Below are 60,061 nucleotides of genomic sequence, written 5' to 3'. Positions count from 1 at the left end.
TAAAACCGAAATATAGCAGAGCAGTACATCGTTTCATTTTTTTTTTTTTTTTGATAAGGATCGTTTCAAATTTTTAGAAGATCAATACGTCAAAGAAGAATTATTGACATACCTTTTGCAACCTGAGTGCCAAAAAAAATACAGTATAACAAAGCCCCAAGGGCAAGGTCTAAGGTTCCTACTTTCAGAAGGCAATAAAAAAATAAAATACAGGTATGATAGGTCATTTCTACCAGTCCAGAAATAGTTTGTTGCTTGCCAACATGCACAAGATATGTCCTACTCTCTAAGACAGGCCAAAGGGAAGTGTCTCCTTTTCTCACTCCTCTTTCCATTTCTTCTTATCATCATCATATTTCAGATAACAGTTTTCTTTATATCAACCAAAAATATTCTCCCTTGTACTGATGTACAATCAACCAAAAATATTCTCCCTTGTAGTGATGTACAGCTCAACTATGACTTACAATTCACAAGCAACAACAGCAAGTGTTAAAATAATTTGAAACAACATAATAACAGCAATACAAATACACCATCAACAATACATGCTCATTTCCAACCCCTAGCATGAGAAAATAATCAGTAGACAGTCCTGGGGGCAAAGACAAGCAAATGATATAACAAGCAGCAATTCATTTATAGTAGAATGTTTCTGGAGTACACATGAGACAAACATTGTCTCATCAATGTATACACAGATCATCACACATGAATACTTAGGTTATTTGTCTTCCGCCTGACACAACTAGGCGGTAAAAGAGAGAAAAAAAAGGGAGGACTCCTAATGGAATCCGCCATTGCCGTATTGTGACTTGCCGGTTTGTGCGTACCTCAGCTGACCACCAGGGAGGTCAGGAAAGGCACCATGAAGCTGAATGCTTCTTGAGGAGCTCAGTTTCCACTATCCATCCTCATGCAGCTTTAACTCTCAAGAACCATGTAGATGCTCAAGCCATGCATCTTCCATGGTCTATGGGGGTTGTGAACAAGGGGTGGGGAGAGGGGCTAGTTTGTACCCGGGTGAGAATGATGATGTCTGCAGGTGATACTTGTCGAGCTATATATATTGCAAGAACTGGGAATCTGCATGGTGGCATTTTATATTGGCCAGCGCAGCATATTTTAGTGAAGAAAGGACAATAAAAGTTGGACCAAAGTTTACTGTTTTAAGTGCTCATTTGCTGGAACTCACACCAGTGCTGTTATTGCCTCCTCAGATGTCAATTCGAACTATATTCCTTCCCCATATAAATTCCCAGTCCACTTCCCGACCTAATGTTATCCGAAAGTATTTTACTCAAGAGAACATTGCATAACCTAATGCACGATCTGCTGGACGCCTGCAAACACTACTAAGGAGCTGCTATCCCGTTCCAATTCTGATGGCATATATACTATTAAAACTATTGACTACCTCTTTTACAGCATAGAAAATGTACATTATTATCTCTGCCATTTGATTTTTATTCATTGGTTTTTGCACTTTCAGTTTCTCCAATATATTAACAAATTTTCAGTTATTATGTAGATATACAAGTTCCTTATCAACCTGGGGCTTAAGCCTCATTAAGTGTTGTTTATCAATAAATGATATTCAATAAGTGATATGGAACTAAATCAAAATCAACTGACAAGCAATAAGGGAAAAAAGTTGCCTTTACATAAAGCTAAATGAACACTTTCCACCTTTAGAGCTATTCCTTTTAACAATGTGGAACTAGAGCAATGTGGCCTTCCTGTTCAACCACTAACTCATGCTTATCCAAAGCATTGCACTTCCTAATTTTGAAGTGTAATAAAGAAGGATGGCCGTCAATCTACTTAAATCAGCTCCTGATACAATGCTATTAAAGTTGACAAGATCTTAGTTTCATGTAAGATAATACTCTCTAGTCTCAACTAAACTATCCTTAAGTATTCAGAGATAAATTCAAAAGATCACCTGCATGTAGTTAGTGGATGTCTGTTTCCACTAGGACAGGGAGGAAATCACTACCACCAATTGTGGAGCGCCACCAAAGTGGAATTTAGTTGCTGGGCACAAGTGGACCACCAACAGGATTTCTGAACTATGACTCCTTTTAATACATGGCTGAGGTGTGAAGATAGTAACCTCTCAGAGATGCACTCAACAAATGACAAGAACCAATGTTCCAGGTCCCTGCCAGTGGCGACTGGTTATCACTAGTAACTTTTTTTTTGCGAGGAGATTACCATTAGTAATTGAATATGGAACATTGTTGATTTTATCAAAAACCATCCAATTTAGTTACTAGATACGAAATTTTGTAGAGAGGCTAAATCTTTGTAGCATCAGTCATTATTGCTCACACTTAATGTTTGACATCCAGAAAACAAGTTGTGGATGATAATATCTTTTGTGAATAAATTTTGGTAACAACATTCATGGCTAAATTACCAAGCCCAGTGGTTGTTCCCTATGAAGGCTTCAATGTGGCTCTGGGAAAAGTAGAAAAACACATGTAAAAGTGCACCTGTTTTAGAGAACTACAGATGCAAACCAGTGCTCCAGAGTTCTCTCATAATCTATAACAGTAAAAACCTGATACAAATTTTGTATGAAATTGTAATTTGATCAAAAAACAATCTGTAAATAAAAAAAAATAGAAAACTTATTATAGAATCGTGATGAATAAACTAAAGTGGGTTTTAGTTCTTCAAGCATATGGTCAGGAATTTTTTCCCCTTCTTCTGGACAGATTTTGGACAAATGCCAGCTTGGTGATATAGTTAGGCAAAGCCCGATGAAATTGGACTCCACAGGTAATGCATTCTTTTGAGCACAGGCAAATGTAAAAATTTAGGATGCAGGAATAAGAAATTTCATTTGGTTGATCCTATAGCCCTTCCATAACGATATTGACATTGAGATTATGAGATATTTCCTGCAGTTCTCGAGAATGGGGAAAATTGGAGTGTCAGGAAGAGGCAACTATTTTGCCTCGGAAGGTTCGTAACACCCCTGGTGTTATGAGCTTGCTTAGCATCGAGATTTAGGTCCGAGAGGGATTAGCGTAACAAGTTTTCGGGTTTTAAAAATTTATACCGCACGTGAAATGATAAGTGAATCCTATGTGACTCACTTTTGTGGACTCAAATAAATATCCAAGTTAACTCACTTGGTGCGTAAAAGTACTAATGAAAATCCTAACGAGAAACATGGGATAAGTCGTTTTAATTGTTTGACACGAAAAACAATTTCTATGAACAAAAATAAAACATAACTTGTATTTAGCACCTAAATAAAAATTGAAGTAAAAGTTTAGTAGATGGAAATACAACTTTAACTTTTGAAAAATAAATATTGTTAACTAGTGTTTTGGGAGCTCAAAAATTGAATCCGAAATTTAAATAGAACTTTTCGTTTAATCAGCAAGAAGTCGAAATTGTAGTTAAAGTGTCATTTTTGGCGAATTAGGTTGAGCGAAATAATTAAAGAGTGCTTAAATGTTTTGCTCCTATGGGTTAGTATAAGGTATGGATTATTGTGTGAAATAATTATTGGTTGAAGTTAACAAGGTTTAGACTTATTAAAAATTGCGACAAAAGAGTTAATGGTTACTTAGCGCCAACTGAAATCCTTAACTTTTCTAAGTATGGAAAAGTAGTAAGACAATGCTATTTTGAAATTTAATTTCTAACAAAAATATTTAAACACTAGCTGTATGTTTTGGTATTGTTGATTGCATCAAATTAAGTGCTTGAGCATGGCATAGGTCGAAGGTGTGTTGGATGTCACGTTGCACTCGTAAAAATTGCCCAAACTTCGTTGGAATGCGCTGTAAACCATGTTGTTGGCGTTCTGTTCGTGAATCGGCACTCCAGCGATGAACCCAAGTTGGCATCCTTTTATCTCCCTCTCTGGTTGCTCTCGGGTCATAACGATTGCTCCGCTAGCTAGTTGGTAGTGTTGACTTTAGGTTAGTAGGATTGGTTGAACTTTGGTTGAGATGATCGGCATCCTTTGCTTCGGTTTAAAATTCGTGCACGTCATATACCTGGCTTGTGCGCACGGTCACCTCGCGAGGCCGCTCGGCGTCGCGTGGCTGGCCGCGTTTCGCGCGCTGCGGTGCCGATGCCTGGTCGGCCTGTATGGCCGTGGGTTGGCCGTGGCCGGCCCAGCGGGGCGCTGTTGTCGTGCGTGCAGCTGCTGGCCGTCGCGCTGCTGCCCCACGTCGCTGCTGCTCGCATAGATACGCCATGCCGGAGGGCTGCCACTGCGCTACGCCGGTCAAGCCGTTGTGCGGTCGCGGACCAGCTTGTGTGCATGGATGGTGTCATGCAACGCCTCGGCCTGGTGTTGTCTGGCCCCGGCTGGCCGTGGTCTGGCTCCCTTTGTGCCGTGCGCTAGGCCGAGTCGAGGCTGCGGCTAACGTCGCTCGGTCAACGTGGCGTCTGCCTCACCCCTTGTTTCACCTACCGCATCGACGCTCTAGGCAAGTGTCAATGCCGCCGCGTCTGGGCCAATGACCTCGGTCGCAGGGGCGATGCTGTCGCGCTTGTTCCCGCTAGCCGACGTCGGTGCGGCCTGCTCGGGTTCGGCCGCTCCAATTCAAGCGCTTCACGCCAAGCTTCTAGGTCTCGTCGTCTGTGCGCACGTGCTCGTACTGCTGCCAACGATCGGGGTCACCTCGTATTAATCCGCTCAGGCTCACTCGTGTGACTTCCCCATAGCCGCACCATGTGCAGAGCCACCGTTCCTTCCTCTTCCTAATCACCAGCTCGGGCTTCGTAGCGCAATTCCCCGCATCAGTGGGTGGCATAGGTAGTCAGCTACGTGCCCTGTTCTTCTCAAGCCCGGCCGATCACTACCAACTGACAATTTGGCGTTTTGCTCGCCGCCGGCCGTGGGCGCTGTCGAATCGGTAGGTTGGGAGGTAAGGTATGTAGGAGTGGTAGAAGTTTGAGTGCTCGTAACCCTGAATTCGTCTTGACTCCCTCTATCTGGTCCTCGCACTGTTTGGCCAGGGAACTCATCGGCGACGTGGTGACATATTGGTGTTCGGCTTGGGGCATCGTCGCCGTGCCCGGGCGCACGTGGCTAGACCACCTTAGCTTTTTTCTTGCCTCAACCGTCACCGCAACATGAATTTCGATGAGCTACTAATGCTTCTCCGCCATCTCTACCTTTCCGTGAGGGCATAGGCTCGCCGGAACAGTCGCGCCGCTCACCGCTGCAGCCCGCGACAGTGCGCCTCTGAGTCCCTAACCGTCACCCATCTTAACGCATTTAACCGTAGATGGCGACCGACCCGCTAAATGGATCCGCGCAGGCCCCTGATGGCCGGCGTGGACGCCCAGTGCCGCCGCTCGCCGCACCGTCGTGCACAGGGTGGCCGGTGGTGCGCGTGGGGAAATTTGAAAAAATCCAGAGGGTTAAGTGAATTCGCCAGAGAAAGGAAGAAATAGTATTAGGACCTAGTTGTGGTTCGGAAAAAGTCCGAGGGCTCAGTTGCTAAAGTGCCAGCACGGGCTCCCCGTCGTGGGTCGTCTCGCGTGTGGGCCGCGCTCCGCGCTGGGCCGCCGGGCTACTGGGCCGAATGGTGGCCACCGGCCCTTTTCCTTTTCCAAGCATTTTCTAATTTAGTTTCTAAGGTAAACTTGTAAATTCAATATAAAATTATGTATTTAACCGAAAATTGTGAAACCAATTTTGTTAGGTTCCTAAAATCATGATCTATCTGCTAGTATATTTTGTTCACATAGTTTTATAATATTTTTAGGAGTTATATAAATAATTTAAGATGCTTAATATTATAAGATATAAACTTGTAGGAATTGTTGTGATAAATTGGTGATAGTGTTGGCTCTGAAACTTTCATAGTAAATTTCTCATATTATTAGATGCTCACTGTAATTTTGTAGCTTCATAATAATTAGTTTGCTAAGGTAGCTAAATGAGCCCTAGTTCAAAAATATATGTTTAATCAATAAAATACCGAAACATCTTGGGATTTTAGAACTAAAACATTTTTCTGGAGACAAAGCCTTACTTGATGATGTGTATACGTAGACCAGTACGTTAGTCATTAAATCTAGCTCGTTAGCTTGCGGAGCATAATCGTATATTTAAGAGTTGCGGTTACCGTTGATTAATGCGTCTCTGCATTGCATCCACGTATATCATTATAGAAACAACGATGGATCATGGAGTCGACTAAAGTAGCAGAAAATATGGTGCCTTGATGATCGTGTCATTATGATGGAATGCTAACTTTTGGTTATATCTTACCCAAGCAAGCCCCGCTGCATAACCCCTATTATTCTGCACTTTATTTTATGCGTGTGCATTAAGTTTTAAGGAGTTGAATGAAACCACTTACATATATATATATACACTTATCCTATGAGTCCTACTAGCATGTCAGGATCATGTAGATTGCTATGCTATAGGATACGGCAGAAGTCGAGTGATTTCCTGTCACTCGCGAGAGATAGGAAAGATATTATTGTTGTTATTATATTACTATCACATGGAATATATATGGAGGATAATTGGAGACCAGGCAGGACTACGCTTTGGATTTGGACTTGGTTAGACAACCGAGCGAGGCTCGGATTGCATTGATTCCGCCTATGTCGATTGAGGACCGTCCGTTGCTATGGATGGTAGTTAGGTCATAGACTTATTATCTGGAGCACATACTTGCTTATGAGAGCGGGAAGGCTCGTTACACTCTTGTTGTGGGTTCCGGCTCTTTCCGGACCGACTGATTGGAGACGGGAAAAGGTGGAGGTCTAAGCACCATATTGAGCCCGGGTCTCAAGTGTGGAGGCTTGGTGTCGGGTTCATAAACCCGGGGTCCCTCATGGACCGGCTTTCCAGCAAAGGTTCGACCTAGTAGACAACATTGCAAACAGCGCGCAACTCTTGGGCCAGCCCAAACACCTAAGCGATAGGCCAGAAGGACAATCCGCTCTCCGATCGAAAGGCCTAGCTGAAGAAGAACGACGCCCACTTGAGACTCTGGCCCGCCTCTCCGATCGGAAGGCCTGGCTTCCAACTCTAGCCCACCTCCAGATGGCCTCTCCGACCAGAAGGCCTGGCCAAACACCACTTCCGACTCCGACCCACGTCTCCGACTAGGGATGCATCAAACCCCTGCTCACTGCTCTTCTTCAACTGGCGCATTCAGAGCCGAATGGGACTAACCGACCGGGGACGCCCGCTCGGTAAGGACCAAGAAACGGACGGAGAGAGCAAGGCAACAAACTCAAGTCAACCGTAATACCAAGGACCGTACCCTGTACACCTGTAGGATAGTACCCTATGACCTCCCTGGCATGACAGAACGCAAGCAGTGTTCTAGGCGCTGATATTTTTCCCTATAGTGTTGTGGGCGCCATCAACTTCCATACCAGACAAAAACGGTAAGGCTCCCCCCACGTGCCTCTGAGGCATCAATAGTGTTGTGGGCGCCGGCATTTACCGTACTAGGCGAACATGGTAAAACCCCTTGCATACCTCTAGGTATCAATAGTGTGGCAGGCACCAACATCTGTCATACCTGAAGAAGACAACGCAACCTCCCACGCGCATCTGACATTAAATAGTATTGTGGGCGCCTACCATCATCTTGTACTTGCCAACGTGGGCAGCAAGACTTAGCAACATACGTACTCTTTTCTCTCTCACTTGTAAGGCCATCCCCTTCATCTATAAAAGGGGATGAGTTCTCTTCCAACAGATAGATCGATCATTTCACCTACATTGATTCACCCTCTGTAACTTTGGACACTCTAAAGTTATACCGAGCACACGCTCAAACACTTAGCACATAGCGGGGCTCCCGTCGCTCTCGGCCCTTCAGACCAGAGTCCGACCGGACCTCTTGTACCCCCATCTTTTTCCTTCTCATTTGTAACCCCACTGCAAACTTCAAGCACCTAGGCTCAGGAATAAAGTCACTGACCGACTCAAACTAGACGTAGGGCATGATGCCTAAACTAGTATAAACCATGTGCCATTGAGTGCTAGGCCACTTCCGATCAAAACGTACAGCAAAACTACAAATATTTACGTGTTGGTCACTTTCTGCACCGATAGTTGGCGCCGTCTGTGGGGAAGACGTTGTATGTTCAACACTTTTTGGTCATCGGATGGCCCACCTTTCCGCCACCTTCGCCATGGCGGGCTTAAGCGATACGACTCGCTTTGGCTCACTAGAGTTTCCTGTGCTCCCACCTGTTGGGATGTGGATTACACCTGTCTTTGAGCCATCCTAGACCTTCCTCTTCGAAAGCCTAGACTTCGTCGCCAATCGGCTCGGCGTACTACACACCTCCATGAGGAGGCAACCATCCCGGTGCTCGTTGGAGGGGCGCCCTCCATTGGCTCTAGGACACCCAACGACTTCAACAACGAGACACTTGCGCTTCATTCCAAGCAAACGCTCTGCTCAAATCCCGCTATGAGTAATGTACATACTGTTATTTACTCACTATTTGCTATCTTCCACCGATTATCCGGAGGAACCCCGTTGTCCCTGCCGCGACCGCCATGTGACCGGTTCCCCTATGGCCTCATGTCCCCTATGGATGCGTACGCCCGGGGGCTCCGAAGGATGCCGCCGCCGCCCCTCTCACGTCTGAATTCTTGGGGATGGCGAGCCATGCTCCCACCTATTTCCTTAACCTCGTGGATGAAGATGTTGAGAGTGACGGCTCCAGCATCGGCGACGTGGCACCTAGCCATCGTTCGTCCTAGGAGTGCGCTATGGAGGACGCTCCGAGACAGCCACCGGTGGTAGCGGAATCCTTGCAGACTCACACCCCTTCGAACCCTTGTGTGGGGACCCTCGTTCTCACACGAGAGCATGGCGAGGAGCTACGACAACGGCGGTAGAACCAGCCGCCACTTGCGCCGACGCGCTCGGCGGACCACACTATGCCCCGTGCGCATAAACCAGCGAGCGGCATCCAGGGTCGCGCCCACTAGGTCCAGTGCAACATCATGGACGGGGGGAACAATCCCCCACAGTTCGCTCGGGCTGACTAGAACATCACCGCTACGGTAATGCTTCTGCGTGGTATTCCCGAGCCAAATGACCCCTAGGAATAGGTGATCCATCGGAACCTCCGGGCACTGGTGGAAACCAGCACCGTTCAACAGGCGGAGAGCTCTGCATCACGACACCAACTCGTGGCCTCTCTCCCCACCAGGGGAGTGGGGACACACTAGATGAATTGCTCCACCCGCTCACCACTACAGCCACTGAGCGTGGCACAGGAGGATACATCTACGCCTTGGTCTGACCTGGCGCCTGCTCTAGACCGACCGCCTGTACGCGAGCGGCTCGGGCCAAACCAAGACGCCCATAGCGTCATTAGCAACCGGCGTCGGTCCCGGCATGATGAGGACGTCCATCGAGCGACAGTGATGGCAGGTGACATAGACCCTAGCCGAACCATCGCAAGGAGTAGTGAAACACACCCAAGGCATGGTGGATGACCGGACGACCGGAGTCCTAGCCCAGATGTCCTAGGACCACGGGCCTTTGGCCGACGCATCCCGAGAGCGCCATTCCTACAACGCTTCAACGAAGGCATTGGCAAAGGCAAGGCCAAGCGTGAGGATCAGAACGAGGGCCCCTTCATGCAGAGGGGCAAAAAGAACAAAAAAGATTGTCGCCGATTGGCCAACTCCACGTTGGTCGCCACGGCTGATCACACAGATAAGCAGCCCCAGCAGGGCCTTCCAGACCACTTCAACTAGCTCATGGAGAGCCTGTGCACCAACCATGCCTACCCCATCAAACACCTCTACAAGGACTTCGAGCTCCTCAAGCGTGTTCTATGATAGGCCGGTGGGCCGAATGAAGGAAAAGGCAAAAAAGCAGTGGCCAAGAAAGGGGGCGTAGCGGACAAGGATCTAGACGACTAAAGGTCCCTATACGGCGACCGAGGTGATCCAACCGGACGCCTACCGACTAAAGGATGACAATGACAACGTTCTCACCAACACTTGGAACAGCGAACAACTACGTCGTTTCTTCCCCTTAAAAATTCAGTCTTACCATTGTTTACTTAACGTTTGCTCCTATAAAAGCGCCCCGACCCGAACACTTTCTACCTGGGTCACTCGGGGGCTCCATGGGGGTGCACTACAACCTCTCTATTCGTTTACTATCATATGGTAAAACTCCTTCCTACCCAAACAAAAGGGTAGTTCGTTCCTTTAAATTACCTTACGTAGCTTTGCTTTAAATATTCCTGAAAGGATCAAGATGCCCAAGAGAGGGGGATGAATTGGGCTAATTCTAAATTTCTTTGCAATAATTAAGTCATACGGTTAGCCCAATTAACCCCTTATGCCTAGAAAGTGTTTCTATTGATATACCGCATAAAAGTTTAGCAACCTATGTTCCAATCCTACTCTAGCATGGCAATTCTTTGAATGTAAATGAAGAATTGAATTGCTCAAAGTAAATGCATAAAGTAAAGAGAGAAGGAGGAATGCGGCGATATTTTGCTGAGGTATCGGAGAGTCGCCACTCCCCACTAGTCCTTGTTAGAGCACCCACGCAAGGGTGTAGCTCCCCCTTGATCCGTGCAAGGATCAAGTGCTCTCTACGGGTTGATTCTTTGACACTCCGTCATGGTGAATCACCCATAACCACTCATAACTTGAGTTGGATCATCCACAAGCTTCGCCAGATGATCACCAAACTCCCAATCACCACCAAACCGTCTAGGTGATGGTGATCACCAAGAGTAACAAGCACGAACTCTCACTTGACCATGACAAGCCTAATGAGAAGGGTGGATGCACACTTTGCTACTCTTGCTTTTACTAATGAGGGCTCTCTTTTGGATTCTCAAATCTCAATCACCTCACTAGGACCTTGCTCTTCTTGGCACTCTCAAAGGTGTTTCTCAGCTATTGGAATGAGCAAAAGTATCCCCTCACACGAATGGAGGAAGTATTTATAACCTTGGTTGAAAAATGAACTATTATGTGCCTCTGCGGGGTGGCCGGATGCTCCGGTCATGTTGACCGAACGCTCTGGTCAGTTCTCCCCGAACTCCAGTGTTTAAGTTGTGACCGGACACGTCACAATGTCCGGTCAACACTGACTGGACGCGTCCGGTCATGATTTTCCCTCTATGGAACCTTACTGGAATCGACCGGACGCTGGCACCCAGCGTCCGATCACTCACCTCTCAGCGTCCGATCGCGTCCAGACAATTTCACCTTGATCAAATGAACTGACCGAACTCTGCGCAAGCATCCGATCACTTCAGAACCAGCGTCCAGTCAGCATTTGACCCTCCATTCACTTCCAACTCTCGATCATATGTGAATGAAGTTTGCTCCAATGGATCTAAGGTCTTTTTAGGAGCTACCTAGTGCTAGATTTAGTAAGTGTGCACTACACCTAACCCACTAGACTCACCTAGGTCAAGCTACCCATCCATACCCCCTTAATAGTATGGCCAAAGAAAAAACAAAGTTCTAAACTACTCTAAGTGTCTCCTCAACACCAAACAACACTTAGAACTAGTCCATCCTTAACCTTGTCGTCCATTATTTGAAAACCGAAACGATTTCCATCATAGGGACATGACCACCATGATAGCCAATCGATCTCCATTACCGTGACCTAACTTAATTGCCTCTGCAAAACACACATTAGTCACAGTATTCACGTATTGTCATTAATCACTGAAACCCAACTAGGGACCTAAATGCTTTCAATCTCCCCTTTTTTGGTGATTGATGACAATACCACCTCGAGTATGTGAAAGAGATGAAGTTTTTTAACATGCTTAGATCATATAAGCTTTTGTCAATAAGAATAAAAGAGTTAGGCAAGCTTATATGAGCCAAGCCAACATAATGTACTCCAAAGGTATGAAATAAGCATGAGTACAAGTAATAAAGCTCATTTACATCGGAGTTAACCGCGGAAGCAAAGCAAATGAGCATAACACAAGTGATATGACATATAAATAATTCAAAGTAGAGAGCACACATGTCATATATCACATAAATATCATGATAACATTAATATCATGATTACGATCACACTTAAGTAGTTCAATGCATAATAGTAAACATGAATGCATAATGTATCACACATAAAACTCCAAATGTAATAGATAAGCTATAAGCTAATAGATAGACTCCCCCCTAAATGTATCGCTCCCCGTAAGACTAACATACTCGATCCCTCTCCCCCTTTGGCGTAAAACACCAAAACCTAAGGGTCGGTCGGTGGGGCTGCAGCGGACGAGTCAGGCGCTGAGGTGTGAGGAGCGAGCTGGAACTATGTGCCATCATCATCTGATCCTGAGCTCTGAGCAGTCTGACCCTCTGTAGCTGGAAGCAATGCTGAAGCAGTCTGGGTCAGATCTAAACTGGCACTGCCTGCTCTGATGATGCAACTGACGAAGGGAGTGTCTCTGTAGTCCCGGTAATAGGTGCAACCGTGGAAGGACCTAGGACATGTAGCTCTGGCAGAGTAGGCTGCCCTATCAACTCACTGAATGAAGCACCAAGGCTCCTAGAAACTGGGGTGAGCACTGATGAACTCTAAGGTAGAGTAAAGCCCATATGAAGAGGAGTGAACTGTGGGGCTAGCACTAGCGAAGCAAACCACTGGGACACCTGCTCTGTAGGTGAAGGAAACTATGGAGCTGACTGTTCCTAACTCTGAAGCCCATTGGGCTGTATAACTAGAGTCATAGAAGTGGTGGCAGACTGACCAAGCTAGGGTGAAGGCTGTGGCGGTGGAGCCCCAATAGCTGTCACTACATGCTGCATAAACCAAAGTAGCTGCTGCTGCTGATGCATGGCCTGCTGATGCTGTTGTATAGCCTGATGCTGTCGCTGGAACTCATCCCGACGAGTCTAAAACTATGCAAATGTAGCAGCGGTCTCCTGAGCCTGGCGAGATTGATCCTGCCTTATCTGCTTAAGTATGGCAAGTAGAGTGGGGTCTATCTGCGGTGCAGGTGGAGCTGAACTGGAGCTACCGACCTCATGGTCATGTCATCGTGGAGGCATCTGAGGAATATTGAGGTAGTCATCATCTGAGCTATCATGGGGTCGCTCTCGACCATCCCCTCCTGCTGAGCATCTATCTACTCCTCCTCTGTAGCTGCTATGCCCCTGATGGTCTCATCCTACTAGGCTATAGTCTCTGGCACCTCTAGACAATGGTGCGGCTGGCTGAGTGTCCTCACTGTACTATGGCGGATCATCTGAGTCATGTTGTATGCAGGGAACTCTATAGTAGCACCACTATACTCTTCTAGCATCTTAGGTGGCCTCACAGTAACTGTCTTGTGGATCAAGAATGTAATCCAGTGAGCATATGACAGCTGCTTGTGACCCCCTAAATCCCTCTACAATAGTATTCTCCATCTCTGATAAAAGGAGATCCCAAATGTTAAACACAATCTGCTCCATCAGAGAGTTCAGTAGCCATAGCTGTGTGCGTGTCAAGCCCTCATGATACCCCATCCTCGGAAGAAGGGTCCTCCTCATAATAGCATCAAGCACTCTAGCAGTAGGAGTGAGATCACTGGGTGTCCTGCTCGACCCCTCACCAAAAGGCTCTGTGAAGCAATGGCAGACTAGATCTGTAGAGGGCACCATACCACCATAAAGGGCGTCTAGGAGGCGCTGTCTGTCCATAGCAAACCTCATGAAGCCAGACTGGCTGCTCCTAAAGCCTAAGAATCTCTCTGACCATAGATCTCATCAGCCTATAATCTCTGCCTCTGAAAGCAAAGTGAATGAATCTGTGCTACAGGTCAATCTAGAGTGTAGCATAGAACTGACGGACCCAAGATGGAACATATAAGCCTGTCTATCCAAGTAAATCTGTCAGCCGTGGTAGGTAAGCTAGGTAAGGGCGAATATGCTCTTCAGCTGCTGCTACAATGGACTCAATGTTGCACACCCTCTGAGATCTAAATACTGCCCCACTGTTAAGATATGCATTATAAAAATCTTCCTGCAGTGGTGTGTAGAAGCCCTCTGAAGCTTGGTCATCCCTCCTCGGTGGGAACCACTGCTCAAAGTCCACAAATTTGAGCTGCTGCACCTGCTTGGCCGTGGCGGCCCTCAAATCTAGTTGAGTCACTAGAGGCTAATCCTGTGGTCTAGGAGGCGGACGAGAACCCCTCCACTGTGTCTCTGCCCTTGGTGTGACTGGAGCACGGGTACGACCAAAGCAGCAAAGTTGTGGCTAAGGTGCCTACTCTATCTCCTCGGCCTGCTCTCCCTCCTGAGTCTGCTCTGCTAGCTATGGCTGCTGCTGTGACTCCCCCTGAGGCTGACTCTCATCAATAGCCACACGCCATCCTCCAACCATGATAGTCCCAGCTGGACCACCATGATGGCACTCAACCTGCTCAAGTGCAGCCCTCATAGATGGAGAAAGCTGATCTGCAATAACAACACCACTATGAGTACCTCCTCTCTCTACGCGCTCTGTGGCCTCTACAACTGCGACTGCTCTCGTTGTATCTGCATCAGGGTACTTGTGCTTCTTTGTCGCTAGCTTCTTTATCACCTTGCCTTTTGCATCTATAGGCTGGCGAGGCGGGGGCCTCAGATCCTCATCACCGGGACCTCCTCCAACATTCTTGACATGAGCCATCTGATGGATCTAAAAAGTATAACTGTCGCTGACAAAGATCAACTGCCAACTGTCACTTCTGAGGCTTGGCCTTGATCCATACTCGCGAGCTTGGCCCTGAGTTGACTATCAACTGCCACTGAGACCTTAGAAACACCGACTCGCTGCACGTTGGAAACGAGGGCTTGCTACCTGACGAACTGGCGAATCAATGAGAAGAGGAACGAATCGGGGAACCACTGGATCGGCTAGGGTTGGGATTCCGGTGAGGCAATAAGCACTGGATCGATGAAGTAGGCGCAAGAGGAGGCTCTGGTGGTGCTGTTGAGCTATGGGCGACTAGTGCTATGGTGCGGCTCTGCTGAAGGCACGACGGTGGCGCTAAAGCAGAGCACATGAACGGCGTTGGCATTGGCGCAGGGCATGGTGGCGGCGCTGGCGCAGGGCATGACGATGACGCTGGCGTAGGGCACGGTGATGCGAAGAAGGCACAGGCGCAGATGGCACGGGCTAGAGGCGGCGCGCTAGAGCGGCTGTGCATGGGCACGGTGGCGAGGGCACGGGAGCAGGGCGGCATGGCTCGAGAGCTAGGTGGCGTGGCGAGCTGGGCAGCACGGCAAGCTTGCTGAGTCGGCGACTAGGGCGCAGCGACAATGTCAGCGTGGTGTGGGATGAAGATTAGGTCAAATGGCGCGGCGGATTAGGTTAAAAGAAGTCTCCCGACGAGACAGAAAAGAAAACAGAGAAGAAGTCCTGAACCTGCACGATTTCAACTGACTGGATGCTCTAGTGGCAATGACCGAACGCTGCCGCCCAGAGTTCGGTCGATTCTAGAGAGGTCCAAAACCCCTGGAATCACGACCGAACGCTTCTAGTGAACCCCGACTGGACGCAACCAGTGTTCGGTCCACACTACCTTGAATGCCTTCGCTTGATTGGACGCTGAACCACCATCTGATCAGACGCTGAACAACAGAGTCCGGTCACTCCATCGTAGCAGGTTCACCTCCTGTGAACTGATCGGACGCTGGACTTCAGAGTCCGATGCAGCTTCCGGTCACTCTTTTTCCAGCAAATCTTCAAAGTCCTTCGTGCTGCCTATTCCCAATCAAGTCCCAACTCGAATAAGACCCAAATAAACACCAATTGGGACTGATGTGAGTGACCTCTCTCAAACCCTCAAATTTTTCAAAAATATTTTACCTTAGGCTATAATTCTTTTTAAGAAAATAGGCAATAAGAGGGCAATTGAAGATAAACGATAAAGCAACATTCATGCATATGCAATGCAATACTTGAAAGTAAATCTAGTTGCTTGTCAAGTTTGATCCAAGGTTAAGCTTCTTCACTCGCTTTACGGCGGTTATCTTAACCATGTTAGACAAGCCATATATGCATTACCAAAGAGTAAACATGTTGTATATTACAATGCAATGCAAGGGACAACACAAGCTCATTTTTTAGTGAAGTTACTAAAATCAAGCACATTGAGCTCATTCCGCAATCGACAAAAAGTCGCCTCATCAAGCGGATTAGTGAAGATATCCGCTAATTGATCTTCGGTGCTTACACCTTCTAATGAAATATCATTCTTTGCAACATGATCTCTAAGAAAGTGATGGCGGATATCTATGTGCTTGGTGTGAGAGTGTTGAACTGGATTATTTGCAAGTTTTACCGCACTTTTATTGTCACACAAAAGAGATACTTTTTCTAGAACTACACCATAGTCTAGCAAAGTTTGTTTCATATAAAGATTTATGCACAACAAGCACCCGCGGTAATATATCCGCTTCGGTGGTGGACAAAGCCACACTATTTTGTTTCTTGGAGGACCAAGACACAAGTGATCTACCAAGCAAATGGCACCCTTCGGATGTGCTTTTTCTATCCACTTTGCAACCGGCATAATCCGAATCAGAATAGCCAACTAATTCAAATATAACTCCTTTGGGATACCTAAGGCCAATGCTTGGTGTGTGCTTAAGATACCTAAGAATTCTTTTAACGACAATCAAATGAGTTTTCTTAGGATTAGCTTGGAATCTAGCACACATACACACACTAAATATGATGTCGGGCCTAGATGCGGTTAAATATAACAAGCTACCAATCATAGAGTGGTAGAAAGTTTGATCAACCATGTTACCTCCCTCATCTAGGTTGAGATGTCCATTAGTTGACATTGGTGTTTTGATTAGCTTACATTCATCCATCTTGAATCTCTTGAGAAGATCATTTGTATATTTCTCTTGAGAGATGAAAATCTCTTCTCTCATTTGTTTGACTTGAAACCCAAGAAAGAATGTAAGCTCTCCAATCATTGACATCTCGAACTCCTTCGATATCAATTCACCAAACTCTTTGCAAGAATCTTCATTTGTTGATCCAAAGATGATATCATCATCATACACTTGGCAAATGAAGATATGTCCATCAAGCTTCTTGATGAATAGTGTGGTGTCGACCTTCCTAATGGTGAAGCCCTTCTTAATGAGAAAGTCTTGAAGGCGCTCATACCAAGCTCTTGGGGTTTGCTTAAGCCCATATAACGCCTTGGACAACCTATAAACATGATTAGGATATCTAGGGTCTTCAAACTTGGGAGGTTGATCAACATAGACTAGTTCATTAATAAAGCCATTTAAAAATGCACTTTTCACATCCATTTGATATAGTTTCATTTCATGATGTGATGCATATGCAAGGAGGATATGGATGGCTTCTAGTCTTGCAACCGGTGCAAAGGTCTCTCCAAAATCCAAACCTTCAACTTAAGAGAACCCCTTTGCAACTAGTCTTTCCTTGTTCCTCACAACAACGTCTTGATCATCTTACTTGTTGTGGAACACCCACTTTATTCCAATGACTCTTGCACCTTTTGGTTGCTCTTCAAAAGTCCAAACTTCATTGCAGGTGAAGTTGTTCAACTCTTCATGCATGGCATTGATCCAATCCGGATCTTGAAGAGCTTCTGCTACCTTGGTAGGCTCAAAACAAGAGACAAGAGTGATGTTCAATAAATGAAGCAAGTTTTTATGAGCGAGTCATTACTCCCTTTGATGGACTCCCTATGATGAGATCTTGTGGATGAGCTTGAAGTAGAGGTGAATTTCTTCTATCAACCACTTGAGGGGGAGGATGTGGAGCATCAACATCTTGTGCTTGTGTCACCATTTGCTTATGGGAGACATGAGTATCTTCATTTTCTACTCTCCCATCTTTTTCACCATCTTATGACACACTTGATGAAGAAGATGGATTGATCACTTGCACATCAACTTCATCATCATTAGGTTTGATGTCTTCAACCGGAATGTTCTTCATAGCCTCCCTCAATGGTTTATCACCTACATCATTAAGATTCGCTTCTTGGGAGCTGTTAGATTCATCAAATTCCACATCATATGTTTCTTCAACCAAGCCGGTGGCATGATTAAATACTCTATATGCTTTGGACTTTGATGAGTAACCAACAAGAAAACCAATATCACAATGTCTTTGAAACTTCCCTAGGTGTTGTCGTTTCTTGTAGATGTAGCATTTGCAACAAAACACCCTAAAGAAGGAGACGTTCGGCTTCTTCCCATTGAGCAACTCATAAGGTGTCTTACCAAGAAACTTTTAAAGAAATAGGCGGTTGGATGCATAGAATGCGGTGTTGATAGCTTCCGCCCATAGAGCTTCGGGAGTGTTGTACTCATCAAGCATTGTTCTTGCAAGAGTGATCAATGTCCAGTTCTTCCTCTCAACTACACCATTTTGTTGAGGAGTATATGTTGCGGAGACCTCATGCTTGATCCCAACTTCATCATAATAGGCTTCTATGTTTGTGTTGTCAAATTCTTTACCGTTGTCACTTTTAATCTTCTTGAGCTTTACTTCAAACTCATTTTGTGCTCTCTTGGCAAACGTCTTGAAGCAAGATGCAACTTCGGATTTGTCATGAAGGAAGAATACCCATGTGTATCTTGAATAGTCATCAACAATCACAAGACAATAAAGATTTTCTCCCAAAGTCTTGTATGTTGTTGGTCCAAATAAGTCCATATGAAGGAGTTCTAGCACTCTTGTGGTTGACATGAAAGCTTTTGTTGGATGAGTATTTGCAACTTGCTTACTGGCTTGACATGCACTACAAAGCTTATCCTTCTCAAACTTTACATCCTTCAACCCTCTCACCAAATCATTCTTCATTAGCTTCTTAAGTGAGCTCATCCCAACATGAGCAAGTCTTCTATGCCATAGCCACCCAAGTGTTGTTTTGGTGAATAGGCGAGTCTTCAAATTAGCATCTTCGGAGGTGAAGTCCACTAGATATAGGTTGTTGTATCTAAATCCTTTGAATATCACTTGATCATAATCCTTCTTAGATACAACAACTTCCTTCTCAATAAACAAGCATTGGAAGCCAATATCACACAATTGTCCAACGGATAGCAAGTTAAAGCTCAATGAAGCAACATATAGCACATTTGAGATAGAATGATCATTTGATATTGCCACTTTGCTCAATCCTTTAACCTTGCCCTTTGAATTATCGCCAAATGTGATTCTTTCTTGTCCATCTACTTCTCCATCTAGTGAGGAGAACATATGAGGATCACCGGTCATATGTTGTGTGCAACCACTATCAATAACACAATGACTTCCACAGGTCTTGTAGTTCACCTACACACAAGAGATCAAGCTTTAGAAACCTAAACTTGTTGAGGGCCCTTCACCTTCTCAACAAGTGACTTTGCTACCCAAATTTTCTTAGGCCTATTCTTGTTGGGAGGTCCTAAGAACATGACTTTCATCTTCCCACTAGAATCCTTTCTAAGCATGTAATGAGCATTGAAAGCAAAAGGTCTAGCATGCTTGGGCAAGGGGTGTGGAGGTGGAGTTTGGCACTCATGGGCAAAGTGACCTTCTTGTCCACACTCAAAGCATCTCTTTGGCTTTGACTTTGACTTGTGTTGTTGTTGAGCTTGAGCCTTCTTCTCTTGGTTTGTCAAGTACACAATGCCACTTCTATCCATCTTCATGATGGTGTTCATTAGTAGCTCACTTTGAAGATGCTTGCCTCTTGTGAACTTGCTCAATCCAATCTTGAGATACTCTTTCTCCAATTTGAGCTTCTTGTTCTCTTCCTTGAGTGCATCATTATTTTTCTCTTCCTTGAGCTTCTTATTCTCTTCTTTTAACTTCTCATTCTCAAGAATCAAATCATCATCATGATCAAGAGTTTCTAGCACTATGGTGTTGGTGGTTTTGAGCTCTTCAAGATCTTTCTTTAGCTTTTCATTGTCATTCTTAAGCTTGATATACTCATCATAACTATTGATCTCAACCACTTGCTTGCCCTTGCTACTAGAACTTTGCTCAATGCTCTCAATGATCAAATCATCACATAATGTAGCTATATCAATCTTAACAACATTGTTAGTAGCATCATGTGGCTCATTGGATAAATATTCTTAAGCAATGACAAGATTATCATGATTAATCTTAAGGGTGGTATATTCTTCTTTTAGCATGTTGTGGCTAGTGATGAGCTCATTGTGTATCCTCTCAAGTTTATCATGTTTATCTTTAAGGTCTTTCTTAGAAGATTTGAGCTCCTTGAGTTTGGATGATATAGCATCATTTGCTTCTCTAAGCTCAACACTAGTCTTTTCAGCTATATCACATTTAGCTAAAAGAGAATCATTCTTAGCTTCTAGTTTTTCATTCTTAGCTCTACTCTTTCTAATGATCTTAATGTATGGATTTAGCAATTTAACAAGATCATCAAAAGAAGGTGATTTATATTCATCATCATCACTATCGCTATCATCATTGCTAGCATGTTTATCACCACTACTATCATCATTTGATACCTTGCGATCACCCTTGGCCATAAGGCATAGGTGTGTAGAGGATGATGGCGGTGGTGGCAGTGAAGATGATGAAGAGTCAATAACAATGGCGGCCACCTTCTCATTGTCACTATTATCATCGAATGAGCCACTAGATGAATCAATGTCCATGAGCCAATCACCGACGATGTATGCCTTTCCACTTTTCTTCTTCTTGTGGAAGTCCTTCTTGCCATCTCTCTTCTTGTATGGCTTGTTTTTCTTCTTCTCATCTTCATCTTCATTGCTTGAGTCACCTTTCTTGCCCGTGTACTTGTTCTTGAACTTGTCTTTCTTAGGCTTGGTGCATTGGTGTGCTAGATGACCAAGTTCTCCACAATTGTAGCAATCCATCTCGGAGATTGGCTTCCTTCTAGAGCTAGTAAAGAACTTCTTCTTGCCATCAAACTTGATGCCACTCTTGTTGAGCTTCTTTAGCATCTTGGCTGTTCTTCTCACCATGAGAGCAAGACTTGCATCATCAATTTCATCATCACTTAAGCTCTCATACTCAAGCCTTGCTTTGCCCTTCTCTTAGCTAGCTTTGAATGCTAAGACTTTTTCTTTCTTCTTAGTAGAGGATGAGCCATCTTGTGGTGTGATGTGCATGTATATCTCATGAGCATTGATCTTTCCTAAGATTTGTGTTGGTGTAGCGGTGGAAAGATCACCTTGATGAAGCATGGTCACAATATGCCCATATTTATCAATGGGGAGGACACTCAAGATTTTTCTTATAACATTAGATGGTTGCATTTGAGTGAGTCCAAGCCCATTGACTTCCTCTACAAGAACATTCAAACTTGAGTACATCTCATTAGCACATTCTTTAGGAAGCATCTCAAAAGAGTTAAGCTTTTTCATGACAAGATAGTGTTCCTTGCGCTCACTCTTTGTTCCCTCATAGAGCGCACAAACGTCCAACCATAGTGCATGGGCATCCTTGTGGTTCCTCATCGAGTTAAACACATCTTTGCAAATGCCTCTAAAGATGGTGTTTCGAGCCTTTGCATTCCATTTCTCATAATTCACCTCATCGCCTTGTAGGTGTGTAGCATCCCGAGGTTTTGGGAAGCCTTATGAGGTGGCTCTAAGTATTCCAATATCTAGAGCTTCTAAATACGCCTCCATGTAGATTTTCCAATATGGAAAATCATCCCCCTTAAAGATAGGAGGAGGTCCATCCTCGTGAGACATCTTTCTCTAGACGGTTAAGTCTAATTCGTGACCACGAGGCTCCGATACAATTGAAAGGATCAAGATGCCCAAGAGGGGGGGTGAATTGGGCTAATTCTAAATTTCTTTGCAATAATTAAGTCCTATGGTTACAAGCCTACGATGCTTTCAATTCTGACTGATTGCACCCCACCTCTACCTATGATTACGAGCAGCTAAGCCTCATAGGCCACACCCAGGCTCCTAAGGTTGCAGCCTATGGGACGGACAGGCAAGTATGAAAAAGAAAGAATAAAAAACAAAATTATGCTAAGGTAAAACTAAGGAACGAATGGGACAAGCTTCCTCGAACGAAGTGATTCCATCACAAAAAACAAAATCGATTGTATTCATTGAGTACACAAGAATGTTTACACGGGGGCTCCCCTATGAACTTAACTTTTTACATCTGCTAAACTACTTATACTTTACAAGCTATTGCAGCTGTCCGGTGGCATCTGTTGTCGATGTGACCGACGAAGGCACGGGCTGCTCGCTCCCCGGTTGGACGACATTCGGCTTGGTTGAAGGTGAGGCGATGTCCACTTCTGACCCAAGCTCCATGCCATCCGCAGGCTGGGTGACGTCCTCCTGATGCACGCTTCCGTCCATGTCCGCGTGGCGAGCATCCATCACCCACTGCGCGGGGACTTGCTCGACCACCAACTTTACGTGTGGTAGCAAGCTCTCCCCGAGCGATTGGATGTCCTCCGTGCTCAAGCCGTCGGCATACCCACTGTAGATGGTGGCGAAGTCTAGGTCCGGGTGGTATGTCGCCACCAAAGTCAACACCCCTGACGCTTCGTAGAACAGCCCGTCGATGATAATGGCCCAGACCTCATTCGGAACCTCCGCCAGCCGGATGGTGGGCGGGCTGGTACTTGGCACCAATCCGAAGACCTCCAAGATGACAAGCTGGACAACATTGCGGATCTGGTCAAGTTCTCCCTTGAGAGCACATCGCTCTTCAAGGGACCTGGCTAGCGCCTCCACATTCTGACCAAATGTCGCCTTGGCCGTCTCCAGGTCCCGCTCCAACGACTCCACCTTTCCGCATAGCTCTAGAAGAAGGGTGACAAGCTCAGAAGCAAGCTAAAGGAAGAAACCAATACGATGAAAAATAGAAAAGGTATGTACCGAGGCGGGAGTTCTCATGGATGGAGAGTCCCTCCGCCTGCCGGGTCACCTGCTCGCGTAGCCGGACGTTCGCCTCCTCCGTCCCCATCACCCGACCCCAAAGCGTGAGCACTTTCTGGTCAATATCCGACTGGCCCTTCTGCTCCGACGCCAAGGCGCTCCGCTCCATCTCCAAGGTCTCTAGGGTACCTTGGAGCTCTGCCTCGGTGTTCGCTAGGGACTTCCACAGTGTCACCTCGATCTTCGCCTAGCGGGCCTTCGCCGCCTCAAGCCCCCGCTCGGTGGCGGTCGCCTGCTCTGCCGCCCGTTCCTTAGTCGCCTCTGCCACTCGGTCCTAGGACTCACGACGGGTGAACTCCAGCTGGCGCTCAAACTCGGCCATTCGGGCATGCTCCATCTTAAGAAAACAGGACTTGCGGCACGACATCTCCCACAGACCCTACAAAAATGAGAAGAAAGCATGCTGAGGCAACCAATGAGAGACCAAGGGGTCAAGGACAAGCGCGGGAAACTCACCTCCATGGTGTGGCACAAGTCGACCTTGACCAACCGCTGGACGAACTTAACCCGCTCATGGGCATCCTCAAGCTTCACCGATAGCTTGGCAAGATCGGACTCCATGGTGAGACCTCTCCCCCAAGGATGTCCCAGAGCTGACACTCCTACAAATCTCGAAGGATCAACTAAACCTTGGTTGGGTCCTTGGGGTAGGGCCACACTAGGTCGGTCACCTCCAGCCCGCTGGAGGGCCTAGCCTCCGACCGGACCACCGCCAGCTCCCGCGACAGCACCAGCGGCTCCACCTTGTCATCTGCTTCATCGTCGGAGGGGATCTCCATCACCTCAGTTTCACGGGCCACCGATAGGCGCTCCGGCTCTGTCCTAGCCACATCTCCCCTCGGCACCTCCAGCGCTGACTAGGAAGGTGAGTCATGTAGCCCTCCGCCTGGCGAGGCAGGGAGCCCGGTCTCCCTCTCTTCTTCCACCATAGTCGGTGGAGGAGGGGCCACAAGGGACACCTCCGACATGCCCTCTGCCGTCACCACTAGGATCGCCGCCACTACCACCGTACTAGCGACTGACCCGGGGGGCACCACCCCTTGAAGGGAAGGACTCGCCACCACCACCCTGCTCTCCCCGCCGCTCGCCACGGCATGCTACAAGGTGGGTCTCCAATCCTCCTGCATGGGAGTTGGGGCGATGCTCAGCCCCATCAGCATCCGGTCGCTGTCGAAAAAGTATAGGTCAATCATACTCCAAAAAACTAACAACAAGATCAAAAAGAAACAAAAAGGCATACCAGGATGAAAGCGGTATGACTCTAAAACCTTGACCCGATGATGATGGGCCCACAGGGCGAGGACCGCTCTCGGGCCATGACCCACGCCCCCTCGCTTCAACCGGGGGAGTCGACCCAACCAACTCCTGCTCAGCCTACGAGTCACCATGACCTTCGGCTCGGGGCACGCCGACTGGAGCAGCTGGTGGGCATCCTCCTATTGCTAGTCACACACTGGCACTGGCCCCAACGACGCGCAGGTGCGAGCCTGCTCCTCTGACTGCTGGGCTTGTCCTATCGCATCCACAATAGGCGAGGACGAGGCCAACAATGCCGACAAAGGGCGCAGTGATCATGTCCGCTTTGCCTCTCGTTCGCCGATGGCGTCTGCGCTCGTAGCATGCTTCCTCGACATGGGAACATCGCCACGCCTCCCCACCTCCTGCTCACCGCTAGCAGACATGGCCGTAGGATCACAACGCTCCACCGAGGTTGCAACGACCTCCCAGCTTTTCTCCTCCTCGGAGAAGATCATGTCATCCCCCACCTCTGTGGGGTCCTCCGACTCGAGCTCTGACATCACTCCTATTCTCCCTGGCCCGCACGTGCCAGGTGATCTCCTTCTCATGCTTCCACCGAGCCTCCTCGCATTTCTTCTTCTTCTTGGGATTCGTCGCCTCCTTCTGGGCGGCCTACCGAGCCACGCCCTCGAGTCCCTTCGAAAGGTGCGACCGAGACTTGTAAACTTCAAGTCCCTATGAAACAGGCGACTCAATCAAAAAACAAGAAAACAAAGGGGAAAAGAACACAGAGTAAAGAGAGGGGAGCATACTAGTTTGGACACCACCGAGGAGTTAAGAGGTCCGGGCTTTCCATCGATGTTCTCTTTGGGCTTCAGCTACAGCACCCGGTCGAGGTGACTCTAGACCTCATCGTTTGGCAGCTCCTCTGGCAACACGCGGTCGGGGTCCGTCGGGTCACTGTACTTCCACATTGGTCGTGCCCTCTCTACCAACGGAGCAACCCGACAGTGAAAGAGGGTGTGGAACACCCGCACCCCATCAAGGCCGTGCCACACGAGCTTCTTAAGCTCCACCTCAATAATCTTCACCTTCTTCTTCTACTGGCTGGCGGGGCCCCATGACCAGCTATCCAGCTTCTCTGGCCTCCTGCCAGTGAAAGGGGGGAACGGCACCTCCGCCAGGTTCCTGATATAGAACCATTCCCCATGCCACCCCCGATTGGAATCGCAGGGGATATACACAAGATACGAGCCCCCCGCGCTCGGTTTCTTCTGTAGGGCAAAACCCCCCACTGGCGCGGTCTTGGGTGGATTCCCCACCGACAAAGTTCACCTAGAGAACATCCGCTACAAGAAGTCCACGTGTGGCTCCATCCCAAGGAAGGCCTCACACACAGTGATATGCAGTACCCCAGTCGGATTGAGGTGCTACAGCTCTAGACCCCACTCATTGAGGAGCCTACATAGGAACCAGTGCGTGGGGTATCCTAGCCCATGCTCGTGGAAGGCAAGGAAGGAAACCACCTTGTCGGGCCAAGGTTGCAGGAAATCCTCCCTTCTGGGAGCCCTCCAATGCGCCACCTCCTTCAGCGGTAGAAACCCCTTCTCGGCGAAGGCCTCCAACACCGACTCCCTCACAACGGATGACCTCTAGCTCGACATTTTGCTCCGGGCTCATGAATGGATTTGTGAGTTTTCTCCTCTCCCTCGCTCTCTCCCTTTTCTCTCCTAGGAACCGCTGTGGCACTCAGACGCTCTTGGCGAGAAGGAAGAAAGAGAAGAGACGGTAGATAAGGAATAGGTGAAGGAACGGGGTGAAAGCCCTCTCCCTTCTCCTACTTAAAGAAAGGGGCACATCAGTTGGGGAAGGCGCGGCGATCGGGGAAAGGCAAAACGACGGGGGCAAAAACCCCTATCCTTTCCCCCATTCAATACGGATGGGATACGATGGGACGTACCCTGACCGATGGGACGCACCCTGCCTGACGTAACGACGCCTGGTCAGATGGGATGTGGCCTGGGTATGGCCCACCACTACCGCACTACTAGGCACGAGAAACAAAGTGCCACCATGCGCGGGCGGCTCTCCGCCTTCTAGGCGGGACTTGGAAAGACTCAAACAACGGGATCTCCGCTAGGAGAGACCATCAGGCTTCCAAAGTCAATCGAATGGCTCAGGAAAACACTGAGAGACAGGTAAGGAGCAAAGGGACACCCCATGTGGGCCATGCCGACTCCATCACGAATGACGAGTATGGATCCTGGTCAGACATTTTCGATTGGAGCTCTTCAAACCCCATCACTCGAGTCATCAAGGTATCATTACCGACCCCCGCTCTTTCTTTATAATCATTCATACATCCATACACGCATTCATTCCATACGCCCACGCCCCACGGACGATTCAGGCCTGAATTGCCTAGGGGCTTGGGAACTAAGGCATCACGTATGTAGTCAAATGCATCACAATGCTCCGTGTTGCATCACGAAGCGGCAGTTGCCTCATTCAAACACGAGCAATGACCGACTAGGGTTCGAAAGCTGGCCCACAAAGGGCTCGAGGCTGCCTCGTGTCAAACAGAGCTAGGGAAGAAAACACAGATGAGCCCTGAGTGGCCCTCGCCCAGTCTACCCCAAAGCAGACAGGGTAATCTCAACCTTCTCGTTCTATCCTAAACCTCGCCAAACCCACAGAATCTCCATCGAGGGGAGGCCAGCGGGCCACCTAGGTCGGTCTCCAGAACAACCCAGACATCTACCGGGTTACATGTTAAGGAGCAGTGGATTGTCATAAGAGGGCTATGATGACCCTGTCATAAACGATGGACCTAGATTCCACTCGATCATACCCGTTAGCGAGTTCACCGAGCGCGTCACTTGAGCCCAAGCCATCGAGGCAAGCGACAAAGCTCAGCCCCTCCGGTTGTGAGAAACTGAGGACAGGGTAACACACAAAACTCAAACCGACCCCTACCAAGCCCAATGGGGCTCAGGGGCTCAAGACACCTAAAACAAACTACCTCGGCTGCACCGACGCCAGGATCCACGAGCTCTGTCTCACCCGATTCCTAAACTAACTGCCTCGACTGCGCGGGCTGCACCGACGCTAAGATCCGCGAGCTCTGTCTCATCCAATCCCTAAACTAACTGCCTCGACTGCGTGGGTTGCACCAACGCTAGGATCCATGAGCTCTGTCTCGCCCGATCCCTAAACTAACGGCCTCAGCTACGTGGGCTGCACCGATGCTAGGATCCGCAAGCTCCATCTCGCCCGATCCCTAAACTAACTACCTCGGCTGCGCGGGCTGCACCGACGCTAGGATCCGTGAGCTCTGTCTCGCTCGATCCCTAAACTAACTGCCTCGGCTGCGCGGGCTGCACCGATGCCAGGATCCACGAGCTTCATCTCGCCTAATCCCTAAAACTAATTGCGTTGGCTGCACGGGCTGCACCGATGCCAGGATCCGCGAGCTCCATCTCGCCCGATCCCTAAACTAACTGCCTTGGCTACGTGGGCTGCACCGACGCCAGGATCAGCGAGCTCCGTCTCGCCCAATCCCTAAACTAAACTGTCTCGGCTGCACAGGCCGCACCGACACCTTGGTTGACGACTCTGTCTAGACTAAAATGCACGCACACATGCCCACTGACAAAACCCCCCAGGCGATCCTGCCCGAATCGTCTGGGGGCTCGGGGGCTACACCCATGGGTGCGCTCGCGCGCACCCGCTGTCAAAACAAAACTTCTCCCGCTGGCAACACGAAAAAATCCCTAGACGATTCCACCCGAATTGCTTGGGGGCTCGGGGGCTACACCCACGGGTGCGCTCACGCGCACCCGCTGTCAAGACAAAAATCCCCTAGACGATTCTACTCGAATCGCCCGGGGGCTCCTGTTGGGTTCATAAACCCAGGGTCCCTTATGGACCGACTTTCCAGCGAAGGCTCGGCCCAGCAGACAACGTTGCGAACAACGCGCAACTCTTGGGCTGGCCCAAACACCTAAGTGACAGGCCAGAAGGACAATCCGCTCTCCGACCGAAAGGCCTGGCCGAGGAGGAACAGAGCCCGCTTCCGACTCTAGTCCGCCTCTTCGACCGGAAGACCTGGCTTCCAACTCTGGCCCACCTCCAGATGGCCTCTCCGACCGGAAGGCCTGGCCAAAAACCACTTCCGATTCTGACCCGCGTCTCCGACTGGGGATGCAATAAACCCCTGCTCACTGCTCTTCTCTAACTAGCGCATTCAGAGCCAACTGGGACTAATCGATCGGGGACGCCCACTCGGTAAGGACCATGAAATGGACAGAGAGAGTAAGGCAGCGTACTCAAGTCAACTGCAATACCAAAGACCGTACCCTGTACACCTACAGAACAATACCCTATGACCTCCCTGGCATGACAGAACGCAAGCAGTGTTGTAGGCGTCGGCATTTACCATACCAGGCGAACATGGTAAAACCCCTTGCATACCTCTGGGTATCAACAATGTGGCAAGCACCGACGTCTGCCATTCCTGAAGAAGACGACGCAACCTCCCACGTGCATCTGACATTAAACAGTATTGTGGGCGCCTACCATCATCTTGTACCCACCGGCGTGGGCAGCAAGACTTAGCAGCATATGAACTCTTTCTCTCTCACTTGTAAGACCATCCCCTTCATCTATAAAAGGGGATGACATCTCTTCCAACAGATAGATCGATCAGTTCACCTACATTGATTCACCCTCTGTAACTTTAGACACTCTAAAGTTATACCGAGCATATGCTTGAACACTTAGCATATAGCGGGGCTTCCGTCGCTCTCAGCCCTTCAGACCAGAGTCCGACCGGACCTCTTATACCCCCAATCTTTTTCCTTCTCGTTTGTAACCCCACTGCAAACTTCAAGCACCTGGGCTCAGGAATAAAGTCACCGACCGACTTAAACTGGACGTAGGGCACGTTGCCTGAACCAGTATAAACCATGTGCCATTGAGTGCTAGGCCACCTTCGATCACAACGTACATCAAAACTACAAATATTTATGTGTTGGTCACTTTCTGCACCAACACTTGGAGTCCAAGTTTGGACGGGGACCTAGACCCCTTGACAGGAGTGGAATTAGTTGGTCTTGTTTGTGCCTGAGGTACAAATAGGGTGTGTGTTTCGGAGTATCCAGCTAGGATACATTGATTCGCGAATCGCCGTTTCTGTGAGACGGTACCGACTTAGCTACGGTCTAGTACCGTAGTAAGAACTGAAATATGAAAGATGGTAAAATGGTTCTGATTGCTCACCACCTACTTGAAAGTAGCATATGTGCTTACATAGAATGGTTAGTTAATGAACTAATGATGACTGCTAATAAAATTGACTATAAGGACACACGTTTAGTAATGCTTTCTACATATGCAATAACCCACAAGCCAGATAGCCTTACATATCCTTAGTCTTTTGTTCCCTCCTGTCGGGTAAGTCTTACTGAGTATAATCGAGTACTCAGGGTTTTATTCCCCTGTTGCAGGTGACCGGAGGATACATAGAGCCGACTCTTGTGTGTGGAAACCTCCTGATAGGCTTTGAGAGGATTCCTTTCACGCTACGACCATAGTATTTATTTATAACCCTCACTAAAGGTTTTTATAAGAAAAGATGTAAAATCTGCTAGCATCTCTTATATATAAATGTCCACTACGTTAATGCTCCACCATGTCATTAAATTAAGCTTTGTTTCCTCTGTAACTCTGATAACATTGTTATAGTCCGCTGTTATAATCAATTGAGGTAACATCCTGTTACTGTAATAAAGTGATGTAAGAAATAGTTTAAGAATGTTGTAAGCTTTATTCTCTCATTTATGATTCTGATGGAAAAATGTGAATTTTTTATTCTCTCATTTAGGATCATGATGGAAAAATGTGGATTTTTGAGTTCTCCCTTGGGGTGTGCCCGACGGAACTGTGTAGTTTAGTGTCATCTTTTGAGTACTTAGTCTCTAATAGAAGATAAGTACTCCTAGGAGACATTAGATTAGATGGTTCTACGACAGGGTTCTCCTATAGCGAAGCAATGTTCTTGTTCTGAATGAGGCAACTGCTTCCGTTGACTCCTCCACTGATGCAATTATCCAATAAACGGCCTGCCAGGAATTCGGAAATTGCACAGTATTGACAATAGCTCACAGAATCCATACCGTAATTGACAGTGATCTCATTGTTGCTTTCAGTGCAGGTAAGTCACGCGATGGAAGCACCAGTTCTCTACATGTTACTAGACATGGCTGCTGGATTACTAATATGTGTGTGCTTTAATGAACTATTGCTGAGCAGGAAGACTTAGAGAATATGGCACACCCTCAAAATTACTGGAGAACAAGAGCTCTGAATTCTCCAGACTCATAAAGGAGTACTCACGGCGATCCCATGGCTTGAGTGGAACAGCAAACAATTGAACGGCGACAAGAGAATGAATCAAATACGGTAAAAGATAATTACCACACACACCACCTAAATATGACAGGTACGCACCAAAACCACACGGACAGGATTTACAAGGGATGGTGCTTCCATACTAGCTCTTAGATTAACATGATTCAGGAAATTGGAGCGATGCAATATACTATAGTGTGCTGCAGATGCAGAACATAGTTTGAAACTAGGAAACGATAAATTGGTAATTATTCCGTAAAAATTGTGCACTGAAAATCAACCATGAAGTTGGAGTAATTCACGCGTAACTGGATGAACAAATATTGGTTTAGTGGAGAACTTACATCCAGCGCACTGGGTCAGGCATCCCATCGAGCCTGTCTGACTGTCTGTGGTGGGCCTCGCGCGCTCCGAGCCATGCCAGCACGCGGCGTCGGCCACCGTCGCGGAGTCCGCCGCTCGCTGTCCCCATGCGCAGCCCCGCGAGCGCACCCCCACCAGAAATGCCGCGCATGCGCGCGACCCCGGAGCGAACGTCCACCTAGGGGACGATTGGGTTGGTGCACGGGCGAACTCTTGCCTTGTGCCGCGAGCCCCGGAGCGCCGCGGCCGGAACCCGGTGGCGGTGGCCGTTACTGCCAGCGGCTGGCGCCCGCCTCAACCGAAATTTACTATTTAGTCCCTAATTTAGTAGTTTATTAATCGAGCTCCAATATTTTACAAATGCACAGGCTAATCCGTATCGCGGATATAAACAGTGATCCTTTACACGCAAGGCCCTATTTTGGATCGCCACAAAGAGGAGCGGAGCAGCTCGAGGAGCTCTGCTGGGCATGTCTATGATCCGGCGAACCTGAAGGATCGACGGCATTTCACCGGCTTGCTTACACTACTCTTTGGCCTCCATGAGTGTCAGAAAAATCATAAGCACAATCGCTCATGTAAACACAGAAATGGAGCGAGTCTCATGGTGGCATACCCATAACTGAAAGGGCACACAACCTGGTCAGAGCCAGCAGACGAATAGATGAGCTCAGAGTTACAGATACAAAGCATGTTCATGTCGGTGTTCATAAATTAAAATGCACCCGAAGCGCCTCTCAGGGTCACGGTGACAACTGACAAACGTTTAGTTACATACTCCTAAAATACGTGAATGACCGTGTATCAAAGCAAAATACTGAACTACGTATCGAATGAACAACCAAAGGGCGAATTTACATTCTCAGGGAGCATTCACAGGTTTTGGTTTTTCTAAAGCAGGAAATCGAAGACGTCCAAGGCTTATTACACACATCAAGGATTTCACCAGAACAGACAGACCCGATTTGTTCAGGACAGGAACAACCATTAGCAGTAGGCAGCAGTCAGCAGTCAGCAACAGGCTCCTCATGAACAGGTTGCAGAATCCTCTGGCTCAAACTTTCAGTCGTTTCATAAGGTCATCATCCATATCAAAGCCATGAACGAACCTGCAATAAATGCCGGTCGTTAGCATCCCCAGAAGAACAGACACTTCTAGCTCAGATTTAAGAAATAAGAACTTGCACTGCAGACTGCAGCAATGTCGTTATTGGTGAAGCAAATCTCACTCAGAGTTCAATGATAGTAGTAAAAGAGAGACAAAGGCTGTGTTCAGTTCGCTAAATTTGGGAATTTGGCTACTGTAGCACTTTCTTTTTTATTTGACAATTAGTGTTCAATCATGGACTAATTAGGCTCAAAACGTTCGTCTCGCGATTTCCAACCAAACTGTGCAAATAGTTTTTTTTTCGTCTACATTTAATGCTCCATGCACGTATCGCAAGATTCGATGTGATGGCTACTGTAGCATTTTTTAGGAAAGTTTTTGGGAACTAAACAAGCACAAAGTTCCATATCCAAATCTAGAGAAGCCACAAAGTGAACAAACATTGATGATGAGAAGGAGCTCATCAGTTAACACATACAAAGCACTTTCATTTCAGAAACCTAAAATGTAACAGATTATTGAACGTAGTATATTTTCTAAATTAGTTAATGAATTTCAGTGATCAAATAGCAGTCTATTAGCACTGAATAACAGACGATTTGATTTATCTAGCACTGGATTTCAGTGAACAAACATTGATGAGCAGGGGAACGAAATTGTTCCAAAGAATATTTCAGCAGCCATATGCAAATCATAATGGAAAAAAATGAGTAGCCTGTAGACTATTAGCACTGCAGGTTAACTTCACCAGGAGAAAATAAGAACTTTCACAGCAGCAATATCATGATTGGTGAAGCAAATCTCACTCAGAGTTCAATAATAAGAGGAAACCAAAAGAAGTCAATAACCAAATCTAGATAAGTCACATATAATGAACAAAAAGATGACCAAAAGCTGTTTAGCAATTGGTACACAGATCATTTGATACCAGAAACCTAATATCTACCAGTTTCTTGTACTTATGAGGCAACATTTTTTTGGGTTCTGAACTACAGAGTACAAGTCAAACGAACAACCAAAGGACACATTTATATTCTCAGGGATCACTCACAGGTTTTCAGTTAACAGCAGGAAATCGAAGACCCAGAAGGCTCATCATGCAGATCACGGATTTCTTCAGAACAGACAGATCCCACTTGTTCAGAACAGGGACAACCATTAGCAACATAAGCAACAGGAAACAGCAGTCAGCAGCAGGCTCCTCATTAACAGGTTGAAGAATCCTCAGGTCAGTCGTGTGATAATGTCAGCACCCGTATCAAAGCCACAAAGGAACCTGCGATAAATGCGGTCGTTAGCATCGCCAAAAGAACAAACACTTCTACTAGCTCATTTCAGAACAGCCGGCGACATCAATAGGTTCTTAGTTCTTACCATGTATCATCTGGTTCGTCATTCTTCATGTCCATTCCATTTCCACAGTCACACATGGTTGATTGGTGTATAAGGATCCCAGGTAGAGAAGCTCCAACACGTGCTAGGCGAATCGTGACCTGATTAGCCCCCTATTCGACCTGCCAAGCTATGTACTCTCTACGAGTCCATCCACGAGGGATGACAGACTCTGAAGATGCACCACCACCCTCCTGGTCATCATCCTTCGGACCATTATCATAGTCCGCATCCTTTGAGCCATCACCCTCATCTTCACCCTTGTTGCACTCTGTAGGTAGCTCGTCAGGAGCAGGTGCCTCAGATGGCCTCAAATTCATGCACCAAGAGATACGTGAAAATAAGTCATATGCTCTTTCAGGTGGGCATGAGATTATGTTGCACCAGCGTATCACCGTAAGATTACCACCCTGGATGATCAGCTTGAATACTGGTTCATGGAGATCAATCATAATTTGTAGCCCCATATCAAGTGCCCTAGCACTGGCCACAATCTCATGCACATCTCCTACTGGACCAGCATAGTAGGAGAGAACCTCGCCTTTGTCATTGTGCAGTATGCCACCAATGCAGGCCGGAGTGCCTTTGGAACAGCCAATTCCATGGAAGCTGAGCTTGACCCAACCCTTAGGAGGCGGGGACCATGTCGTCCGTTTCATCGCTGGCAGACGATGACAAAAAACATGCCCCCAGAATGGAGTAACATCACCCCTGAAAGCACACTGATCTCTGAATGGGCATGAGATTCGCTCTTCCAATTGCATACGAAGGGAAGACACATGACTGAAAAATCAAGAAAATGAATAATGATGTTTCCACTAAAAAGAATCGGCTGTTCAATCTCAATTTTTAATTCAGATGCAGTAACATAAAGAAAAAAAAGTCTTACTCAAAAGCAAGGAATCAATTATATTCCAGCTCTAATTTGAAGTCAAGGTGAATTTTTTCCTTGAGTGTCAGCCCTGTAAAGTCAGATTCACCATTAAACAAATATACTAAAAAGAAACCAAGTGTCCGTGTCATCATCTACTTTAAGAAATTCCAGCTTCAGTTCAGAAACACCAACTAATTCCCTGTCAGATTTTTCCAGAGAAATGACTTCATGAATGCAATCCTTAGTTGCCAACAGGAACCTGTCTCTCTCCAAAGAAAAAGAACCCATGAATCTGGTACATCCACAGTTCCAGTTTTCAAATTCACCAGAAATACTTTCCCCGCCATCCTTAAACCCATAGGAAACCAAAATCATCTTATTTAAGTGCTTAGGAGAGAGGTTTGCCTCGATTAGGTTACCCACAAACTTCAGTCCTGGAACATAGAAAATTGTCGGCTTCTCAACTCTTCTGTGGCACTGCTCGTTAACAAGTAGAACTCTTATTCCCAAGTCGAAGCAAGATTTGACATCAGCTGGAGAGAGTGCTGGGTCATATAATTCTATGTCACCAACCGGAAATATCTTATCTTCCTTTAGAAGAAGAGCGAAAGCCAGCTGATACTGAGACTTCACATCAAATTCAAAGCTCCCAAGGCCATAAATTACCAGCGTCATGTATTCATGACTTCCCAACATTCTTGAAATGCAATCTCCAATGCTCGGATTATCCTTAAGCTGATCAATGAACTTTGTATAAACTGAACTCCTCCTAATATCCAGCATAGTTTCATGTACTTCTTTAATTATGCTCACTGCTTCCATGAGGTCCTTGTCCTCAATGTATGCATCACTAGGATTTAAATGCCATCTAGTTTAATGGAAAAAACATAATAGGAAACAATCAATTAGGTTTTTAACGATAAATAACAAATGTAAACTTGTAATGACAGGTAGGACACATTAAATATTACAATAGTGTTCTATGCTCTCCCTATAACAGTATTTATATGCCTCATATCCTCATGTTTTACATATAAATCATAATAGAGAAATCAAATATCTCGTATACGTATACAGTTATGTCTGTTTATTTTTTTATTTTCAGATCATTACCTTAAGTAAAAAACTTGCACTGCAGTAATAATATCATGATAGGTGAAACAAATCTCACTCAAAGTTCAGCAATCAGAAAGAGCAAAAAAAATCCATAACGAAATCTAGTGAAGCCACAAATTGAACAAAGACAGGTGATCACAAGCAGCTTAGCATCTACTCCCTCCGTCCGTGAATACAGGGCGTAACTGCTTTTTTTTCAAGTCCGGGAATACAGGGCGGCGGCGGCTCGGCGGCAGTTCACGCGCGCATGCAGCATTTAACTTGCGTCGCCCTTCTCCTCGGCTCCCACGCTGCATGCAGCTGGCCGTTACACTCACAGCGCATGCATGTTCTCTCGAGCGAGACTAGTAGTACTACTCCTATACGAAGGCAAGCACTATAAGTTATCTGGATGCATCCTCTTTTCTCTAGTGGCCATCTTCTCGCTGCATGAGTAAGCAGCATCTTCTTCTGTGAGACTAGTGCAGAATCTAACATTTTTGTGCAGCGACGAAGATGGCAGAGGTGACTGCGGTTGCGGAGGCTGCTGCGGCGCAGGCAAGGCAGCAGTTCGCCATTGCTTGGCGCATGCGTCGAAGGGCACAGAAGGAGCTCGGCCGTGCTCGAGTGCTCCGTGTCTGCGCCATCCGCATGCGACGGCAAGCGCAGGCCGAGCTTGGCCGCGCGCGAGTGCTCCGTCTCCGTCAGCAAGTGGAGCTCCGCCGTGCGGGAGCTCTGTCCAACACTGGTGGAGCTCATCCGCTCACAATAATGGACGAAAGTGAAGCGGCTGGTGACGATCACGGCACCGACTCCGACAGCATTCGGTACGTTCCAGACTCGCTGCTCGGGGACACCTGTGTTCCAGATTCATTCGAGGACACCGAAGAAGAAGCTAGTATTGCTGCACACGTTGCTGCTGAAGCAGAAAAGGATGAGAAAGCCCTTGCGATTGTCCGTCCAATGATGTTTAAAATCATCTTCCCTAATTTTCCTGAACTACACAAGTGATGCGAAACGAGCGATGGTGTACTCTTGTTTTTTTAATCTAATCGGTTACATGCAGTAGGAGTACATTTTTGTGAAACACTAAGCTATACAGCGATGAAATTCACTGCATCTTGATAAATTTCCTTATCTACTCGAAGCCTTATTGGAAGTTGCTGAATTCTCTCTAATGTTCCCTTCTTCATATGAGGGATAGCATAATGTTGCCCTCCTTTTGCACGCATAATCTCTATCATGCACCCTTGTAGTGTTAGGAACACACGGTTTGACCTGTCCACCGGATATTCTAAATACGCTTTTATCACATTCGGCTCAATCTCTTGGATGTTTGATGGAGATGACTTCTCAAACAATGCCTGCAGAGCTGCAAAAAATCCCAGATCTAAAACATTAAGATCCGGAGAGTTGGGTGGCTGACACATTAGCCGTATATCCCACCCATCTGCTTGTGCATCACGACAAAAATCAGGATCGTCAACTGCAATATGCGTCTTCGCGTTATCTTGTTGGATGAATATAGGACGTCCTCTTTCTTCAGCAGGCCATTTTTCTTTGATGGCTGGCAAGACCTTTTCAATGAGAAACTTTCGGATAGTATCTCTCGTGACCGATGTCATGGCCTTCAGCTGCATGGTTCCTGTACATACAACCACGTTAGTGGAGTAACCAAGATTAGCAGAGTAATCCTAATTTAAATCTGGAACCTAAAATTAAACATCTTACCCCTAGGCCTGTTGGGACTTTTCCTCTTGGCTGGCTCCAAGTAAGTGAAGGGAAAAATCCCTATTTTGCCATCAAATGTGCATACGCCGTTCTCAAATCTTGGGCGGGCTTTCACGCCTAAAAACATCACCTTTTCAATGAAATTTTTGCTCTTCACAGTTCTTCGAGGGATCTGTTCGCCAGGCGCCAAGTAATAAATTTGGTTTTTCTTTGTCCGATAGAACCATTTCTCATCTATGTAAATGACATTATATAAGGATTTGAAGGTTGGATCATCTGGTATGCTTTGACTATCAAGCATATTTACGCAAAATCGCACACGTTCCTTCATGTTTTGTTATGTTAAGGTGAACTTTATGGCATTTGTATGACGCCTAAACTTTCCTTCTTTGAGCCGGTCATGCAAAGTGCTCTTTGGCATATGCAAGGCATTGGCTAGGTCACGAACGGTATGACGCTGTCTAAGCGGCACATCTTTTATGGCTTCTGGGTTAAATGGAATTTTTTTTCGACCACAAATTTTTTCTTTTTGTTTTCAAAAGCTAAAATTCCACCACCAATTTGTCCATCTCGCCATACGCGCTGGACAACTCTCCACGGAACACCCATATTAGCAGCAACGGACTTCGTTACTCCTTCCTTCGTCATGCCTGGAGCTGATCTTTCTAAGCACATGGCATAGATGACCCTTTTTATGTCAGGAGTGCCTACACACACAAAAACATGCTCGTGTTCAAACAGCCGTACGTGCATGGGACATGCACGCAGCAACAAAAATAAATGGAAAAAACATTGACGCCGACATCAGAACGTCCATCGGGTACTAACCTGAATCGAATGCTTCATCGGCAGCGGCGTCATTTTGGTCCATGGCATGTGCACCGTTGTCCGTTTCTTCAGTTTGGTCCATGGCGTGTACACCGTTGTCCGCTTCTCCAGCTTCAGGTCGAGCCACGGCCTCTCCTTCAGCTCCAGCTTCATCCGTGCCATCAGTTGCGTCGTTGTAGATCTCGTCGTCATCGCCATCACCTGCGATGCCACCGAAATATTACACTTGGAAAGACGCACATGAAAACATAATCGAAACATAGAAATGGAAACCATGAGTACCTTCGTTGCCGGGGTCCCAAAGGAAATCATAGTCCAAATCTAGTACGCCTCCTTCAAATTCCTCAATTTCATCCCAATCAATAGGCTGATTCAAATCTAGACCAGGCATTATGAGTAGAGGGAAGATTAGAGGAGTAAGATGTGTGGTGTCCACTGTGAATAAGCATTCCCCTATTTATAGGAGGAACATACCGGAGGCACAGGCCATGGCGCCACATGCAAATCAATTTCCATTAGCGCCAATGAAAATTTGGTACGCGCCAAGGGACTAAACAGGCACGCGCCAAGGAAGGAAATTTCCGTTACATGTGAGAGAAATTAGCGCGCGCCGTGCTGCAGTTTCATTGCCGCGCCAACGGGAAAGAAAATCCATCTGCATGCATGCAGCGCAGGGCAAGGGAATAGTCCGAGCCGTTGCTTTGGCGCGCGGAAGAGTGAATGGGCTTGCCGTTGATGCATGCACGCATGCGCGACAGCTAATTAATTAGACGCGGAGCCGAAGCATTCTCCTTGGAATCCACAGCATTAAACTCGTTTATTGGTCATGGTGAAAATGGAATGGCGCCCTGTATTCACGGACGGAGGGAGTAGCATGCAAAGATTCACTCCAGAAACCTAAAATGTACCAAATTCTTGCACATATTGTGGATTTCAGTGATCAAACATTAGGGAGGAAAAACTAATTCACAAAACATTTCCACAGGTACATGGTCTTACTGACGTCTTTATTAGGAGATATATGCATATTCTAACGGACGGTTGTAGATGGCAAGAGGGGGGGCGGGGGGGGGGGGGGGGGGGGGGGGGGGGGGGGGGTTGAATTGGCCTATTAAAAAATTGCAATTGTCAATTTCTAAAACCCCTAAGTTGATTCTACTCCTAAGTGGGTTTCCATGCCGTGACAAGTCCTATTTCTAGAAAAGTAAAAACAACAAGACAGCCTGCCATGGCACCACCATGGGCTACGAGCTGGCACAAGACAGCCTGCCATGGCACCCCCATGGGCTCCGGGCTGGCATCCCTACCTCCAATCGGCCCAATCACCTTAGTTCGTCTTGGTGAGCATCTATGATATGACATCCCCGATCTCCTTCACGACATGATGGATGACCAATTGTTATGGTGTGCACATGCTGAGGTGCGTGGTGACAACGTGGAGCTAAAGCGCGGCATGGAGGCGTATTTGATGGCATGGTTTTACAACCAGCTGCGGTAACTGGCTCTGACACCAATTTGACATCTTCACCACCTTCGTCGAAGATGATAAAGATACCCGCTCACGTGCACACAAACACACTGAACACGGTGTAATTTGCTGACAGAACACAACTTTTCTGAATCTATCTTGCAAATACATACGACCGACACAATTGAACCAAATTGTTTAAAAAAATGGCGGCGATATGTGCACCATGGCCTCCATGAGATGTGCCATCCCGCGGCTCAATCGTGACACACGTGACTCAGACGCACAAGGACACTGTTGATCAAAACACCAGAACCAAGCAAAAGCTACGAACGAAATAACACAAGCAAAAAAACAAAATTCTAGGAGCTGTTAATTGCGCATCATAGTTCATCTCGATGTTCACTGTCCTCCAAACCCTCGTAGTATGATTATCTGCAACAAAGAAACATATAACATCAGACCCAACTCCATAAAGCCACAGACATATATGTTTTATGAAAGCAGTAGGAATAATTATGTGGAAGAACAACCTGGTACAAGATGGTCCATGCCAATTTCAGGATCAATGTGGAACAGATGAACTGAAAAGGAGCTGGGAAGAGCACTAATCATGGCATATCTCTCAACATTAGCAACGCAGTGCATGCATCCACACTCCTCCTGTGAATCGCCAGACTCATTTGCTAGTTCATCATAAGGACAATCATCTCCCCAGAAACCATCAAGCTCCGAGCACAGCTCAAACTCATTCACATACTCCTTAATTGCCAGGAGCTTCCTCACCTTCTCCCTCTGCTCTGTGACACCAAACTTCTCCTGCTTGGATATGCTGAGCTCAAGCATCTTAACCATGGTGCCAAAGCTGTGCCCAAGCAAGACGATCTTGCCGAGCTGATCCGCGCTCCAGCTCAAGGTGAGAAGATTTTTGAAGAAGACGTGGTCCGCGTACGGCATGAAGATGAGCGTCAGCTCACGAACTTGCCGTCACTGCTGGACCGACGCGGTAACGACACAGCCCAACTCCTCCATGGCTCGGCGCTCCACGGGGGCAACGGTCGGGCAAACCACCTCCACGTCGCCGATCGCGTCCGGGAACGCGACGCGAAGGAGGAGCAAAACAGCAAGGCGGAACCGCGGCGCCCAGCTGTACTGCGCACCGCCGAGCCCGTAGGCAACAATGCGGAGCCGCTCGGCGTCGGGGCCGCCTCGGACGCGCGCCAGTGCGTCGCGGAACTCGGCGTCGGAGTCAAAGAGGCCGTAGAGCTTGGCGAAGAGCCTGGACGACACAGTTAGCTCCAAGGCGTGCCGCATGGAGGCCACGAGCCGCGCGTGATCGCCCATCACGACCTCCTCCATGGCCAGGGCGGACAACGAAGAACTGATGCCACCTGCGCGCTCCCACAGCGAAACGAGGATCATGGCATGGAAAAGGGCGGATATTCGAGCAAGGAAACGAAAACCCATGATCGACGCAGAAGACGAAAAAAAAAGAACTTTTTCTGCAGCGGGATGGGAAGGTTGATGCTTACCGCGTGCGAATCGTGCTTCCTGATCAGGCTCCATCGTCTTCTCCGCCACAGCGCCAGGATCTGGAGCAAAGAGATAGAAAAGAAAATCAGCTTCAGTGATGCCGAGGCACGATGGATTTGTTAGTTGATCTTCACCGAGGCCAACTGACCAACTGAGCCCTTGATCCGCGCCCTGAGGACGCCCAATCCTAATATGATTGGTGAGCTTCTGTCGCATAGCGTCATAAATAGTAAGTGGGGGCCAGGGCACCAAGCATAAGGTTCGCCTGAGCCGCCTACACCCCACCTACAGTCTTAAACCCTAACCGATCACAGAGAGAGCGCTGCCAGCGATGGAAAGCACCGCCACCGGCCAACGCCGCCCTTCGACACAGCACCGCCACCGGGTCTTTACCAAGCACCGCGATGGCGAGCCCGTCTTCCTCAAGACGGCCGATGGTTTGCGCCCTTTGTCCCTCTCTCTTACTCTATCTCTTATCCTGTACTAGTAGATATTTTAGGACTCACTGTTTATTCTAAAACAAATAGACACGCTAGATCTATGGCTAGTGGTGTGTTTTATGTCTATCAGGATTGATGTATGCAACACGCTCTCAGAATGGGGAAGAGAAGTCCATGAATCGATTACCAGGAGCAGGAACGGGGGTGGTGAAGCTGAAGCCTTTGCCATGGAGTTGCCCATCGGCCATCGCCGGCGGGGGAACGGGCTTGTGTGGGGATTCCCCGCGCAGACGCGCAAGGGTTTAGGTGGGTTTTCGTGCGGGTTGTTTCGCTCTCGTGGGAGGAGGAAGAAAAGGGATGAAGAAAAGAGCGGTGCGGGGGTGATGCAGAGAGGATTCGGTGCAGCACGGCTTGGATGCCGTCCACACCGTGGATCGTGTGGCCTGTGGCTGCTTGATGGAGATGCGATTAGCCGATCGAGATGGGCGGAAGGATGGGCCGTGAGCGAGATCAGCCGATCGACGACTTTGCGAGAGGAGTCATGCACGGTAACCAAACCGTGCTGCACAGATCCTCTCTGCATACGTGGGAACGAGATCACCTAACTTCGGTGAAAACGACTGCACCTGCAGTCAGGCACATCTGTGCCATTCGTTGCTGATCCGACGACACACCCACCAAAGTGACATGGGCTGCACAATGGAAAGGCCCATCACAGCCCACACAGACCTGCTGTTGCTGAGAGCTCCCGTGAATAAAGAAAAATCGACGCCGCCGTCTTCGTAGTTCTAGTCGAGCTGCGCCGCCGTCGCCGTCCGGCCGTACGTGCCATCCTCGTTTTGGTCTCCTACGAGCGGGCGGAGATGTCAGACGCGCTGATCAACGACCTCGCCGGTGCCGACGGCGGGATCATCGCCCAGCTCCTTATCTACCCGCTCCACACTGTATGTGGCTGACGACGCCTCGTTGCCGACCTTCGCCCTGGATTTCTCGGTTGCTGAAATTTTGAGGTTTTTGTTGGCGTAGGTGAACGCGCGGTAGCAGATGGAGCGCGACCCCTCGAAGCTGGCGTTCAAGGACGGCGCCGCTCGCCAGTTGTACCTGGTCCGCATCCTTCCTCTTTCCCCTTCCTTGTCTGAATTTTTTGAGTGATTTTGCCTGATCCTTGCCGGTGATTTAGCCTGAATTTTTGTGTTACTGTCAGGTGTCTACTACTACTTCTACCAAGTATTCCGGAACAGGGCAGAGACAAAGGCCCTTGGGCGATCCAAGAGAGGGCTGGGCGATGGGTATCGGGATGCTCCAGTCTCTCACTATCCAGGAGATTTTGCCTGATCACTTTTGAGTGATTTTGCCTGATCACTTTTGGAATGTAGCTAAGCACCTTGTGTTGACTACTATGTAACTTGTGATTGTATCGAAAGCACAAAAAATCATGCAAATTGTATAGATTGCCATTGTGTTGTAAATTGTCCTGAAATTCAAGAAAAAGTAACTGATTGTTGCAAGTTCAGTGATGCACAAAATGGTCTGTTCGTTCAGAGATGCAAGCTCCAGAATGTTCAGAGATGCAGAAATGTTTCAGGAGGCTATTCCAAAAGCTATTCTCCTAAACAATCTATGTTTCAGGAGGCTATTTTCCAAAAGCTATTCTCCTAAACTACTAGAAGTCAGCAATAACATCATCTGTGATTGCCCCCTGCAAAATAAAAGATTCAAAAAAACAAATGAGGAATGTATTGATGGCCATGTATGGTTTAGAAAAATGGTGTATTAGATTGAAATATCACCTTCAATATCTGAGAGAAGGTATTGATGGTCATGTATGGTTCAGGCATTTCATTCATGGGTAAAGAAGTACTAGGATAAATATTTTGTACTGCTGCAGTGTCTTGTATTGATATTATTTCTTGTACTGCATCTTTTTTTTTCTTTTTCTTACCTCCCTTCTTTGCAGTTTCTTGTTCCTTCAAATAAAAGAAATAAAACTGAACATGTGCCCATTAAACACAGTATTAGGAAATCTGATATATTTTGTGTTACCACATACCTTTGGACCATTTTCCTTTTTCTTTGCAACTCTGCGCATCTTTTCAAACCAAGCTTTTTTGCGCTTTGAGGTTTTAGTTTCCACGTGCTTCTGTACTCAACAAATCAATTGGGGGAGAATCATTTGTGGGAACATTGGTTGGATTCACTGCACTAGGAAGACTCATGATTTCTTCTTTGACTTGCTTGCTAACCATGTCAAGTGCCTCGTTGACTAATAGGACGCACCGTGGATGACTTGCAGCTTGGTGTGCCAAATTGAGGAATTTGCGAGTCATATTTTTGTAGCAAAGCATAGCATCTAATTTTGGATCCTCTATTATGTTTCGGCCTTGGTTGTCTTGTACAGCCCCACTGCGTGCTTCTCGAGTCTAACGCTTCAGTATATATTGTTCTGGGATTAACTTGATGTTCATTAAATCAAGAACTTTTAAAGCATGAGCACACAATATTCCGATTCTATTGAACTGCCCACAGTTGCATGTGCTTGTTTGGTCTGCAGGATCACCAGTAACTTTGTACTCCTTCTCAAGGATATAATTTTCATCAAGACTCCCAACTGCTACAACATATTCATTATTGCCTTCCAATGGCGTGGTGCATGCTGCCATGGACCTCTCATATTCAGATTGGAAAGCTTCAAAAACAATTGATGTGTACAGCTTGCTAGCTTGGAGTAACATAGGTGTCCTCATTTTGAGTCTTGGTAATTTCTTTCTTGATTCAAATTCAGCATGCAATTTATTATTTCTTTTAAATTCCACAACCCTTTCAAAATGCTTAATGAATCGAATGATATCAAAATCTGATTTGAAATGTCTCTTCAAGTCACTGTTTAGACTCTCACTCAATTGTGTACTCCTTATTCCTAATGTGTACACATTAGTCATATAACATGCAGCCCACTTTTCTCTTACCTTATATATACTATCCAACCAAGTTTGCTTGCTGGCCTTTGTCCTCATAGTGTTAAATGCTTCTTGAAATGTTTCTTTATCTTCATACTCATACATACATGCACTAAAATCTGCGAGAATACTTGGTTCTTCCTTATTGTCTTCATTCTTTCTTTTTGGAGGAGTATCTGATTCTTCATCGTCACGTTCAGCAAGATGCTTGACAGCGTTCTGCATAATGTGAAAAGTGCATAGACCATGCCAAGATTCCAAAAAGACCTCCTTAACAGCCTTTCCCATTGCTACATCTTGATCGGTATAGATTGTTTTTGGTTGCTTGCCATTATGTGCTTTTAGAAAGGTCTCAAATAGCCATTTGAAGGACTCAAATGTCTCATCGTACATGATAACAGCACCAAAAATCACAGTTTCTCTAAAATGATTGAACCCAACAAATATTCCAAAAGGCCTACTCTCCCTGTTTGTTCCAAAAGTAGTATCAAAACTAACAACATCACCAAAATATGCATAGTCAGTGAGCATTTTAGCATTAACCCAGAAAATGTTAGCTATTTGTTCTTCCCGGTCCATTTGCAATGCATATTGAAATGACGGGTTCTTGGTAATTTTTTCTTGAAAATACATAAGCATGCTTCCAGCTTGACCATATGTCATCTCACATTGGCGCTTGGCCCTTAAATAGTTCTTGTGGTCTCGAAGAGTGTAACTGACATGAGCTGAGCCACCAACTTGGATAGAAGCTAACTCATGTGCAGCTTTGGGTTCAATTCCTGCATCGTCAGCCGTCTCAGTTTCAAAACCTTGTAGCTCTGAAATTTTCCTTTGAGACACCAACAAATGTGAGGTTTGTGGCAACTGAAGGGTGTGATTGTGTTCCAAAATCACCTCAGTGACTTTATAATTTCCTTTCTCCCGGTCTAGTACGAGACCCATGCGAACTTCACAATCAGTTCTAGTTTCAGCTCTCGGAGACTTTATTAAATGATCTCTTTTATCTTTCAATCTGTGACCCTCATTCGCACAAACAAATCTGCACGACCTAATCTTTCCATCTGATTTTCTTTTGTTTGAGTATCTTTTTCTAACCTCAAAACCTTTTTGACCACCATAGTTGACCCAAAACAACCAAGCCTCATGTGTACTGTTGAATTCCATGCCAACTTGAGGTGCGAAATTTGAAGAAAACTCATCCCTATAGCACACGAAATATTCAATAAGCAACTGAAATGTGTCTGAACGCATGGGGAGAAAGAAACAGGCATGGGTCACACACCTCTTTTCTTCCATCTCATATATTCTGAAAGCAAGTTGACATTTCTTCTTTAATCAATTCCAACATAAGCTGAGGTAGTAGAGGATAGCAAATAAATTAGAAGAAAACTGATGCAATCAAACACACGTGGAGAGAAGAGAAGCGGTGCAAACCTGCAAACATATTTCTGGCGCACAACACAGGCAACAGCCGATCGCCGACGCCTGACGCCCGTGCTTGCAAGAAAGCCGATGGCCGATGCCGATGCCGACGCCGACGCCGACGCCGACGCTTCACCTTCGCTAGCGGGAAAGCACGCAGTATTCGCGCCAAAAAGGAAAAGACGCCGCCAAATACGGGAGTGGCGGTGTTATTCTTGGGCCAAGGCCCATGTAGCAGAGGAGCACGGCAGCCAGAGTGCTTAGCCTATACGTGGAGACATTGGATCAGCAGCGGACGGTGCTGATTATGCTGACTGCAGGTGCAGTCGTATGCTGTGAAGTTAGGCGATCTCATTCCCATACGTGATGCAGAGAATTTTTTTTCCGAGTTTGTTGCTTGCTTGCTTGAGGCGCAGAGTATTTACAGCGCCCATTTCAACAAAATGTATCGTGACATTTACATGACATCAAAACTTATTCGATGATGAGCAATGGAGCACAGCAAGCTTCTTCATTCAGCAAAAGCAGTGGGGGCACAGAGATTGTCAGTGCTGTAGAGTGAATGTACAAAGTGAAAGTGTTAAATAAGCAGCTGAAGTGTGCGTGGGTATTAGGATCAATGCGCGACCGGAGCACGAGCATGTTGGCATGATGGATCAGGATGTCCACACAAGATGAGATCAGCCAGCATCTCATCACTTACATAGTCTGACTTGTCATCATGTGCGCCATTTGAAGAAGTTGTTTTCTCCACATTTTGAGGTTCAGTAAGAAGTAACAAAACCGCTCGTTAGTAGGCTACATTGGGAGGGAGGGGACTGCTGACAAGCTAGATCAACAAACTTAACCAAGAACCATGAACTGGAGGAGTGACGAAACGGAATCGGGAAGCCAAGACTACCATGAAGGCAAATATGATGCCGTGCAATCTCCTATTATATATGTAATTTTTCATGTTTGTGCATGAACTGGTTCGTTTTTGCTGCTACAGAAATACAGAATGTTGACACTAATTCATTTTTTTCAAACCACGGCCATTGCTAGTTTTCCTTCATTTCAAATGCTAGTTTCTGAACACACACACACAAAAAAAAAACAGAGTTGCCAACTGAGGAAATAACCATGTCCACAGATAATTTGGCAAAAAAATCGAAGCTACCAAGTGTAATTCACATCACAAGCTTAGCCTACAGAGAGAGCATTTGTGATGTCACATCAGTCGCCAAACATCAAACTGTGTCCATTCTCCATGAATACACTTGTGGTAATCCAATGAGCATTTCTTTTGTAGTACGTCATAAGCAGGATAAAGAACACAGACATCTTTGAGCCAGTTGGAAAAGAGTCCGGTCAAGTATGTTTCTCTGATATCTAGACCAACACAAAAAAAAAAAAAATCAAAACAATTTTCTAATCGATTAGCATCAAAAGGAAAATTCAAGGTTTTGCAGTGAGGAAGCTGGTAACAAATACTAATATCAATAAGCCTAATTGAAGTCAAACATAAAGTCCCTATAAGCTCATGCATGACTTCAATAAGTAAGCATAAGTTCAAAGAGCTACCTGAATGAAATTATACTGGCTCATTCAGGAAATAGCTTCATGGCATAGTCATGCTTGAATTGAGGACAATGAAGCTTTATGCTTTAAAGCTCAGCTAGATTCTCTGGTTGCCACACACGGAGAAGGCGATCATAAAACGAACAAGTAGCAACAACCGAAGAATTTCCATTCTGCTCCACCTCTTCACTTTTCTGCCAATCTGCACCGTATGCTAAGGACTCATGCTTGCAATATGTTTCCATTACCCTAGCATCTCCAGAACCTACTTTAACAATGGCAAACCCATTGTGCATGCACGCAGTCAATACAACATCTGCAATATTAGGATGATACTTCATCCTCCACACACCACCTCCTAGATTTATCAACTTTTCATTGACAGGTTTTGCCATAAATCTCGTGTCCCAAACTCTGAGAAATTCATCATAACTCCCAGTAAGTAGCATGTTCCTCTCCAATGGATTCTGTGCAATACAACAGACGCCCATCTTATGAGACTTTTTGTTTTGAAAAACAATGTTTGGCAGGCTTTCTCTCAAGTCCCAGCAACTGAAACAACAGTCATCTGATCCACTGTACAGCAAGTGTGGCCTTGTACGATCAAAATAACATGTCCAGACTTCGAACTGATGTGCAGTCCACTGTTCTGATATCTCCAGCCGGTCCTCTCTCACTGAAACCACAGACAGTGAGCCATCTGATAATCCAACAGACAGAGACTGAGCAGTTTGGTTCCAGTCCACATACAAGCACATTGAAGAAGAAATATCTTCAGCAGAGACATCGGTGAAGACAATGCCTGTGTAATTTAGTGACAGAAAGCACTTGAGTTAGCCCTGAAGATATGCAATGATACATGTTGGACTACAGATGTGACAAATATAAAGTGTTTAAACTCTTGACTAGAGCTGCATGAGTTAGAACCCACTTCTTGTCAGAGACCAATATAATACCAGTTTTCAAGCACACATGAAGACAAGTTCTGATCCAGGAAAAAACTATTTATAAACATAGCTATGCAAGAGCACAAGATTGCTTTATCACCAATCAACTGGAAGTTACCTTTCTTTTCTATGAGGCAATGACAACTACTGAACTACGAACACAGTTGAAACATTAAGCAACTCATTCCACAACAACAACAACAACAACAAAGCCTTTTAGTCCCAAGCAAGTTGGAGTAGGCTAGAGTTGAAACCCAACATGAGCCCCTAGTCCACATCTAGATTAATCTTCGATGTGACTACTCGAGTCAAACTGTAATCCAAATGCCAACATCTTAAAATGAACGAATGCATAGCTCCTGAATTAGCCAACGGACTCTTGGCCGAATGGCTAGAGCGGCCGGATGGCACCCCAATGACCCGGGTTCGACTCCCAGTGGGAGCGGATTTACGTGGCCTGGGTAAAAAAACCCCCTCGTCCGACTCACTCAAAGCACGGGTGGTTCCGAACCAACTCACATGGTGAACGGTCCCGTGTAAGGGTGCAGGGGCGGAGGTTCGGGGGTTTTCTTGATCTGCGTGAGAGATCTTCTCTACCAGGCAATGCCCGGGGGCCGTCTTACCCCCCGCAGGTCAATTTTTTTTTTTTTTTTTTTAGCTCCTGAATTGGAAAATGGTGCAGATGTTTCTGCAAGCATCAATCGTCATTTAACTTTGAGCTGTCATTGTTATAGCTTACGGCATCTTAGCAAGTGCATACCGCGGCATCTGTCCAACTTTAACGACACAACATTTTTGTAGGGTAAAAAAAAATTTAATGCAGAGACAAAACATAAGTAACCTGTGTCCGAGCCGTCCTCCTGCTCCAGGCGCCGGAGCGCGAGGCGGCCGTGGGCGTCGGCCTGCGCGAGCAGCGGCGACTTGGGGCTCCACTTCATATCGAAGATGCCGGCGGTCTCCACAGTATGCAGCAGCTGGAGCCGCCGGGACGCGTCCTCCGAGGCAGCGTCAACGGAGAAGAGGGATATGGTGCCCGCCCGGTCGCACTCCTGCTCCTGCAGCGTGTAGGTGGCGGCGGCCAGCACGTGGCGGAACGGGCGATGCGGGCAGAACTCCACCGCGTCAGCGTTCCCACCGAGGTAGCACGAGCCTAAATCCATCCCCAAATCTATCACCGGCGGCGGCGGCGGCAACAAGAGGAGCACTCCAACCAGAATGTCAGAAATCGTTTGGCAACTCACGCGGCGGGGGCAAAATAGTCAAACCGTTTTCCACGTTTGGCCGTAGCGACGGCAACATATCCTAACCACGATTCGGGGTCGGGAGCAAGCGAACGGACACGATGGTGGCCTTGACCGCGGGGATTTCCGTAGCCGGCGGCGGCGTGTTCAGCCCCGCCGGCCGCCGGCGCGGCCGCGGCCCCGCCGCCTTTCGCTGCTCGTCCTCCTCGGCCGGCGAGCGGCAGGCCCTCTTCAGCCGCATCGCCCCCGTCTACGACCTTGTTCGTACATCCCGCCCTCCTCCTAAACCCTCGTTGCTTCTACGAAATTAGTGCTGCAGATAGCAATGCCATGATGTGTTGCTGACGACAGCACGTTCCCGGGTTCCTTGCAGCTGAACGACGTGCTCAGCCTGGGACAGCACCGGACGTGGAAGCGCATATGCGTCTCTTGGTCGAGGTTAGTTGATAAGCAATGTGAATCAAAATGCCCTGTTCTACAATCGGTTGATGCAAAAGTTTGCTCCTATGGAGTTAGAGCGAAGATGGGGGATCGAGTTCTTGATCTCTGTTGCGGGAGCGGGGATTTGGCGTTCGTGCTGTCTCAGAAGGTCGGCTTAGATGGAGAGGTTGGTGTTGGATTCGCTTGTAGTATTCAGACTTCAGATTAGCTAGGCGATTTTGTTTTTCCCCACTGGAAATCTTATCATCATTTGCACCCAACTGAAACAGGTGATGGCTGTCGATTTTTCGAGGCAGCAACTACAGACTGCTGCTGACCGTCAGCAGCAACGCTGGAAGCTGTGTTACAAGAACATCAAGTGAGCATCCTCAATGTGAGGGTTTGCAGAGCAAGGACATCCTGTGATTTCAGTTGAATAGTTTGTGTGCTTTGCTAGCATATGCGCTATGGCGTTATGTGGTTTACCTGCATCTGACACTGGCACTTGCAGATGGATCGAGGGTGATGTACTTGATTTACCATTCGCAGACTGCTACTTCGATGCTGTAACAGTTGGCTACGGATTGCGCAATGTGGTTGATAAATCGAAAGCGATGCGAGAAATATATAGGGTCCTGAAACCAGGTTCGGTACAGGTTAAAATTTGGTTCAAGTTTTGCTTTGTTAGCAATCTGGATAAATTTTCTGAGCTAGGTTTTTACTGGACCACAGGATCAAGAGCCTCTATCCTTGATTTTAACAAGAGTTCATCACTTTTCACGACATCATTACAGGTAAAATGTCAGCCAATCTTGAGAGTACTATTTGAAGTTGGCGTACACATGAGTCTGACTTGTGTTCAATTTCCCTGGCAAAGACCAATTCTTCATTATTAATGTCATTGTAGCAAAGTCAGACCATATGTCTCACTGACCAGATTGATGTTTCCGTTTTCTCTTGGACAGAGTTGGGCGATTGACAATGTTGTGGTTCCTTTAGCTAGTGGCTATGGACTGACTGAAGAATACAAGTACTTGAAAAGCTCCATATCGCAGTATCTAACAGGTATGTGTGTTTATTTCCTTCTCCAAGAACACATCCATGAAAGAGCATGGTATTGTCTGTCATTCTGATGGTAGAGCTACACCTACACTACACATAGAGATACTCATCTCACTATTCTCACTCTTGGACTGATGGGGTACAAATACAACATGACGCCATTTGTCTCTCCCTTTTTCATGCTGGACCACGGCATTTGTTTCTCACAAAATTTGCACTTTGCTGTTCTGGTAAATGGAAGTGGTTTGTACCATTTGGTTAGTGACCCTATACCCCACCACGAAATTACATCTAGCTTGTATTTTTCTCTCTTTTCTTTTTAGGAGAAGAATTGGAGAAATTAGCCAAAGAAGCTGGGTTCTGTGCAGCGAAGCACTATGAGCTTGGTGGAGGGCTTATGGGAAACCTAGTAGCAACTCGATGAGTAGAATATAGAAAGCAAACTCGAGTTGTATGATTCCTCTGCATCATTTTAGCTGATTGTATGCCCTCTATGTATCCAAATGTCATGTTTTGCCGATCCCAGATGAAGTTGTGAACAAATGTTGATTCCAGAGGGGCCTGAATGGCTGAATGTCATTGTCTGCTGTTTGAGCCTGTGCTTCTGTAGTGCATCAGCGTTTTGACCACAATCAGATGGACCGAAACGCGGACGCATGCCTGTGCAGATTATACTGGCATGCTGCTCTGCAGCACTGGAGCATTCAAGGTTCTTAATTATGCAATGCCGAGAATGTGGCAATCTCAGCTTACACTGCATTGCTCATTTGCTCAGAAGTGAATCCTTTTCAGCTTTTCACCGCATTGCTCATTTGCTCAGAACTGAATCCTTTTCAGCTTTTCACTGCATTGCTCATTTACTCTGGATTGCTGCAGTCCTCTCCTCTGCCCTCCGGTTCTCCGTTTACTTGGTCCCCATTACGACGGGTGAGATCTGTTCTACTCGGTGCCCATTAGGACGCGGTGAGATCCGTATTGTTCAGCGATGGTCATCTTCATAGCCCCTACCTACTTCGCTGCCATGGTATGGTACACATGTATAACTGTGGCCAACAAACCAACCACCAAAATATACATTGGCAATGAATTCTCGGTACCTTGTACCAAAGTTCAGGATCTCACTACAAAGTGCAATAAATTTCTTGAATGAATCGGACGGACTAGATAGTACTACCACTTACTAATTTCAGAAGTTCCTAGCTAGCCCTGCCAAACAATCTGCTTGAACAAATGAAGAAGCTTATTAAGACAATTATATTGAACCCACTCTAAGGCTTAATTCACCTCATATTCTAAACCACAAAAAGAACACCAAAGCCTCTTATCCACCAGCCTCATGAACATACAGCAAATCCCTTGGTGTGAACCAACCAATGACGAACTTATACTAGTAGTATCACGCAGTAGCTATGTGTGTTGTAGTAGCTGCCAGTGCCCGGACGGATCGATGTCAGCTAGGGAGAAGGGGAGATCGATGGGATGGAGCGAGGCAACACGCAGGCCGGCCTAGGCCTAGCCCCTGTTGTCCATGGCGAGGATGGTGCTGATGTTCATGGGGCTGATGTGGTCGGTGGAGCCGTGCATGAACTGGCCGACGATGATCCGGTTGGCGCGCTCCGTGGGGTGGAACGCGTCCCAGTACGCGTACACGTCCCGGTTGGGGCACACGTTGGACGCCGGCGTGCACAGCCCGATCCCGTTGTACGGGCCCTGCCCGCAGCACGCCACCTTGGACGTCACGAACCCTGCAATATTCACAGCATCATCAGCAGCAGCAGCAGGGTTTTATTATACTCGATCGCGGCCATGCCTGCTACGCTCTCTGATCTGATCTGATCTGATCTGAATTATAAACAACAAACACAGAAGAAAGAAACAGCTAGCACGTAGCCACGTACCGTAGTCCTGCGGGTTGAACATGAAGTCGAAGCTGACCCGGTTGGTGTTGGCGGCGATGAAGACGTCGTCGCCGATGTCGGCGTTGAGCTCGGAGAGCATCTGCACCAGCTGCGGGTTGAAGAGGTCGGCCGCCTCCGTGAGGTCGCGCGCGCACTCGCCGTCGATGCTGTGCATGGCCAGCTCCGCCGGCACGCACCCGATCATCCCCGTGCCCGTCACCACCACGCGCCGCGCCCCGAGCTCGTACAGCCGCTGCATGATGCGCGCGTCCACAGCACACAGCATCAGTTCCGTGTTGTCAGGACTCGTCGTCACAACTACTCGCAAGCACGTACTGGTCCCAAGTAGGCTTAATCGGCGTGTTCACTGGTTGGTTTCTAGGTTGACTGGTGCTGGTTTGTTGTGAGAGAAAAATATTGTTGACTGATTAAATAAGCCTAGCTAGAACCAACCAGCTAAATAAAACTACAACCACCCACCATTCCACGAGCCCACGACGAAAACACATATGCTGCGTGCACGACGAGGGACGACTGTTCTTGCATGTGGCGAATTAGCTGCCTGGCTGGCGACTGGCGAGAGTTAAATAACACCCAACCACCTAGCCTACGGGTACACCGTACACCAGTGAAACTGTCACGTTATAACAGTCTGATACGCGGCCCTTTGATGCATGCCTGTCAGCCTGTACGTGTGTTGTTTCACGTATTGACAGCCTTTAGCCAGCTGATTTTTTTCTGCGGGGATCAGGTCGGTGGTGTTGTTCAGCGCGGGCTCGGTACATGGCGTGGCTACTACTGACCACCAGAGTGCAGAGTGGGAGCAGGTGACACTGTGACAGCACACGCACTCACCAGAGGTGCAGATCCAGGGCGGGCGACACATCACACGCGAGACGCCTGCCAATAGTAGGTCGGTAAAAGAAACGTTCATGGCGTATTGTCATTGGACCCATGAATGGATGAATCACCATAAATGTGACGGGATATGCATCTGCGGCAGTAAAGGTCTACTCCTTTTTCCTTTCTGGACTTGTTTAGTTTCAAAAAGTTTTTCTAAAAAATACTACAGTAGTTATCTCATCGAATCTTACGATATATGCATGGAGCATTAAATGTAGACGAAAAAAAAACTAACTGCATAGTTTGGTTGGAAATCGCGAGACGAACGTTTTGAGCCTAATTAGTCCATGATTGAATACTAATTGCCAAATAAAAACGAAAGTGCTACAGTAGTCAAATTCCCAAATTTCACCCAACTAAATAAGGCCTCAGTTTCAGTGCACCATTGTGGTGTGGGCTGGAATTAAGGCCCTATTTAGTTCTCAAAAATTTTCACCCCAAAGTGTCACATCGAATCTTGCGGCACATGCATGGAGTATTAAATATAGACGAAAAAAAACTAATTACACAGTTTGGTTGGAAATCGCGAGACGAATGTTTTAAGCCTAATTAGGCCATGATTAGCCATAAAGTGCTACAGTACCGACATGCGCTAATGACGGATTAATTAGGCTTAATAAATTCGTCTCGCATTTTCCAGGCGAGCTATGTAATTAGTTTTTTTATTAGTATCCGAAAACCCCTTTCGACATCCCCAAAACATCCGATGCGACATCCAAAAATTTTCATTTCGTGAACTAAACGCAGCCTAATTTGTGGGGCATTTTTGCGTTGCTGGTTAAGGGAGTAGGCCAACGTTTGTTTTGCATTCCTCTACGAAGAGCGCATGCCTTAAGCTTGTACTACAAGAAGAGGGCAATGCCATTTTAGCTACTTACTCCTGTATAAGCTTCGTATAGACAAACATATAGATAGGTACAGTATAGTTGTTTAATTGTCCTGCTGAACAGCACTCGAATGAGAGTGAGTCCCATACCGACACTGGGGGCTGCAATTGCAGGTTTGGAGCCTTGCTTCCTAGGGAACATATCAGACTGCCTGCCACTCAAACTGGTCATCAAGGGCTTTGTCACTTCTCATCGGCTGATGCCTGAAACTACTGAAACTCTGTGCAGAAACTGTCTCGTACTACACTTTGGTATGGAGCAACTAGTGGTGAACTATAGGCCATGATGGCCATGCCAGTTACTCGGAGCACACACAACATACTGCCCAAAATTACACACTAACAAGAAGCATTCGCCTGCTACTGTTTTGTGTCCCGTTCCCGGCTTCACGGAATCAAACGCCAACAGTCAGCTAGTTACCGGCCCATATCTTCTTGCTTCTGTTTGAGTCAGTACGCAGCTATTTTTTTTTATTTCTTTTCCCTTTCCTACGGTTCCAGCATTAATCCTTTCACTCAATTTTGTACCGGAAAGCTTGGGTGATATGTCTATTTGTTCCAGTTCTGCTTAATTATCTCTGATTTTTTCTGGGAGGAAAGTTCATCTCTGTGGGGGCAAATATCTAGGTGGACTAAGCTTATTTTGGATTGGTCCTTTATATACCTTTGAATAGTTTAGCTTTGAGACTAATTTATGTTTGATGCATGCATGGGCAGCAGGAATTTGAAGAGTAGAGTTGATGGAATTTTACCGTGAGGATTTTCCTGTACTCGGAGATGAGGTAGGGGACGTAGTCTTGGATGGCAAACTGGCGAGACCGGATGGAGAAGGGCACCAGGTAGTAGTTGTTGACGAAGTCGTTCCCGCCGAGCGTGATGAGCACGAGCGCATTGTTGACGACCTGCCTCGCCGCGTCCTCGCCGACGAACTCGGCCAGACTCTGCTGGTAGTCCTGGAAGTTCTGCAGCTGCTGCCCGATCCTGATGATGTTCACCTGTCGATCCACCAAAGACATCCGCGCGCGGTTAGCTAGAAAAGACCGGCCGGTGGCGAGAATGCAGCCGCAACGACGACGACTGACAATTGGCAGCAGGGGACGGCCGGCTCTCGATCGAGTTTGCGTTCTTACGAATTGTATGCCGGTGTCGTTGAGGATGCCGACGCCGGCGGAGGCGAAGTTGGCGCCGACGAGCAGCTGGTCGCCGCGGAGGTCGGGGCTGAGGTACGGCAGCGCGGGCTGGGAGCCGAGGTGCTCGCTGATGATGTCCGGGATGTTGAGCCCGTTGGAGAACCTCCCCGTGGGCATGTGCGTGGGGAAGTCGATCCCGTAGGGCGGCGCGTCGGCGCGCGCCGTGGTCATCAGGTAGTTGTTGTTGCCGTTGTCGACGAGGGAGTCCCCGAACACGAAGAAGGCGCGCGGCGGCGCGGCGGACGCGGACCCGGCCCCGAGGAGCGCCACCGCCACGGGGAAGACGAGGAAGGTCACGAGCAGAGCGTCCATCGCGCGTGGAAGGAAAGGGCTTCGCTCGGACGCTCGCTCGCTCGCTCACTCGCACTGATGAGACGAGAGTGAGGTCGAATTGATTGATGATGGAATGGACGCGATGGAGCGGCCAAGTGGCAGAGGCGTGGCGCAGGGGGACGGGAAGGTGGCGTGGCGGTGTCCCTCTTATAGACGGAGAGAGAGAAGAGAGGCCGGCGCGAGTTAAAGACGGACGGGGGGGGCAGTTCACAGTTGGGTTAGCAGCGGGCGGGGGACGGACAGGCGGAGCAATTGCATGCTTTGCTTTGCGCTCGCTCCGCCTCCGCGCCCGCGCCCGCCCGCGAGGACCACAGCGACGGACGGCCGGACGGGAGCCCAGGCTAGGCAGGCGTCGCGGTCTCGCTGATCGGATGCACGGTGGGTGGCAGCTAAATGCGTTTCTGTGCTTAAAAAAAAAAGGTAAATGCGGCGATTGGCTTTGGTGCGTAGGCAGGCGCGGCGGCCGTGCGTGACATGGCTGATGATGGGGTAGGTTTGCCTCGGATCATGTGCGGTGGTGCAGTGGTACTGCCGCGTACTCCGTACTCAGGAGAGATACTGGAAGGCGGCAAGGTGCCACTGGCGGCGGCAGAGAAGAGTCGCTCGGCCATCAAAGCCGGCGCGAGAAGGGAATCCCCCTTTCCGTATGCGGATGGGTCATGGGTGTCCAGGATTTCCCGAATTCAGACGCAGGGGTCGTCTTGTCCTCCCTTGGGACTTGTTTAGATCACCTCCAAATTCTAAGTTTTTTCACTCTCTTTTCATCACATTAATTTTTGAACGCATGCATGGAGCATTAAATATATGTAAAAAAATAACTAATTGCACAGTTTGATTGTAAATCACGAGACGAATCTTTTGAGCCTAGTTACTCCATGATCGGACAAAGTTTGTCAAATACAAACGAACGTACTATAGTGTCCAGATTGCAAAAATTTACAATCTAAACAAGGCCTTAGTTGGGTATCAACGTGAGACTGTGAGAGCGTGATGGAGACACCATCACACACTCTGCCTAGCTAGATGCCTACAAGAAAATGGTGCAGTTATCACCTTAGATTTCTGTCATACTCCTATACCGATCAAAACTATACTAGGGCCATGTTTGGTTTCAAGCTCCTAAAACTTTAGTTCCTAAAAGTTTTAGATAGCTTTTTAAAATCTCCTAAAAGAGTGTTTGGTTGTACCTCCTAAAACTGACTAAAAGCAATAAATGTTGTTGAACAAAGACACTTTTACCCTTCTTTAGGAGAGAGAGAGGGGGAGGGGGCAATAAATGAGGGGTAGTGGGGGTCCAGGAAGGACTTTAGGAGGTTTTAGGAGGGGGTGGAGCTCCTAAAGAAAAACCAGTCTCCTAAAACTTTTAGGAGGTTTTAAGAGGGGGTGTTTGGTTCTTTAGACAGATTCTATCCAGATTTTAGCTCCTAAAGCTTTTAGGAGGTGTAACCAAACAGGGCCTAGATCTAAAAAAAAGTTCTCCGCTGAGAGACTACAATCATTGTGCACCAATGAAATTGTACCTAGGATTACCATATCATTAAAATCTATGGCTCCTAATCATTTCTTACAGGCTTCAACTTGATCCGATGGTCAACGTTATTTGGATCTCCCCCACCTAGGCTTCAACGCACGCCTCACACATCCCGCAGTCGACGGTAAAATAGAAACCAATGAAAGTCAATCAAGACAAATATGGAAGTCAGTCAAGGCAAATAGGAAGGACGGATCCGTGACTCCGATCAAGGCAATTTCCAGCACATCCCGCAGTCTACGGTAAAATAGAAATCAATGAAAGTCAATCAAGACAAATATGGAAGTCAGTAAGGCAAATAGGAAGGAGAGATCCGTGATGTAAGGAAAATGGACCCTAGACCCATTTACTTTGGATTTTGGTGTTTGATGACCAACACAACTAAATTGGACTAATGAATTTGCAAGTATTTGTTTTGTAGTTTAATAGGGTGCAAGACGTGACTTGGACAAAGGCGACGTGATGATCCGAGGATCAACACCACAAGCAAGACCTTAGGAGTACAAGAGAAGACCCAAGATATCAAACAAAGTCCAAACACGAAGATAGAAACCAAACCGTACGCAAGATCACGAAGAAACGAGCTCACAGAAGTGACCGGACGCTGGAGAAAAGTGACCAGACGCTCCGAATAAGTGGCTCGACATCAGCGGCAGCGACCGGACGCTGAACAAGTAAATCGACCGGACGCACCGATGGCACTGTTCATCAGTCCGACAACACACTCAGCAAGTGACCGGATGTTGGCGGCAAACCGACCAGACGCAGGACATCAGCGTCCGATCGGGTACAGAGAGGTTCCAGAGCGGCAAAATTACGACCGGACGCTGGCAGCGTCCGATCAGTTGTTCGCGGCTCCAACGGTCGGGACGACCGGACGCGTCCGGTCAGTAGCAGAAAAATGGGATTTCGTCCCCAACGGCTACTTTCTCAGTGAGGCTTATAAATACAACCCCCAATCGATCATTTGGGATGTGTGGAGCTGAGGAAACATATCAAGGGTGTTGATATACCATTTTAGTGATCTCCATTTGCATAGTGCTTAGTGTTTTATTAGGTAATTAGTGTAGGTGCTTTGCGAAGTGCTTAGGTTAATTAGACCATCGCTTATGCGCTTCCTCTAGGTTTAGGCCTAGTGTTTAGTGAGGTTTGCATACCTCTTACCACTCGGTGCTTGCGCGCACTATTGTTGTACATCAGAGGGGCTTGTAGTCTTACGAGATCACATCAACCGAGTTTGTGGTGTGGCCGCCACCGTGTACCGGAGGGAACAAGGCCCGCGGCGTTTTGGCCGGAAGCTTGATAGTGAAGACGGCGGGGAGCATCCGGGAGAGGCTTGTTGGAAGGCATGTCGAAGACCCACTTGCGCGTAGGGAATGCCCGAGGCTATCCACGGAGTTACCCGACCGGGAGCTTGGCCCTTGCGAGGGATTCCTTGCGAGGGGCTCCAACGAGGACTAGGGGGAAGCTTGCGCGCTTCTTGATACCTCGGTAAAAATACCGGAGTCATCGACGGAAGTTTGCATATCTTTACCTTATTCTTTAGCTTCCGTATTTACATTATTTGTATTACTCCTTTTATGGTAGAGATAGCAACACACTAGCAAAACCGTAGTTGCACATTTAGATAGTTTATCTATTGCATATGTTTTGCTAGGGTTAGAAAAAGAGGTCATAGTTTAGAGTTAGATTTTTAAGTTGCCTAATTCACCCCCCCTCCTCTCTTAGGCGTCACGGTCCCCTCCACGTGACTCCGATCAAGGCAATTTCCAGAATTGTCATTATAATGGAAAAATCCACGCCGAGCCTGACCCCACGCGCCCCTTCCAAAACTTTCCGTGTCGTTCTGGTATTACGTTAATAAGGAATGGCAACAGACCTGCCAACATATATACCCACTCGCATGTTTCCGTCAAGAACACGTGGGACCTAGTTTGGTGACCCCACTCATCAGTAGGAGCAGTAGAGCGTCTGCAGCGTAGCTAAACCTGGAAAGGTCTACCCCTTTCTTCTCATAAAATACCAACGGCGGACAAGGAAGCAAAATGGGTCACTTAAAGTCTGAGCCCACAGAGAGGAGATCGATGAAGAGGTTTAGCACATTTGGTTTTGCCTATTTTTTAAAAAATAAAAGAAATATCCGGTTTCATCCTCCAAAGAGAGGAGTTAGACCACTATGTTACAAAAGTAACACACTACACGCTCCGACCGAGTTTACAAAATAAACGAACCGACTTGACACGTGATTATGAAAATAAAAGGCCATTATAAAATAGAACACGCAAGCTAGAGACAATTAGTTTTGTTCTAATTTTTAGAT

General features: G+C 47.1%; 3 protein-coding genes, 1 long non-coding RNA gene and 3 pseudogenes across 4 annotated transcripts; 2 read left to right on the top strand and 5 right to left on the bottom strand.

Moving 5' to 3' along the window:
• Positions 1 to 31,630: 31,630 nt before the first annotated feature.
• LOC136494166 (uncharacterized) lies at positions 31,631 to 41,776 on the bottom strand (annotated as a pseudogene).
• On the bottom strand, positions 36,486 to 37,543 carry LOC136493817 (uncharacterized; annotated as a pseudogene).
• Positions 41,777 to 41,985: 209 nt separating the features above from the next.
• LOC136490925 (uncharacterized) lies at positions 41,986 to 42,917 on the top strand. Its single transcript, XR_010767909.1, has 3 exons — positions 41,986 to 42,335; positions 42,418 to 42,495; positions 42,596 to 42,917. It is a non-coding gene; the product is annotated as an uncharacterized lncRNA (long non-coding RNA).
• Positions 42,918 to 43,053: 136 nt separating this feature from the next.
• Positions 43,054 to 46,128, bottom strand: LOC136490923 (protein FAR1-RELATED SEQUENCE 5-like; annotated as a pseudogene).
• A 487-nt stretch (positions 46,129 to 46,615) lies between these two features.
• LOC136493231 (uncharacterized) lies at positions 46,616 to 49,520 on the bottom strand. The gene is made up of 3 exons (XM_066489297.1): positions 49,119 to 49,520; positions 47,334 to 48,132; positions 46,616 to 47,141 (listed from the first exon to the last, which is right to left on the bottom strand). Exons 1-2 carry the CDS (start codon positions 49,435 to 49,437, stop codon positions 47,417 to 47,419), a joined length of 1,035 nt encoding a protein of 344 aa, XP_066345394.1. The 5' UTR covers positions 49,438 to 49,520; the 3' UTR covers positions 46,616 to 47,141; positions 47,334 to 47,416.
• On the top strand, positions 49,494 to 51,763 carry LOC136493232 (2-phytyl-1,4-beta-naphthoquinone methyltransferase, chloroplastic-like). Its single transcript, XM_066489298.1, has 8 exons — positions 49,494 to 49,778; positions 49,892 to 49,956; positions 50,035 to 50,125; positions 50,229 to 50,317; positions 50,450 to 50,583; positions 50,671 to 50,732; positions 50,904 to 51,003; positions 51,324 to 51,763. Exons 1-8 carry the CDS (start codon positions 49,620 to 49,622, stop codon positions 51,422 to 51,424), a joined length of 801 nt encoding a protein of 266 aa, XP_066345395.1. The 5' UTR covers positions 49,494 to 49,619; the 3' UTR covers positions 51,425 to 51,763.
• A 398-nt stretch (positions 51,764 to 52,161) lies between these two features.
• LOC136490924 (GDSL esterase/lipase LTL1-like) lies at positions 52,162 to 56,343 on the bottom strand. Its single transcript, XM_066487124.1, has 4 exons — positions 55,818 to 56,343; positions 55,440 to 55,682; positions 52,899 to 53,151; positions 52,162 to 52,745 (listed from the first exon to the last, which is right to left on the bottom strand). Exons 1-4 carry the CDS (start codon positions 56,187 to 56,189, stop codon positions 52,513 to 52,515), a joined length of 1,101 nt encoding a protein of 366 aa, XP_066343221.1. The 5' UTR covers positions 56,190 to 56,343; the 3' UTR covers positions 52,162 to 52,512.
• Between the last annotated feature and the right edge of the window lie 3,718 nt (positions 56,344 to 60,061).

The sequence above is a fragment of the Miscanthus floridulus genome, chromosome 11 (genome assembly GCF_019320115.1).
Source record: "Miscanthus floridulus cultivar M001 chromosome 11, ASM1932011v1, whole genome shotgun sequence".
Classification (NCBI taxonomy): domain Eukaryota; kingdom Viridiplantae; phylum Streptophyta; class Magnoliopsida; order Poales; family Poaceae; genus Miscanthus; species Miscanthus floridulus.
This window is presented reverse-complemented; position numbering and strand designations above follow the sequence as displayed.

Excerpts from the sequence above, each read along its gene's own strand:
- LOC136493231 (XM_066489297.1), bottom strand. The coding sequence starts at position 49,437 with ATGGATTTAGGCTCGTGCTACCTCGGTGGGAACGCTGACGCGGTGGAG. Across the intron at positions 48,133-49,118 it reads GGAGGACGGCTCGGACACAG|GCATTGTCTTCACCGATGTC; the intron begins GTTACTTATGTT and ends TAAATTACACAG.
- LOC136493232 (XM_066489298.1), top strand. The coding sequence starts at position 49,620 with ATGGTGGCCTTGACCGCGGGGATTTCCGTAGCCGGCGGCGGCGTGTTC. Across the intron at positions 50,126-50,228 it reads AGGTCGGCTTAGATGGAGAG|GTGATGGCTGTCGATTTTTC; the intron begins GTTGGTGTTGGA and ends CAACTGAAACAG. Across the intron at positions 50,584-50,670 it reads ATATAGGGTCCTGAAACCAG|GATCAAGAGCCTCTATCCTT; the intron begins GTTCGGTACAGG and ends ACTGGACCACAG.
- LOC136490924 (XM_066487124.1), bottom strand. The coding sequence starts at position 56,189 with ATGGACGCTCTGCTCGTGACCTTCCTCGTCTTCCCCGTGGCGGTGGCG. Across the intron at positions 55,683-55,817 it reads ACGACACCGGCATACAATTC|GTGAACATCATCAGGATCGG; the intron begins GTAAGAACGCAA and ends GTGGATCGACAG. Across the intron at positions 53,152-55,439 it reads AGTACAGGAAAATCCTCACG|CGGCTGTACGAGCTCGGGGC; the intron begins GTAAAATTCCAT and ends CGCATCATGCAG.